Source organism: Phyllostomus discolor, chromosome 9 (genome assembly GCF_004126475.2).
Source record: "Phyllostomus discolor isolate MPI-MPIP mPhyDis1 chromosome 9, mPhyDis1.pri.v3, whole genome shotgun sequence".
NCBI classification, from domain to species: Eukaryota; Metazoa; Chordata; class Mammalia; order Chiroptera; family Phyllostomidae; genus Phyllostomus; species Phyllostomus discolor.
The window spans coordinates 6,013,519-6,085,607 of record NC_040911.2 but is presented as its reverse complement, the minus strand read 5'-3'; positions in this window follow the sequence as shown (position 1 = coordinate 6,085,607).

The window sequence follows — 72,089 nt, the reverse complement described above, 5'->3', positions numbered from 1 at the left end:
ATCTCACACAAAACAGAAATTAGTGAAATATTCATAGTATCAATTAGCCATGAATATTTTAAAAACCTCTCATCACACAGTCAATCAACTAATCAGCCTCAGATAGATTTACTATTTGAAGTGCTGTCTACAAAGAGTCATTTTGGCAGGTGAAGTGAATATTCCCTGCCGAGAGCAGTAGTTCACCTTTTCTTTACCAAACAGTGACGTAAAGAGCACAACTGAGGCAAACTATGTTCTCAGTCAGGAGCAGGGAAGCTGCGGTGTAGCCCATCCCAGGCCGAGGGTCATCAAAGTTACTGACGCTTTCGTCATGCTTTATTTACATGAAAATGCCAAGTGCCATGCACATACACATAATACAACATGTAAGTGACATCACAGAATGAAAGGTGTTGGAATTTGCAGTCCAAATCCCCACATCCTACAGTTGGCATAAATCCCATTATGATAGTCAGATCTTTTATCACCGGTGCCCTTGTCACCACCATGCCCACCTCATTTTCCCTACGCCCCTTTCTGTCTTTGCCCCCTAACACGTGTGTGTTGGACATTACTAATCTTTTCCTATCTTTCGTCCTTTTGAGCTGTTCTTCCTTTGGTGCCTTCCTGTGATCGGCTTTGGCTGTTTTTTCATATCTCTAGTATACTTATTCTTTCACTAAACATTATGCTTGTTTTGCTGTAATGATTCTTTTCTCTGTTTCTAGAACAAGGAAAATAGGATAAGTTGGAGAATTGCTGCTGTGTGGTGGGTGGTTCATATTTTACATTCAGGTATAGTATATATATGTAGGCAATTGGAATGCATTTATCATGTATTCTTATGTTTTTAATGAAAAAACATATTTTATTTCTCTTTAAAGTCATTCAATTCCATGACTTTCCTCATTCTCGGTATCTAGTTAATAAGGATTTATTCTCTTCCCAACAGTGTGGTAGCCCCCTGGAATGCATTAGGTCATATATCCTTCCCCATAATCCCATGAGGTGCTTTTTAATTAGTCTATATTAAGATTATAAACACATTAACTCTTTTAAATGATCAGATTATTATTTAAAAATAGTAATTAACCATTTCAAGGTCATTGCATATAAAAGTAGCAGAATTTGCATTCTTGCTGAGTTGTCTGCCCAAATTCTTAATGGTAAAACATAACATAAGTGTATCCACATTATGTTCTTGTTTTTGGCAGCTGTTATTTATTTCATCTAGGTCTTAGTATTGATAATGTAAATATATTATAGTAAATTTGTTTTTGTAATCAGTTTAAAAAACAAATCACGGTTTCCCATAAAACTTATATTTCAGGACTTCCAAAGTTTTCCAATGAAAGCAGATAAATCTTTAAAAACGACCTCACCAATTTATTAATGCAACTGTACATTTCTCCTTGTTCCGTCATGGAAATAAATGAAGGATAATTTGCGCTGGGTCAGCTAGCAGGAGGCACGCTGAGCAAAACCACAAGGCAGAAAGAGAAAAGATTCCTAGTGAAAAAAGGCGCTTTCTCAGCAAAGCCAATATGTTCCTTTACAAAAGAAAGGTTACAAATAAAGTCTTAATTAACCCGAACATTTGGAAAGGACAAATACTGATTATCTTGATTTCCTTTTCAATTTATAATAATTGTTCCAGTCTTGCGTGACTCTGTTTCTTACGCGAGTAACTCGTGAAACACAATGTCTCCCCCGATCTGAATCACAGCCTGGAGGACAGGGCAGAACCCTTTCACCCTGGCGCACACAGACACGCGCAGAAACGCAACCTGCAATAAAACAACCACAAAATAAACAACGAGACCCAAGTGATACTGACGACTTTTCTAAACGTCATAATTACATTCACTTTATAAAGTTTTTAATAACCACTGAGTCTTGATGACTAAGACGCAAACACCTTCTACGGCCCTTGTGCATTACACAGCTGAGTGCTCCGTAAGCTACCTGTCTACACTGAGGGATGCTGGGCACGATGCTTTCTGACTGCAAGTGATGTGTGAGGAGTTACAGTAAATACCTTTCCCAGCGTTTAGGCGTGTGATTTAATGTCATAATGACAAAAATGTCTTCCTATATCATTCCATAGGACATAAAGTTAGAATTGTTCCAGTAACTACAATTAATTCTAAGTAATACAATTTAATTTGGGGGAAAATAAAGCACATAATCTGGATCTTACAACATAGCTTCATGCTTGCTTTGAAAGTAATCTTAATTAATGACGATGTGTCAGTTTGTCTCTGTGGCTGAAAATATTTGTTGATACATTTTATAGCTACATTTCATCGAAGGGGTCAACTCCCACTTGTGAGATGATAATACAATAACTTCATTTGGTAATAAATGTAGTTAGAGAAGGGTTTTCTAACTGATGTTACACGTTATTACTTTAAGTTTCAGAGAGGTAGCTTGTATTTGAGGAAAGTGAAGGGAGAGATGGGCAACTATTGATCTGACACACTTAGGCACTGCAAAATGATTCGCATTGTATCATTAGCTCACACCACTGTCAGTCCGCATAACGGCCTTTCCTTTTTGGTTATAGGTCGATTATGTCTCAATAAACTATTTACAAAACAGTAAATGGAGAAAAGGTGTGAATCATGAATGTGCTCTTACCCCCATTTATTTACTATTAAACATGGAAGGAATGTTGGAAGATCAGATTTAAAAGATTTGAAGATAAAGCTTTAACAACTCAGATCATCCTGTGTCACTTGAAGCGCTGTGGCTATATTTGGATTATTTCCCTTAAAAGTGGCCTAACTGCCCTACAACAGATGTCATTAGAAAGGGATCTCTAACTGATGTTATATATTATTATTTGAAGTTTCAGGAAGGTATCGTATTGGGAAAAGTCAACAGAGAGATGTCCGGCATGTTGATTTGATACTATACAGGGTCCAGCACACACAAAAAAACTCAGCCCTTTTTATTACAGCATATTTCATTACAAAATAATAAGCATGTAAATCTGTAACATAGCAACATCACACTCAAGCACACCATATGGCATTTAAGGCAACATGTTCAAATTAAAACTATAAATTATCACACCCGTATTATTACCCTACCAGCCACACTCAAGCCGGTCTTCCTTCTGCCGGACCCTGGGTATTGCAAACTAGTTACCTTGTCTTCTCCTGGTTTCCTGACTCCTGCCAGAGCACCAGCTCTTTGCTCCATGCTCTCTTGCAAACGCTGTAGCCTCATCCTAGAAGAAGTCTTCTTCTTTCTTTTCGGTTGGCCATTTTCTACAAATCCTCCCAATCTTGCCTTGATTATCACTTGCTCCAATAAGCTTATTCTGAATAACCCAACATTATCTTGCTCCTTCTCCACTGAATAAACCGACATTACTGGTGTCTTGTCATTTGTTCCAATGTTTCTTTGAAAAATAAGCAACAACAAGCAAAACTGAATATCTACTTATATTCTAATTCTATTACACAATATGTTTGTAATATATTTTATACTTTGCTTCTTACAACTCTTTGAATGTTGCACAATTGTGGAGAGTTCAAAGAGACTATAGAAATATTCTCATTTTACCTGTATGATTACAAAGTATTCTATTATGTCAACATATCATCTTTTATATGTCATGTTCTGATATGAGGTTTTCTCTGTCTCTCTCATAGAAAGAAAACAATCTGGTCATTTGAATTTCTAAAAAACTACAGCAGTAATTCTTGTCTTCACTTTGTCCACATCAGAAGCAGAAAAAAGACTATAAACATAATGTCAGATATTTTCATAAACATAATTAACTGTGATTACAAGTGTATATGGACTAACTTGACAATTGGATGAGGTAAATTTAAAAAAAAAATCAGATTTAGTTGGTATTAAATGGTATTTAAAAATAGTCTAGAACTATCTCTTCATAGGATTAATCTGTTCAGTATATCAAATAAATATTCAGAAGAGAATCCCAACCATTATTTCAGAAACTCTAATTTCTAAATTTTCTGTACTATGGTGCATCTTCCTATACTCCAGTTCCTACTGCTCTTGCTATTTTCCAGCTCATTGACTGAGGGCTGGGAGAGGAGGCTGTGGCTATTATTTCCTCTGGACACTAGATGAAATGATAATAGCCAGGTTATATAGAATAGTGCTGAAAAATAAAATAGAATCACGGGCATATCCAAAAGGATGAGCAGAGAATGATGGTCTTGTTTCAAACCCTAGAGTTACAAAATGTTACAGACTTTTCTAAGTCCTTGTAACATTTCCACAAAGGCGTCTTCATTATTAAAAAATATATGAATACACATTTCCAATTCCATAAAATATTTCCATAACTGTTTTTTTTCTTAAAAAGATCATTGTATTAGCCCAATTAGGAACTCTGTTTATTATAACATTTGTATTGCTCTAATTACCCATTGATAAAAGTACAATATGTCAGTAGATAATGCCTGATTCTTTCATTAGCTGCAGGACAAATGAAACAAACAAACAAACAAACAAACACATGCTCTTACCACTCCGAAGCTAAGACATCAAACAGGAGAAGACATAGAAGATTTATTCAAGATTCTAAATAAATGAATCTTGTATGTCTTCTCCTGATTATTGAACTCATCAGGCTTTCAAATACAACAGTGATGAAAGTTATATGATGAACTTATTTTAATAGAAAGACTTCATTAGTGAGCCTCATATTTGCTGTTGGTGTAAAAATAGGTATTTTTAAAAGTTTTATAAAAACAGTCCCATCTTACTACTGAATTAAGAAATGTACTCAGTTATAGGCAAGCAGCTGTCCACTGGTTCAGAGCTGCTATTTGGTGCTTAGGAATGATGGGTCCAGTAGCAGCACTAAACACTCTTGATTCACCCTAAACATATGGTCTTTCAAACGCCCGTGGATGCTATTATTTCTCTAAGAATATGTGTTCTCCATTTTAAGCATCTGATTATCAGCAAGTATTGGAACACAGAATATTCATATATTTTTCCCTCTGATAGTAACCATCCATCATCAAGGAGAAGCAGAAAATTCATCAAAACACAGATGCATCTTCACGGCATCACATGTATCAGAGCTGCCTTTTTTAGCAACAGATTTATCTTAGGATACTAGCCAATTGGTTCACACTGCAATATCAGATTTTCAAATTAATAAATGCTTAGTTACAGCAGCACCAGAGATTAGATGTCTTGGAAAGGGCACAGAAAGTATAAGAATTGGGGTTTAGTGAGGGCAGAGGTAGAGGAGGAAAAATTAAAAAAAAAAAAAGAAAATCAAAGCATGTCTATGGAGGTGAGGTTCATCTTGCAGTGACCTTCACGACAGGTCTTGGCTAATTATCATCCCTGCTAGAACTCTAGGCGCGCTACCTCCATTCGTCAAATGCCTCCCAAATTATGCATGGGAGAAAATTTAGATTTCCGAGTTCCTATTTACTAGGGCAAAGAGCTTTTCTAAAAAATATATAGAAAGGAGAGATTGGATAGACTCTATGGGCTACAGAAAGAATTCATTGTCACCAAATATCATTCTTTTTTTTCTCCAATGTTTTTTAATTTTAATCATTGTAAATATCATTCTTAATACAGCAATGCCTCCTTAGCCTCAGCGGTTATGTTGTAAGACCCTCAGTGGATGCCCGGAAGCACGGATAGCACCGAACCCTGTGTATACTCTGTTTTATTTTTTCCCTCTGCATACGCCCCTTTTCACTTAAAGGAAGCACTTTAGAGATTGTCTCTGACATCTCCAAATTGCTGGCTCTGGGGCCATAGTTCAGTAAATAAGGCCCCCTTGAACACAAGCACTTCGGGGTCTCAACAATGGAACCGGTAACCCACGTGACTCCGGAGTGCCTTCAGGCGGGAGAGCACCCAGGGTGGCGATGCCGGACCAAGGGGCGGTCCCCCCCACCCCCCGCAGGATGGGGCAGGCTTTGAGAGATTTCATCCTGCTCCTCACAACCGCACACAATTTAAAACATGTGCACTTTCTATTCCTAAAACTTGTCATTTTCTATTTTCTGCCGACAGTTGACCGGAGGGTAACTCAAACCGCAGACAAGACAACCAGACTGAGAGGGGGACTATTGTGTGGCTACACTTCGGTTCTGGGACAGACATCGGTCAGCCTGACTTCTCATAGCCATCCCCAGTTGCTGCTCAAGTCACAACTGGGCTTTAAATATTTTGTGTAATTACCAGCATTTCTGGGGAGAAGCATTTATAGCAGAATGTTCACTCCTTCCATTAAAGTTTACACCACCGTGCGCCTGATGTACTATTGATCGGCCTTTACTGTGGTTGCCAACAACCTTTCTGCTAGAGCAATTTCCTGTAATTGCACTTGTACAAAAAGCGAATGACATTTGGGGGTAAGAGTGAGAATTAAAGAGATAAAACATTTTTGAGGCTCGAAGTATTCCTGCTGATTTCATTATTAGGCTGATAGCATTAATGCAACTCGCTGTTTCTTGGTTTAAAAATGAGCCCTTTCTGTTATAAGCATATCTATAGAGGCAGGCTCTATTTTTGTTAATAATAATTAGTAATAATGAAATTATCTTGAGTGAAAATCAATGTTCATCTACCCTTACTTCCCAGTGTGCATAAAGAACACCGCCCCACCTCACTGAATCAGCAGATTTTTTGTATATACTGTCAAGTGAAGGATGGTGCAGCTGAAAACACGGGTGGGTGGCCCAGGATTTTGTCACGCAAATTAAGTTTCCATGAAGATGAGACCCCACAGTTGCTCATCTTCCTGTGCTATTGTCCTCACGTTACCTATTATATTCAACCAAACATTAAGTTTGATTTTAGAAGCTTCTGTATTGTCAACCTTCTATTGAATACCATGTATTTCTCAAAAGTCAACATTTTGTTTGTTAAAGTTTAGAAAAAAATATCTTATTATCAGACCTATAAAATCAAAATATTTCTGTTAGATTTTAATAGTGTACTATTTGTACAATATTTCTCTATTTTATTATTTCCATATAAAAATTAAGTCCTTTCCCTTGAGTACCATGAAGGTTGTATGTGGTGAGTCGTGTGTGTGTGTGTGTGTGTGTGTTTGGGCATGTGTTTATTGCATATGGTTTGTGTGTGATGGGTGCACATCTGTGCCATTTTGCTCCTTGCGAGGACCAGAATTTGAACATCCTTAATGCATTTCAAACATCTCTAATTACAAAAACTTTTCTTCAGTTAACTTAGAAAAATTCCTCACCATAAATATCCAGAGCCTATTAACAAAGGCAGATTTTGACACCAACTAATCTAATTTAGTCTTCCTGACATTTTATTGTCACTTGTTAAAGCATGCCATTTGCATTCTTGCATTGTCATGGAAATGTGTTTCTAGGACATTCTGAGAGCACTTTTCAATCATGCTTTCTGACACTGCCTTCTCCGTGCACACATCTGCCTCTGGACCTTTAATTCTCTGGTACTTTGCATTTGCCAATATCATGGATTAAAATCTGTCACCCAGCTGGACACACTGACCTTTGTATATGCATCTGTTTGAACTAAAACTTCTGTTAATTAAGAGATTTCTACCAATCAGTCACAGTCATATGTATTCTATCACTGTGTAATGACTACAGATTTCGGAGGACTTAGATAAATATATGCAAATTAAACCTACGGTTTACCTGACTTGCCTCAAATTTGCTTAACCAACTGAGTTCTTTCAGGGAAACTATTCACAGCTGACGCTTATTAAATAAGATAAGGTCTAATGTTTTAGGATTATTCCACAAACTTTAGAATTTTGTCATTTAAAAATAATTTTAAAGTGACTAGCTAAGTTGTAGTGCAATTCTTGTTATAGAGACACAATTCAGAACTCAAATTTTGTTTCTAAGTTTAGATATCCAAAAATTTTGAACACTAAGTTACCCTATTGGGTGCCATAGTCCCTGTTTCAAAAATACTGATACTGTGAGGTCAATTTTAAATCTTATTGTACCCAATGTCTATTTTGGAAATATGAAGAAAATGTGTAATTTCCATGCTACACAAATAGGCAGATGGAGTCCACTTAAAATTAATGCCTAATGAATGCTGTTTTCATGACTTGAGAATGAATAAGAGAGTTATTTTTATAAACGAATAGATAGAATTTCATTGTGTTCTCTGGATATTTCACAGTGGCTCCATAATGAATTCAAAGTTGATCCAACCACAGCATGGTGAGCACCACGTTTTTTCCCTTTTGATACATGACAACTGTTGGCCGGGGTGGACGCCCCCGTTAACATCCAGACCTGGGCATTTAAACATAATGATGAGTGCAAGTGAACTGAACACGTGTAGACATTTCATGTACTCATAAACAAAGTTATGGTAAAATGTCTCATGGAGTGAATCAAATATTTTAGTGGAAGAAATTCAATAAATATCACATACAGAATGGGTAGAAGTAGGTTTACAGTTTGTATGTACAATAATACCACAATTAATAAGTAATATAATAATAAACTCTGTTCCTGTACTCAACTGTAAGCCCACTTTTGTAACAATTTAGTTTTAAAAAACTAAGTAATAATTTAGTTTAGAAAAGCAATGTATTATAATTATTAATGACATATTTAGATAAACTCACGTAATACTTAACACTTGTTGCCGGAAGAAATTGATAGCCAATTGTTATGTAACTACATGTTACCTAAGGCACTGTGTTTAAATAATGAAAGAATATACCAGGATACCTTTAAAAGGGACTAGAGCTTTATAGTATCTTTCTCATATTTTTTCCATTAAAACAATCCCTCCAGCACTGGCTGGTGTGGCTCAGTGGACTGAGCTTGGGCCTGCGAACCAATGGGCTGCTGGTTCGATTCCCAGTCAGGACACATGCCTGTATTGGGGGCCAGGTCCCCAATTGGGGGTGCACAAGAGGCAACCGCACACTGACGTTTCTCTCCCTCTCTGTCTCCTTCCCTTCCCTTCTCTCTAAAAAGTAAATAAATAAAATCTTTTAAGAACAGCCTCTCTTTTCAAATATATTTACAGATATTTAATTTGTTCAGTTATTAATTTTAAGTTTAAAAATATATTGATAGCAGCCAAAATAAAGGAGAGTAATAATGATACAGTTTTGACAGGTTTAATAGACTAATGGCTTTAATCTCAGAAGACATACTAACAATATAAAAACGTCTCTGGTAAACAACATGATGGCGTGTGAACAAGCTATTGATTCACGGGCAGCCTTCACAGGGAGGCCCGCGTGAAGGAAGAGGATTCTGCTGCCCATGCTGACCCCCCATGTCCAGCCCGGTGCAGCCTCACCCATGCCTCACCCCGCCTGCTTGCCTCCCTCTCCTCCTCCTCTTCCTGAGCTGTTCTTCCATCCGCATTCCCGGGGACAATATAATGACTTATTAGCAGTTCTTCTCAATTAATTTACATACTTGCAGTCAATACCTCTCTCTATGGAGAAAGCAAAATATAATCTGTAGCTATGTGTCCACGCATGCATAAAATTTTAATGAAACATATATGTGAAGAGACAGAATGAAATGAAAACACTATGCATTACTAATTTTCATCTAAACATGCTTTGATGTTTCTTATCAATTTAAATAAGCTACTATTAGTCATAAGACACAGATTTAAAGATTTTATTAAACATCTCTATTAGTGAATTTAATATTTATTTCCCACCACAATGTCATATACTTTTATTAATCTTTAAAACTTACATAGTGTATACACATGCATTTTTCATCTTGCCTATTTAACTTTGACTATTTTTCTAGTTTCTAAAAATTTTAATGAAATATTTTTACATGGTAGAATATCTATGCCCATTGTAATACATCCATTATAATTCACCACCACTGGTGATTTATAGTCATTACTAATGTCATTTCTAAGTAAATACCGTGTATCTACATGCTCTGGTGATCATGGGTTATGTGTGGTTGTACATACTCTTTCATTACCATGAATGCTATTAGGGGTTATTTTCTAGAAAATAGTCATAAATATAATTTTTGCTAACATACATTTTTGGAGCATGAATACGTTACTCAGGCAGGTCAATGAGTCGCCCGATATCATATGGTAGTGATGGAGTAGAATAAGTGTTAATGATCAGGTTTTTTATTGGAGTTCAGTGCTTTTTTCACAACGTGACTCACTTTTCTGCAAAAGCACAGTCACTTCCAGGGTCACAAAAATATACAAAAAACTAAACATGTGAACGAGAGAGCGAGAGGGAGGGAGAGAGAGAGAGAATTGCACGGGCATCTGTGTCATTAAACTCATTAAAGCTACCCATGGGAGTCAATGATGCAATACTTGACAAGGTCAAAAATCTATTTCACTTGAAAACATGTAAGAAATCCTCACCTGGAAAATTTAATAAACCCCTCCCCCACTGGCAATGTCTAATTGAGGGAAAACACAAACACTCTTAAGAACTTCTAAACGTCAATGTAAATTTTCACCAACGAAAGGTTTGCCAAGATAGATTTTAGTGACAAACTTTCTTGATGAAGCTTTAGTGATATAAACATAAATCAGGAAAATACTTCTGTAAAAACCACAGTCTTCATCGTGTGAGTGATACAGAGAGGGATGGTGAGGCCAGTATTGATTAATGAGCCCTTTGCTGCCACACCATTCAAACAACCTTCATTTAACAGCCAGATGAGTGGGGAAGCCAGTGAGAATCCAGAGAGCAAAGATGCCCCATTGTAATTCTACTTGATTGCCCAACAGGACAGATCTGATGTGAGGACTAACGGAGAATAAATCCTCCTCTCGCCCTTGCTTCATACCTTTACTATTTCTTTATTTATAGGGGTGACTAGTGTTGCCAATAGGATGAGTGACACACACTGAGGTTCCCAGTGACCAGGACCCTGGCAGAAAACCAGCATCTCAGAAATAGCAAGGAGACGGGTCGACATTAGTGAACATGCAGAATGAGAATGGTGTCATCTTGGGGAACATAAAAAATATATCAAATAATGACCAATAGAAATGAAAACGAGAAGTAGCTTTTTCTGTGTCCACTTGCCACCTGGCAACAGGGGAGACACTGTGTAGGAGCTCTCCTGGAAGGAAGCTGAGACGGAGACAAGCGGAAAGGGCTGTGTGGGGGCGGGGCGACTCAGGGATTAGCTAGCGTTTCATGAGAAAATATTGGATCCAGTGATGCAGGACGTGTAAAACTGTCCAAAAGCCATCTCACGGTCAGCGGGCAGCCTTGGTCCTTGGCTGTAGCCTGTAGTTACATCGTAGCTGTTGGAGTCACCGCTGAGATGGAGTTCAGCAACTTGCAAAACAGATGGGTTTCTCTTCTTGTGTCACTAAATGAGGGGCTTGAGAAAGTTCAGGTAGGAGTTTCTGTGATTCTCACGTGCTAGTAAAATAAAAGGCTAAGTAGCACCCACGAAGAAATGGTACAGAGGAGTGTTGCTATAAAACCCTCCAAAGGTTAGAGCCACTACAAAAGCAGCTTGACGATCGATGGCCGTCCATCTAAAATGACGACGTGAGCACGTGGTGTCCCCGATCACGCAGGGTCTTGCTGTGGCATCTGGTAAGTATTCATTGTCAAGGAAGACTCCAACTTTTTGTCAAGCATTAGGTCCCATTTTGGAAGATACTGAAACAAGCATACAGTTCCATAAGCAAGAACCAGTTAGGCTGAGAGTGTATCACTTGATTGATTGCTATGCCAAATAATGAATGCAATAATTTGATCCATACAACATAAACTTTAAATTAGTCCATGATGGAACTGTATCTCAATGAAGGTCAGCAACTAAAAAATGTGATGCAGACAGTAAATAGATACATTTTCCATCCCAAGTCTCTGGCTGTGCGGTCTTCGCTACCATGGTATGGCAGTAAAAGAAAAGTCACAATGTAAAGATATTCAGCCTAGAAAGGCAAACTTATAAGAGCTAAATTTTAACCGGATGCAGACAGAAATAAATACACAGCAAAGCATTAAGGCAGGATTTAACACGTTTAGGGACACTATTCAGGCAATATTAACAATGGGTAGAGCAAGTTGATTGATTTTGTGAAAAGAGTCCTATCTACTAAATCTTGAGATTCTTGGCACCTTGAACTTCCACGATTTCCGTGACACAGGCGGCCTGTGAGAAACACTCGTTTCTGAAATGCACCTCCAGTGCACAAACCAAGCTGCAAGTTCATTGCTGTGTTTGTATTCTCGAATTCACACCGAGCCATCACAAAAATTTAGTAAAAAATTTAAAATAGAACCTTTTATTACTTAATAACTGATTGCTACATTAACTTGTTTATCATGCCATGGCCTAAGACTACATTGTTTCTGTGCAGAGGAAAGAATGCAATTGTGTTGTTTGCTTATAAACCATCACTTGATGTTTTATTCTTTCAGTTTTTAGTTAGGCAATTTTCTTTGAATTTATGTAATCTCCTTTGTCTTTTAGCTTAGGAATTCATAAAAACACATGTGTTCTTAATTGGAAGCTTGCAGTTTAATTATGTCAATATAGTAAACCACTCCCCAAGGTATATTTTTGTTTACATTTGTTCCAAAATGTGTATGAACTTTCAAAGTTTATATTTGGATGAAACTGAACTGATAATTAAATGATCATAATTAGTAATAATATATGCAATGACATAAACCACTTTGTTCTGTGACTACAAAGAGATTATGAGACCAATTCAAGCTGCATAGGTTTTATGAACTACTCAGTATTTTCGTCAAAGCATTATAGTTTTTTTTTTGTAACAAACACATTGTTAACTGGTAGAAAAAGCATTATGAAGCCAGGATTTTATATGTGTGTTATAAAATATTTAGAATTTACAATCATTCACAATGAAGAGTTGTAATATCTATCCTCTAAGAATTAGCTGACCTCCTAAGTAAATTATTTCCAAAAGTGTCATTTTCAAACATTAAATTATATGACTACATCTAACATTTATTTTTAGGTACATCTGAGAGTCAAGGAATTTTCATTTAATCCTCCATTTGGAGAGTTATTTCAAAAAGCACAGAATGTGGTAATAGAAGACTTTCTTCCTTTCATCATTAAACTAAGTAGTAGAAAAAATGAGTTTTTGAAATGCAAAAATAATTTTGAAAAAGCTGTTATACAAAATGAGAACATTAACTTAACACTTTAAAGCAGGATCTACAAGGTGAAACATAAAACAGCTGAAGCCACATACATATTTTAGAAGCACTTGGAGAAAGTACATTAAAATTTACTGGAAGCCAATAACATGCTCAGCACCGTGCACAGGGATTCCACCCCTATGATCTGGTTTAATTCACATAAACACCCTTCAAAGTGGGTTCAACATTCCACAGGAAATGAGGCTTAGGGGCTTATATAATTTGCCTCGATCTGCAAAAAGGCTAGTGGTAGAACCATGGTACGTCTGTTTCCAGCATTCGTAATCTTTATTAAAAAAAAAAGTTAAAAGGATAGCACTGAAACTGAGCTGCCTCAGTCCAGACCTCCTCTCCGCTCCACATTGACCCCGAATACTCACGTGAACGAGCCGACACTCTCTGCCTCAGCTGCACTTTTCCTTCAGGTGTCACACATGTGAGAGAATGCAATGATACATGAACCTAGCAGGATGACGTACACATAGTAGCTGGTCAACGGATATTAGCTACATTTCCTTTTACCCGCAGTCTAATGACTAAGTATTGGCAAAGCAGAAAAAAGAATCCTAGTTTCTATACCCTCAGTGCAACATTTTCGTTCAACCACCTGCTACTGTTACTGGGGAGAGACCCCAGGTAGGAACCCCCAGCTTTCTCCTTGGTTCTTACCTCACTCAGAAGGGACGAATTCAAGTCAGAGACAGCACACATAGAGGACATGAGGTAGAAGTTCGCTTATAGAACACACACAAGCACGAAGCTGCAAGCAGGCACCCAATTAGTCGGAATGCCCCAAGCACAGAGGAAACACAGTTGGGAGTAAGTGCATTCTATACAATTGAGCTGAGGCTACAAGAGGGCACTCAGCTAACCTGAGTGTGCAGACTACTGGGGTGCAGGGGCTATACCCTTAGTCAGCTTCTAGGTGCCCCCTCCATCTTCCCCTTCTACACCTTAAGAATAAGGTACAGCTACAATGGCTTTCTTTCTCAGCTAGTAAAAGCTCTTTGTCTTAGTTAGTGAAGCTGCTACGGAGGACCCCTCTTCCAGCACGGAGTCTCAAGGTCTCCCCTCCGTGTGCACTGTCTTTGCCTGTGGTGTTCCAGACACCTGACAGTCTCATCGGACCGGGCTCAGGACTGCTGAGTCCACGGATGGGACATGCCTCCCTCCTCTCCCCTGCCTCAGTTTACCACGTACCTCCCCTACAGTACTATGCTACAAAACCAAGACTGTTTTTTCAAAACCATGTTCTAACAATGTGTTAGCTATGTGGCCTCCTGTGGGGCTGTTACCTTACATAAATTGGACAATATGGAGACATTCCTACATCAACACTCAACCATAGAATCATAAATTCTAGCAAGTCAGCCAGCCACAGACCCACGGATGTGGACAACGACAAGAAACTCATGTGTCAGAAGTCAAAACTGCCTTAGTCCTAGCACCCTTAGTAGCAGAAGCAGCAGAACACGTGTGCCTGACGCCCCTGCCCCACGAGGCAACGCGATGAACCTAGACAGATGCTACATACACGGTGAGCGGCACTGCAGGGGAGGCACCTGGCCCCTGAAGGACTTGCACTCTAGAGCAAGTGTGAGAACAATGTTTTCTTTGCCGGGAGGGGGACTGGGGGAAGGCAGCAAGACCCACTCCATTCTCATAACAACTCCGTTGTTATCGTATCTTCAAAGGTTCCCGCAGCATAAAATGCTCCTGACAACTATGCTGGATGGGAGAAATGATGAAGACCCCATCCTCCGAGTGCACCACCCCAAACCCCTGGGAGCGCGAGAGGCACATTGTGAAAAGCTTCCTAGCAGCAGGCAGGTCAAGCACGTACCTATTTGTGAACCATGACATCGCACCTCCACATGTTGCTTGATAGCTAGCTACCTGTGAGTTGTTTCTATGACAAATTTTGGGTCAAATTACCTCGGTTACTCTACATAAAATAAAATACTATCCAACACGTAATATCAACTGTATAGAAACAATTATATCTTTGAAAATAACTTCAGCGTGGTAAAGGTGAAATGGGTGTCTTATTCATAACAGATCTCTTTGGACCACACCTAAGTTTATGTTAAGGAGGTAATTTTTGGAAAGCCTCTTAGATAACCACAGAATCGGGGCTGGTTGCCACGGGAACTGACCGTGCGATTGGAGGTTTGGACATTTAGCTCCACTCTCCCGCCTCTGGGAGGGAAGAAGGGCTGGGAGTGGTATTAATCACCACTTGCCAACTGTTTTAATATAATAGAGATTCCACTAAAAAAAAGAACAAGGTTTGGGAGCTTCTGTGGGAGAGAGGTTTCCCCACTCACAACCCTTGAGAACCTCAGCCTATGTATCTCCTCATCTGGGTTTTGATTCGCATCCTCTGCAATAAACCTGCACTCTAGTAAATAAACAGTTTTCCATAATTGTGTGAGCTGCTCTAGCAAACGATCAAACCACAGGAAGGGGTGGTGGGACCCTCTGCTTTATCCCTGGGCAGTCAGAAGAATGGGTGGCAAATTGGGCTTGTGATTAGCCTCCTAAAGAGGGCAGTCTTGTGGAAGCGAGTCCTTAACCTATGGAGCCCGGTGCTACCTGCAAATAGATTGTGTTAGAATTGAGGTCAAGTGTAGGACACGTGGCTATTGTTGGGGGATTGCTCATTGCAGGCCAACCCCCACACCTCTGGCACCAGGAGTAAAGCTTTCCTCTTTGCCCCATGTGTATAATATCCACACATCCCATTGATTTTGTGTCTCTGGAGAATCCTGCTACACTCACCAAGTGCCAACTACGATATGTCAGGGAAAACACTAAGCCCGCAACACGCATTATTTGCTGAATGTTTCAAACAGCATCATCAGATATGGAACTGGTTAGCCAATACCCACTCTCTTTCTCCCCTCTGTCTTCATGAAGAGAATATACCACTTCTCTCCACTGAATTAGCCTTCAAGTGGCCACATCTCACAGCCAGGAAGGAAATAGGCATCAGTCCTACAACTACAAGTATTGAATTCTGTCAACAATCTGAATGATCAGAATCATGTTCTCCCCTAGACAAACACCCAGCCTGCCAACCCCTTGATTTTAGTCCACAGAGGACCATATAAGACTTCCATTCCACCAAACTGTAAGGTAAAAACTTTGTGTTGTATTAGGCCTCTCAGCTTGCTGAATTTGTTATGGCAGCAACAGAAAACTAATACAAAAGACCCAGGTAGAGCAGGTCTGACCCAAAGATGCAGGTTGCAGGCACTTCCCAGCTAAGTTGGCTAAACTGTTGCTGTTCTGGAGACACCTAAGTAAGAAATAACTGCATGTAAGAAATAACACTGCTCAGTGGATTGAGTGCAGACTGGGAACCAAAGTGTCGCAGGTTCGATTCCCAGCCAGGGCACATTCCTGGGTTGCAGGCCATAACCCCCAGCAACCGCACATTCATGTTTCTCTCTCTCTGTCTCTCTGTCTCTCTGTCTCTGTCTCTGTCTCTCTCTCTCTCTCTCCCTCCTTTCCCTCCCTAAAAATAAATAAATAAAATCTTAAAAAAAAGAAATAACACTGAGTGTTGGTGTCTCGTGTCATGTGGCATTGATACAAAGTCTGATGCTGACTGATGCAAAGATAAAGCAATCTGCTGGGTCACTCTTGCAGTTATAGTGTAGCAGAACTTGAACTTGGAGCTAGGTTGCTCTCCCTGGCACCTATGCTTATGGATGTCAATCACGATGCCCCACTGACTCCTACCTTCCCTCAACACACACCTATTGATCTCCCTTTGGAACACTAAGATTTATTTTTTGTGGAATAGAGAAAAAAATCAAACCCCTAAGGACATGAATTAAGGTGCTCGCACTGAAATGGGGAAAAAGGCATATTATATTTTTAAAAGAAAAATAGATTGGACTTTGCAGTAAATGACAAAGATTAAGTGGATGGGAGGGGTAGAGGAAAGGATGCTTATATACTTTTAAGCTCTCAAGTTCTTGGTATAATTAAATAAGAGAAGTAATTACAATTCTGGGAATATTGACTTTTAAGTGCTAAGGGGAACATCTCAAAGATGTACGAGACCCATTCATATAGTGAGTCACTGAGATAAAAAAAAAGATAAACTTCCTGCAGAAAAAAAATTCTTAGTATTCCGATACCACTTTTGGTTAAATGGGGTTATTTACGGTTTATACAGATGCTTCTGAGCAATAATTAACATTTTTGTTTACACTCGCATATACACACATAAATGGAATTCATACAATATGTCTGATTATATGTGTCATCACTGTCTTAGATTTTCATTTATCTCACTAGCAGTAGGGTCTTCCTGCCTCAAATATCATTTTTTAGTTGATTTCTTCTCTCGCCTATTGAAAGTTGTTGTTGTTGTTGTTTTTGTATATCTAAAATAAAGGTTGGACGACCTCAGTAACCTGTGGTGTGTGCCCATTTCCACAGAACATATGAACAGGGCACTCATCTCCCCCTGTTCTCTAACACAGATAATAATCTGTTCAGAATGTTTCACACCATTGTTCCAGCAAGTTTGTACTCACACATAGAGAGACTGTTATTTTCTGAACTCATTTCCTTCCTAAACCTAATTCCACACCACTTTGTATTCTATCATTTAAGTGTCTACTTCTTATAAACCAACCAAAATTCTTCAGGGTGTATCTCAACTGTGACATACACTCTGAAATAAACTGTCGTCTATGAGAAGTTCTCTGATTCTCCCAATAACAGCAAAGCCACCTTTTCTTGGGAATATGGCCAGAAATTCAGATTCTCGGTTGGTCAGTTAGGACCTTCTGCCCCCTGGTTGATTACCATCCTTTCTCTCCACACGGTTTGCCTTGCAAGTCTCTTTAGTAAAGACCGAAATATAATTTCTTGTTTTTTAAAATTTCTCATACCACAGCAAAGTTCACACATAGCAGCCTCTCCATATTTGCTTAATGTAACTGAAACGGTAATTAGCCATTGTTTTTATTCTGTGAAGTTATGATGTATTTATTACAGAAGCCACCCAGCGCAGTAAGTGTGATTGAATGAGCTCGATGTTGTCGAAAATACATTTTGAAATGGTTTCCAACGCGGCTACTCAATGTTAATGATTAGCACCCCTTTTCACGAACAGATGGTGTGCAACAATCATCGGCGCCAGAAGGAACCGGCTCCGCTAAGATGTTTTGAAAGGATGGCAGATAGTCTCAAATAGTAATAACATTTTTTTTTTTTTGCATTTTAGAAAACCCTGCTTTATGGTACCATTTCCTATTCAGCTCTCCAAGGCGCTGCTTTGGAATGACGGCGCATGCCAGGCGGCGCTGGGTAGGTTACGGGTTTGACGTTCCCCGAGACAAGCGGCGGGAGAAGCTGTATGAGATGGGGTGTCCTCTAGGTTCGGAGCAGCGTTCCGGAACCGAATTTTAGGTTTAATACACTTCTGTATAAGCGAGTTGAGTAAGTAAGTAATTTAAATGCAGATGTTGCCATTTTCTGTGCTAGTGGGGATTGGCGGAAAGTTGCAATCTGTCTGGGGAAGATCTTTGCTGCTTCCAGACAAGTTTATTTCAGGAACAGGACCTCACGGGGAAGGAACAATGTGACAGCTGCGCTTCTTCTGGGCTGGAAAAACAAGAACACAGGGACATGTAATGCAAATATAAATGTTGGTCTCTTCAGAAGTTATATATAAAGCTGATATTTAGGAACCTATGCATCTCGTGATAGCATGATGATTTGTCACATAATTTTTAGAAAAAAATGGCTTAATGTTTTAGCATAAGCAACCCAAACTAAATAGTTATGCTATATGTTTTATAGTGTAGCTATAAATAGAAAAGCCCCTGATCAACAGCACATACTATTTATTTGTTTTAATATATATAGAAAGAGATGCCCTTAGCAAAATTTTGGTAATATAAAAACTGACCTAAAACTGGAAAGAAGCAAAATGAATCCTCTTTGGTCTTTTATAATTTCCCCCCTTTTTTTTTCATTTAAGAAACAAACAGAAAATGGAAGTTTGGAAAAGTGAGAAATTCAAACCTTTCAAAAGCTTTTGTCTGCTCGTCAAAATGTCAAATAGAAGAGACTGAGTAGATAACTACGGTACTAATTGTTACTTTTAAGTTCTCTTTCAGAAGAATAAGAAAGGGATTAGAAAGTTTGGAAGGAAGCTTCATGTCAAAGAAGTTGATGTGATTGAAAGTCGCAGGGTCTTCGCAGATACATAGACGTGCAAGCTGCAGAAAGGCTAGATATCACATTTTAACGTAATTACTAATTACTTAATATTCACAGTAATTTGTTATTTTGCTATAGAAAAAATTTAACAGGAAGATATGTTTGCAGTGCCATAGGAGACTTTTAATGAATAGCTGTGAAAAGATTGTGGAAAACGACGACAATAGACAAAAGAAAGAAGATAGTTGTCATGAGTTGAATTGAAAATAATCAGATTAATGCTAAGTGAACTATTGACAGGGATGCCTATTATAGGTGAATAGAACTAAAACCAGGAAATAAAGTAAATTTTCTCCTGCATGAAGGGCAGGAGTGGGAAAATGTTTTTAAAAACAATATCAAATGTGTGAAAGTTAACCCACAATCATTAAGAAGGCAGCCACAATGAAGATATAACCATTATGACACATCGTATATGTGAATATACAATGTCAAAATGTATACAGTAAAAATGTTTGAAAAAGAAATGTTGGCAGAAATACTGTCACTCTGTGTTTTTTTTTTTAATCCTCATCCAAGATGTTTATTGGTTTTAGAGAGAGAGAGAGAGAGAGAGGGAGAAGAGAGAGAAAGAGAGAGAGAGAGAAACATCGGTCAGTTGCCTCCCACATGTGCCCCATCTGGGGACCAAACCCACAACTTCGGTATGTCCCCTGACCCGGAATGAACCCATAACTTTCAGGCACAAGGGATGATGCTCCAACCACCTGAGCCTGAGTTAGACTAAAAAGAATAATTTAGAGCAAGAAGGGAAAACCAGAGGACACAAGTTAGCTGATTCCAACACTTGCCATAAAGCTATGTAGTAGTAATGAAGCTGGCATGGAATGCGTGGGTCGGTGGAAGAGAATGGATCGTGCAGCAGAAAACCCCCAGTCACAAAGGGGACACTTCTGACACAGTTGTCAGGATAATTCAATTATAAGAGAAGTTTTTAACAACAACTATACTAGAACAACAGATCTTTTATAGGGAAAATGGACAATAGTATCTCTTACATCACAATGTATGCAAGTAAAACTAATCTATGCTAAATCTGTAAAAGTGTAAAATCTTAAGAAATGGGGTAGCCCTGACAGGCATGGCTCAGCTGGTTGAACATCATCCTGTAGAGCGAAAGGTCATCGGTTCGATTCCCGGTCTGGGCACATGCCTGGGCGTGGCCTGGACCCCATTTGGGGCACATGTGAGAGGCAACTGATTTATGTTTCTCTCCCTCTCTTCCTCCCTCCCTTCCCCGCTCTCTAAAAAAAAATATGAATAAATCCTTTTAAAAAATAAGTGGGGTAAACACTCTTAGAAAACAAAATTTTCAAACATTAAAAGAAGAAACTTGATAAATTAAAGTTCACAGGCATGAAATACCTCTCTCTACTCTGCTAGCAAATGTTAAGAAAATGAATGAATATGCAAGACGCTGACTGGGAGAACTAGTACATATGAATTCTGAAAATGTAAATACCTTTACAATTTAGTAATAAGATAAAATGATTAAAATTTTCCATGATTTCAACAGAAATTTCACACAGGAAAACATATGAATGACTATTAAACACATGCAAAATTGTTGCAAATTGCTGTTTGCACATTAAAATCCACAATGAGGCAGTACAATCCAGTCACTAAACCGTCCACACCCAAACAGACCGGTGATACTGGGAGTTTCAATGAAACGGGCCAACGGAAGTTGCCATGTCTCCCAACGTTTCCCAGAAATAAAACAAAAGTAGACAACACACTACAGTAGTCTGAAAACCTCCATAGAGCACAAAATTGTTAAAGAACAAAAACCATCAAGGTTCGTATTTGCAAAAGTCATGACTTTTGCACTGCATGTCTTTTTGTTTTAATATTTGAGAATTATGCAAGTTTGTTTTTTCATGGGAGACTTCTATATACTTATTTTCTTTTAAAACATCTATACAAAGTCCGAACTGCATGCATTATGTACCTCTTACCTATTTTTAATGTATTTTTATATTTATCTATGCATCCTATTAAAACTTATGGAGGTTAAAATCACTACTTTATTATTACTTTTTTACAGTGGCATATGTGTGGAGTAGCACATGGCAAGCACTCACAAATAGTTTGTGGAGTTAAATTATTTATAATAGAGCTAAAGAGGCAATAGCAGATACGATTTATCCTCATGTGTTTCAAAATAAGTGAGGAGAAGACAAAGTCATAATTATATAATACATTATCATTTGAATTTGAATACGTTCTTGGGTTATTTTTAGTCTTCGGGCATACAGATGCAAATTAAATGTACGCAATATATTTTTTTATTATTTTTGGTCACAAACTTTGCAGCAAATTAAGAATGCCAACTCTATCTCAATGGCTTAGTATTTATTATTTTCATTCCAAATGGGTTCAACTCACTGTCGTTATTCCATCCTTAGTCCTTACCAACTTTTTCCCCCTAAAATGAAATCATCATTCACCACTGATCCTTCCTGGGGGTGGGGGAAAAAAAGGCAATTTATATCTTGGGGAAAAGAATATCTATAGGAGGGATATTTTAGTCTTTAACTGATGGACTTATTTCAAGCCATTGATTTCAGGACGTTAAAGAAAGCGGCAGAAAAGTCTCCCTGGTAATTTTTATTGAAGAGACTCCCATTAAGTTGGAAGGCATGGCGATAAATAACTGCAACCTTTGGGTAGCGCAGCTTCAGGTGGTATTAAGGCCAGAAACTTCTCATGGGATTGAAGACAATTTTGGTGCTAATTACCCCTTTTTTTAATATATGAAATGTTAACTGTCTAAGAATTAATGGAACACATCCTTTCGACTAATTGAATAGTTCAGAATCATGTCATCCTTAAATGTCTCAGTGGTTCAGTGATGAGCAGTGCATCGCGCCGCCCGTTCTGGCGCCCTGCCCCCTTCTTTCTCTCTGGGAAGCTGAGCCCGCACGCACGACTGTGTTTCTCTCAGTCTTGCGTGGGGCAGGGGGCACTCAACCGAGGGCGGATGGCACGTAACAGTGTCTGCGAAGTTGGCGACTTGACTGATGCAGCGTTATAAAGCAGCTTGATCTTTCCACTCCCCTGCACAGCCATCAATCCTGGGACAAGTGGACGTTGAGATGAAACATCCAGACAAGCGTGGAGAATGGTACCTTGTCCCTGTCACAGCTGCCCTGAGTAGACAGTCCTGAGAAAGCCTAGAGGCTGGGGTGACCCCCTTGAGCACAGGCGCCCTGCGTCAGGCATGGACGGAGGCACGGTGTCGCTGAGAATCGGAAAGATCGGGTAATTTTCTTGCCTTTCTTTTGCGATCCTGGAGGCTGCTGTTTGCCACCATGATGAATGCTATCATTTGTCGAAAAATTAGTTTAAGCTGCAAGACCAAGTTTGTGGTCCCTTGAGCAATCTAAACTTCCCTGAACAAAGCACATCGGACAATTGCAGAGAAGAATGAAACAATGCCTCTTTGTTATCCGATTTAGGGTGCGCAAGCAGTCTCTAACATTTTCAGATTATTTGAAATGTGTGTAAACATTTAATCCGATTTAAAGAGAAAAGAGGCCATGCGTTTGCATTATGAAGCACAGATATAGGTCGCATAAAAGGAAAATAAGCTATTTGAGAATTATGTAAATGAGCGTTTTAAATCTTAGACATCGCCTTGGCATTGCAGATGTAGCTTGCAAAATTTGGGGGCGTTTTTTAGGGCCATGAAAATCCAGAGGCTGGTTTGAAGATTTGCAGGAACAGATAGTAAATTTGGGCATTTTACTTATTGCTGGTCTGGTTTACATACTTAAATTACCCTAATGGTGTTCAAAGAGGCCGATGTGGAAATCAAAATGGTAACATCAATTTAATATGAAATGAGACCAGCAATTAAAGAAGTGCATGGTCACTAGACAGAAAAGTCTAGATGCAAGTCTTCATTAAGCAGTCGTTTTGGGGAATGCATGATGCAGGTAGGGAGAATTAGTTGGATGCTTTTAATGACAAATGTCATCTCTTTTAAAAATATGTAATTGTATTGAATGCAGTGGGTTGTACTGTTTAATTATATAGGTTTCTAGTGTACTACTCCATAACGCATCCTCTGTGCACTGTGCTGTGTGTTCACCAGCCACAATCTTGTCTCCTTGTGTCACCATTTGTTCCCCTGACCCTCACCCCTCCCCCACCCCCTCCCCTCTAGTAATCACCATACTGATGACCTGCCTATGAGTTTTTTTTGTTTTTCCTTTTTTTTCCCAAAGATTTGATTGATTTATTTTTAGAGAGGGAAAGGAAGGAGATAGAGAAAGAGAGAAACATCAATGTGCAGTTGCTGGGGGCCGTGGCCTGCAACCCAGGCATGTACCCTGACTGGGAATTGAACCTGCGACACTTTGGTTCGCAGCCCGCACTCAATCCACTGAGCTATACCAGCCAGCGGTTTGTTTTTCCTTAATGCCTTCACCCAGCCCTCTAGCCCCCCACCACAGTTGTCAGTCTGCTCTCTATATCTATGAGTCTGTTTCTATTTTGTTGACTTTGTTTATTAGATTCCACATATTAGTGAAAACATGTGGTATCTGTCTTTCTCTGACTGGCTTATTTCACTTAGCATAATACCCTCAAGGTCCATCCGCGCTGTCAGGAAAAGTGAGATTTCCTTCATGTTACAGCCAGGCAGTGTTCCGTGGCGTGAGTGCACCACAGCTTTCTCATTGCTTGTCTATTGGTGGGCACTGGGGCTCCTTCCCAATCTCGGTCACTGTCAATAGTTCCCCACTTACAGGGGTGGGCTCAGTCACTGTGCCAAACATGTGTGACAGCCTCTGTTCCCAACGACGATGCATACAAACTAGTTTTGTCTGTCTCATATTTCCTTTAGGTACCCACAGCATACTCCTTTCTGTATCTTGATTTTTATGAAATGCAATATCGTTATAAAGTTATAGTTCAGTTTTAAATATTGATAAAATACCATCCAATTTCTAAGGTTTGCTCTCTCTGCTTTTGATCTTGGAACTAACTCCCTTCCTACACACATCCCACTAATAACCTGTCTAATCCCCTGCACACACTATGCAACTGACTACTGACAGTTCTCAAAAAATAGTACTTGGACCAACTGCTCAAAATTATATGAAAATTTTTTTTTAAAGATTCCTCACCTTCAGCTGTCTTGTCCCTTGGGGGAACAACTAGAAAACAGTTTTCATGAGCTCCTAAATCAGGGCAGTATCCTATTGCTTTAGAGCCAGTGGACTAGAGTCTATTTGTATGTGGTTAAACAATGTTGTATCCAAACATAGTGTATAATACATATAACGTAATACATACATAATACATCTAAAAGGCTGCTCCTAAATGTGTACCATAGAGAATTTTAAAAATGCGATGTTTTATCAAGTTTAAATTGTCATGCACAGAATCACTATATCAAACAGCTCTGTCATTAAGTCCCTTTCAATATTGGATGCATCGACATGATGACATTAGCATAATGAAAGGCTCAGGGAAATCTTGGCAGATTGCTACAGATGTTCGTGAGCAGAAAGCCCTTTAAGAGTGTTTTCAAGGATAGAGTCGCAGTCTTCCTGGCACTGCGCGACAACCGCTGCGGCCCCTCCATTGTCCTAGCAGCCACACATGTCGCCTGGGGCTTCATTTTTCTGTATTTTTATTTTATTCTTGGTATGAGTTTTGTTTTTACATCTCCAGTAAGGAATTCATAGGAAATCCATTAGAAGGGAAAAAATGTAGAACTTATTATTAGGGATCTTCAAACTATGTTACATGTGCTTGAAATTCAACAGATATCCATTTATTGAGAAAAAATGTTTTGACTTTTAGTAGAAAGCTACATCTAACCTTCAGTGGTTCCCTCAGTGTTTCTCCTCCCGGGATCCGTTTGCCCTGAGCTCCATGCAGGGCTGCTGCTGCTGCTGCTGCCACCACCCGAAGAAATGTTAGATTTTCCTTGTTCTTGTAACTAGCGCTCCCCTTCCAAGAGCCCGGGTTGAGCGCTCCTTCCTCCACAGGCGTCTTGGGCACCTTTTTAATGCATTCTCTACATGGACAGGCACCCTACTCTCCCATGACACTACCATTTCTTGTGTCCTATAACAATAATTTTACAAATAACTGTCCGTTGAGCACCAGCTCGGTTAGGAGAGGGCTCCTTCCACTCTCCGTCACCACGCAGAAGCGCATGCATGTACCTGGTACTGTGCCGAGCTGCTTTGAAACCCTCTTAGGATTAAATGTTTATCTCTAGTCCTTGTGCATAATTTAACTTCAGGGAACTTTTAATGGAATTCAGTATTTTGATGAGAGTGGCTGTTTCGAGGGAAACAAACAGGCGAATGATGGCTGGGAATGGTTATTGCAGAAGTGAGCAGTGGTTTATGAGAGACAAGTTGTTTGTTACCTCTAGCAAAATCAGGAAAGGGATATAAGTGTTTTACTAACATTTTTAATATTTTCTGTTAAATTAGGGAACACATTTATCAGAAATACTATTCTGAATTGAGGAATGTAATAAATTAATGGGAAACATTTAGACTGGGCTTTCTTCGATATTCTTTCTAGAAAATCAAGGATGCTGAATAAACCTTAAATTCCTTATGAAATAATTCTTTCCTACAGGGGCAATAAATATTTGACCATTCATGTTATAGCCTTATTTTTAAATTACATTTCTTAGATCCTCTTTGACCTTCTTATCTCCATGTCTCTTTTTAGACTGTTCTTAAAAATATTTCTGTCCTGCAGTTTAGGAGCCAGTTTATGCAATCTTTACTGCCTTTATTCTTGCTTTGATAAAAGTGAATTTTAAAACACTCATGATTTGGGTCCTTCACACACTATTCATATTCTTGTTCAGAGACTTTAAGAAGTAAAGTATCAGTTGCAGGTATTATTTGAATATTATTTAGAATATGATTTCTGAACATATATTTTAAAGTCATATCTAGTTCCTGGATGTCAGAAATGTATATTCAGATGCTATTGCATACACATGCCTGTTGTTTTTCCCTAAATACTTTCTATATATCACGTCTGAAACATAACTCCTTATCAACTTGTGCACTGTTTGATCTTGCTTGATAATGATACTTATGTTCCAAAATGCCTATATTAAAACTATGATCAGGTCTTTCTTCTTTTAACTCTTATTTTTCAAATGTCATCTGTTGTGCTATTTTTTACTTTCCTTAGTTTAAAACTTAAAATCTCTCAATTGAACTCTGTCAACATGCTCCAGATTTTTCTTCCTCTTTATAGCACTTCCTCTCGAGTGTGTCCTCTGAAACTTCTATCCTTCTCGCTCCAATAGATGAACCCTTCCAATAACTTCCTGACCGTGACTGGAACTGTTTGAAGAACACTTCATCTGGCCCCTCATTCCCCGGGACCCTCTCCGTCACTGTCCAACTTCTGCTGTACACTCCAGCAACGCTTATCTTTAGGTTATTCTTTTCCTTTAGGTTAAAATTTGGTTTTTTACATTCTTTTTGGTTTCTGTTTGAGGCCATGCATTGCCTTTACCATATTTCAAGCCTCTGATATCTCCATCTGACCTACTCCTACTTATTTTTCCAGCTCTAGACTCTACGTCGCCTGCAAGAGGAAGCTTTTCCTTCCCCTGCCCAACTGTCACAGGAAGAATAAACCTCCCCTCATGCATCTGGGTCCCTAAGTCTTCCCTTGTGTTCACCATGATGTTTGGTAATCATCACAATTCGCAGAACCGGCTCTGTTGTTGAATTAGGTTTAGAATTACTTGCTCAGGTTACGTAAATGTTATGACTCAAGATTCTCTTCTTCCAAATGGACATGGTAAGAATAGTCACTGAAAATGTATATAGTTATTTTGAGGATGAAATGAGCTAATGTATGCAAGATACCACACAGCCTGGCTTATATTAAGGCATCAATAAGGGCTTTGGCACGAACACCTGATGAATGAATCCTGAGCGAGGCTGCTCAGCACTCTTCATTATCGAGCCAAATTCCTGCCTAGACCTCTCTGGTGATTCAGAAACCTGCTGAGTTCCTGTCCCCAGAGGATCAGCCTGGCTTTCTCGTTGCGCACAGTCTGAATCCCAGACAAGGATTTCCAAACGAGTGCCACATGCTTTACTGCCGACACGCCAAGCAAACACAATTCTTCTTCCCGACATTCATTAGCTATTTTTAACCGGAAATGATCACCATGGGGACGGTGGCCTGATTTCTTTATTCAATTGGTTGGCATTTCTATGTTTCAGGTACTATTGATATATTGCATACACATCATCTAATTCAGTCCTCACAACCTTCATGTGGTACATGTTTATAGACAGAATATTAAAATAAATTGAGGCTCAGAGAGATACCATAATTTTTATAGAATTACTCAGGGGTAGAGTGGCAATTTGAACCCCATTTGAATGCTGAAGCACATTAAACCAGGTTTCACTCTATTCTTTGTTCTTCTTTTCCTATTTTCTGACTCAGGAATGTTTTCAAAGTATTCTGAGGCATATAGACTGGACGTTTTGAAAAAAATCACCAGATGATGGAAATAGTGCCTGAAATTGTCCTCTAGATCCACTGAGCAATATTGGGGGAAGGTAGTTAATTCTAATTAGAAAAAAAGATTTTGTTAATCATGCTGGAATTTGTGTGAATGAGGCATTCAATTTTTTTCTCTCTTGTATGAACAATTGTCAATATATTATTCAAATAAGGCTCAAAATTAGCAACCCTGAAGTGTTACCCCTTGCTATAGCTGGGGCTTATATAAATGACAGAGAACTGGTCAACCAGTCTCTTCAAGTCAAATGTGGTCCTTAGTGGAGTCTCTGTCACTCACTATGACTTCTCTTCTACATAAACTTTTCATTTGCCATGAACTATAAACAAACATACAATGCCTGTGAAGAATTCAATTACCTATTTAAAAGCTACCTTTGTTGATAATGCTCAACCAGCATGTGATATGAAAGGCTTAGAATTATCTATCTATTTATCTATCTCTCTATCACCTGCCTATCTATCCATTTTAGATATTTCTCTCTATATTTTTGGAAAAACAATATACATAAGTCTTTCAAAATGCTTTTAAAATTTATTCTACTTTAGAAATCTGCAAATAATGACAAAATTATCACCTGTCTGCCAGTTACACTTTAGATGGACAGAGAGACACAAGGATCATGACTGTATTCCTGAAGTAATGTAGCTGTGGGTTAAGTAATAAGTTCCTGATGACAAGCAAAGTTTACAAGAAATGGGATAGATGCCCATTTCCAGGGCTCTCCCTTCCTCCCCTCATTCATTATATGGGTGCGCAGGGAAGCTCATTCCATGTGTAAAGGATGTATTGGCCTGGGGTACACAGACTCAGTCACATAAAAAATAATGGAATGGGATTCTCTTCACCATTATTTTCAATGGGATCTTACCTGACAGACAGTTATATCACTTTTGATCGTTTCTGCTACATATTTAAAAATAATTCACTGTACATAGAGCAGAAATATGTGATGTGTGTGGCAAGACACATGCTTTTTCATCACTATTTAACACGTTTAGATCTACAGCTTTTATTATTTATTTCTTCCTTGCTGTTTTAAATGGGCAGGTAAGCAACTCTGTTCACCTCAGATAAAGTTTTTTTTTAAATTGCTATTTGAAGATATTTCTTACTGTATTATCGAGCTGCGACATTTTATTCCCCTCATCCTCTGCAGTGATTCCTTGCGATGGGCTACGTTCTCCTTGTAGCTGGCCTTTAAGGCAAGCTGCCAGGCAGCGATAGTCTTGCCTGTGCCCTGAGATCTCCTTGAGGATGCAGGGAGTCCACGGCACAGAGCTGCACCCTGACTGCCATCTAGTGATTGAATGATGCATATTTATTTCCCGTGTACGTAAAGTGGCTATTACTGTATTTCATTCTTTCACCATAGTGACACTGACTGATAATGAATGTGAACTTAGGTGTCACGTGCCTTCACACAAGAAAAAAGCAGAGCATCTCGGAGGATGATAGTCCATCGACACCAGGGGGGTGAACTTATGTCAATCACTATTCACATTAGCATATGGTTTAAGTATTTTTAAAAACATACAAAAACTAGACACAGTGCTGTGGTTTTACAAACATTACATTTAATATATATTTATGATATAAATATAAATAAATACATAATATAAACATCGTGTATATTATAGTATATTTCTATTTGTAACATTTATATATTATATACTTAGTGAATGTGCATTACTTAATAACATCAGAATAACATAAAATTTTGTCAGTCTTGAGGGTCAGATTTTGATAAATGCTACTATTATAAATTTTAATTTAATTATTCGATTTGTGCCCAGTGCAAATCACCTGAAAATGAGTATTTGTTGCTACCTTTACCCAATTATTTTCTATTTCAGAGGATTACTTTTATTTAACTCATAGGAGTTGACTGGGATATATTTTGAGGGATGAAAAACCATGGAGACTAGTTGGTGCTGTGATGAAAAATACAAAAACCCATTGTCATCAAACCATGTCATCCTGTGGTAGGAAAAATAATGGACACCCCAAAGGTGTCCACATTTTAACCTCCTGAACCTATGAATACATTAGGTTACAGGGGAAAAGCAAACTAGGGTAGTAGATGGAGATAAGTTCAAGAAAGCCGACCTTCCAATGGGAGCGTTGCCCTGGATGATGTGGGTGAACCTATTGTACTCGCAAGGTTCCTTGTACATGGAAGAAGGGGCTGAAGAGGAAGAGATGGCACAGTGAAAAGAACTGAGTTTGAAGGTAGAGGGAGGTGGCCACCAGCCAAGGAAAGCGGACATCCTGTAGACACTGGAGAAGGCAAGGAAATGGGTTTCTCTCTGAACACGTGGAAAGAAATCCAGCCCACCCAGCACCTGGACTTTAACCCAATGAGATCTGTGCTGAGCTTCTGACCTCTAGGACTGTAAGACAATGCACTTATATTGTTTAAGCCACTGCTTGCAGTAATTTATTTTTAAATGTGGCTGAGTCAAATATATACACATTTGGTGGGAAATTGTTACGGTAGTAACTATGATGTTTTTAAAGTACCTTTTCAAAATTTGTTATATGTAACATTTCAGTGAATTGAACCATTGAAATTATACACCAAACCATGAAAGCAGGAGCTGTTTATGGAAATTTTAGGACTATCTTGACACTACCCATAGATATTTTTAAAGTAAAGAGGGAATAATTGCTTATAATGACAACATATGATTCATTTTAATAGTTTATATTGTGTTAATTCATTTGTAATAATGGTCTTATTATGATCCACCTCTTCAAAAGTACCTAGAATCACAAATATTTCAGTTGTTAATTTTATTTTATATGTAAAAATACTGTTTATGTTATCTTTCATATGTATGATATTCTAAGTACTTTTTAAAAATGTCTATCATGCAGTTATCTCAATAAAGAATATAACTCATTTAAAATATAACTATGTTATAATAGTTTCTGCTAGCCTATTTCTTAGGTACATTTTCTGAGCACATGTAAGATACTATCACATTCTTTCAATAATCAACAAATATGTCTGCTGGCATGCATAGCTCCCCAAATATTCACTCTATAGTTAGTGTTCAGGTTGTGTAAAAAATAAGTCATCTGATTCCTCTGACTGTTAAGCATGAAAACACTGATAAGATGATATTTACAGCTATAAATCACATGAATAATTTTCTTGAGAAGAATAGAGAAAATCTAATGCATTAGAATGTAACTCGTACAATTTAAAAAATAACTCTTGAATTCTATTCGTAAAATTGAAAACACTGACCTCTATAATAGAAAGTTAATCACTATACATTAATCTTTTTTTCTGTTGACTACTGAAAGTAATCTTGAAAATATAAAATCCTCACTAGTTTGAAATTCCAAACCTGACAAATATTTTAACAGTTTTAGCATTCTTGACCTTAGAAGTACAACAGCAGTTTCAATAAAATTAGTGACATGTCTGTGACTGGGCGGTGCAATCAGTGACCACTGGCCTTCTTTTTCTCTCAAAAGCTATAGGGATTCATTTTGTTCTTGATGACTAGGAACTTATGACATAATATGAAGACATTGGAAACAGCTCTGGAAATTTTTTTTAGAGAAGGTCCCGTCCACTCAGGGTGTACACGATCATTCATTAGTTTGTGATGAGGTTTACAAACTCCTTCTCTCTTATAACAGCTTACAGGGTTGCTTCCCAGCTCTGCACCACGTGATCAAGAGTCCCCGTGGCACCCGTTCTCCCTCGGATGAGCGCGTACCTGCTTCCCTGATTGTGTCCACTGGAGAGTCCTCATTCTTTCATGGGAGGATCACCATACAGTTGACTTGACGTCTTCAAAGAGCACCCTATAGTGCTGAGCAAACATAAACCTGGAGTAAATAAGCAAGAAAAAATGGTTAATAAAAGGTAACAGAAAATGATTAGAGAAAGAAACAATACCACCTCTAGTTGATTTAGAAATCTTCAGCTGGTTGGTAGGTGATGCAGGAAAAGAAAAATGCCAGGTTTGTATCTTACGTCCCACTATCACGGTTATTCATCTTTTGTCTCCTGGTCCATATCATGGGAATGATTCAAACATAATGAAGTAAAGTTTATAAAAAGGAAATACATACTTTTGCAAATTATCATCCTTTTTAAAGATAATGAAAACAGCCTGGCTGGTGTGGCTCAGTGGATTGAGTGCCGACCTGCAAATCAAATGGTCCCTGGTTCGGTTCCCAGTCAGAGCACATGCCAGTGTTGTAAACCAGGTCCCCAGTAGGGGGCGCACAAAAGGCAACCACAGATTGTTTTTCTCCCTCTGTTTCTCCCTCCTTTCCACTCTCTCTCAAACTAAATAAATACAATCTTAAATAAAAGATAATGAAAATAGTCTTGTGTATTTCATCTATATTTTTAATCATTGCTTCTCATAGCAAAGTTTTCATTTTAATTAATGAATATCATAGCAAACTGAGAAATTAAAGTCATTTATCCATAGTACAACTTATAAACAGGTTTCATCTCTTGACTCCTATATTTAGCATAAACTGGATTTCCTCAGAAATTAATAGGAATCTTAGTTTAAACTGGCATTGCATTACAATTAGTTTTTATGAATACATGAGGTCTGTCCAGAAAAAGTCCAACCATTGTTAAAATAATGAGAATGGTTTGTGTGACACTGATATAACCTGGCAGGCAAGGATAGTGGACTGCAATGCACATCTGTGAACACTGATGACTTCACTGTACTAGTCAGTGGGGGCGGTAGATGCTGCTCAGTGACTATATGAACGGTGTGGCCATTGTATTCAAAATGACTGAGCAAAGAGAACAACAAATCTGCATCAAATTTTGTTTTAAGCTGGAACAATCCTCCATGAAAACTATTCGGATGATCCAGAAGGCCGCAGCTATGGGCGACCAGTGATTAGCAGCTTCATCACGACAACATGCCTGCTCATGCATCACATCTCCTGCAGAGTTTTTTGGCAAAATATCAAATCACCCAGGTGACTCACCTCCCTACAGCCCAGATTTGGTTCCTTGCGACTTCTGGCTTTTCCCAAAATTAAAATCACCTTTGAGAGGGAAGAGATTTCAGACAGTCAGTGAGATTCAGGAAAACACAACAGGGCAACTGATAGCAATTGGGAGAACCGTGTGAAGTCACAAGGCACCTACTTTGAAGGGGACTGCGGCATCATTGTGCTATGCACAGTGTTTCTTGTGTCTTGTATCTTGTTCAATAAATGTCTCCTTGTCATAGCACGTGAATGAATATTTTCTGGACAGACCTCACATGTTTACTGGTGTGTCTGTTTCCAAAATAATAACAAAGATGCATGCACATTATGCATCTTCCATAAGTGTGTTTTTTTTACACATGTAGTGTGACTTTGGCATTATTGTAAGAGACCTGATTTCTGTTCTGATTTCTTAAGAAGTTTGTCAGAGGCTTCTTTCTTCCATCAGAAGCCCCTGTCATCACAGATGAAGCGCACAGCTTCACTGTCTCACTGATTTTAAATGACGTGCTGTCACTGAGGAAGCCGATGAGTGCCTCATCTCTATAATCTACTATGCATGACATTCAACAACTCTGCATACTTTGTAAGAAAATAAAGGCGGTCACCACAGAAGTTTTAAGATGCATGACATTCAACAATTCTGCATACTTTGTAAGAAAATAAAGGCGGTCACCACAGAAGTTTTAAGATGGAAATATGCGTGCACATTTATTTTTATTTTGTGGGAGGGAAAGAAAATAAATGTTGCTAAGAGCTCCAACAGGGATCTGATCTAGCCTAAGTCCTGCCTTGCGTGTGTGCTGTTTTCATTGCTCTTTTTTTTTTTCTCCCAAACTTACCCAGGTTCCAGATTGGAGTCCCATTGTTATCTGGATGCATCCAATTTACAGTCTAAAGGGGAGGTTTTCAAGTTTTAACATGGTGTGAATTCTCACCCTTGAAAGGAGACATAGCTGCAAGCAATCGCAGGGCCCTACAATAAAACAGCAGCCTTTGGGACATTATGACATTTTCCCCTTTCATATGCATACTAGACGGTGCACATACACTGTCCAGGTGCACTGCCCCAGTCTGGGGTCCCCTCCTACCTGCTGTCAGGGAGACTGCCAGCGCCTCACTGGCTGTCCCCTTCTCTCAAGAATTGAATGGATTTAATTATTATTTATATTTCCCTGTTACATATAGGGGAGAAGTAGAAATATGGAAGATAGTTTTTGATGGTTCTTTTAAGAAATCGGTCCATTTCACCTTAATATCAAAGTATTGGCATAGAGTTTTTTTCAAGTACTATTTTGTTCATCTTTTAATGTTCACAGGATTCATAACAATGGTTGCTCTTTCTAATTTTAGTAATTTTTAAATTTTTTCTTGGTCTGGTTAGAGTTGAATCAATTTTATTGATACTTTCAATGATTCAGCGTGGATTGTAGTAATTTTTCTGTATTGTTGCTTTTTTTTTAAAGCACGGAAACAATCATTCTCTTTCAAGCTCTGTTGAATCTTAATTGGCGACTAAAGGTGTAGTACTTGAACTGTCCGATGCGTACGAGCTGATGATCTGATGTGCATCATGAACTGATTCCCACCATCAGGTTAATTAACACGTCCCTCACCTTGCACACCCTCGGCGCTTGTGTGTGAGGGTGCCTGAGCTCCGGTCTCCTAGCACATTCTCACTGTAGTGACCGTGCGGTGCCTTAGATTCTCAGAACTCACTCCTCTTACAACTGAAAGTGGGTTCCCTTTGACCACCCTCTTCCCATTTCCGCCACTGCTCAGCCCCCTGGCAATCACCTGTTTCTGTATGTGTGACCTCTCTTTTTTTAGATTCCACATATAAGTGACACTATACATCTATTATAAGTTATTGTTGTTATAAGTGACAGTATTGTATGTGTTTTGTGTCTTTCTCTGTCGGCATCATTTCAGGTAGCTGCTCTAGTGTTCATTGTTTCCAGTGTGCTGCTTGCTTTGTATCTAACACTTCTCCTAGCTTCATAAGACAGAACCTTAGGTTATGACATTCACCTCATTCTTTTTTCCTTACAATGCACTTAATGCTGTTTTCTCTCTAAACACTGCTTCATCAGCATCCCTCGCATTTTGAGAAGCTGTATTTTAATTTCAATTGAGTTCAGTTTGGTGAAGTCACATTGGAGACCGTGTGTTTTTTTAAAGGTATTATTTAATATCCAAATATATTCGTTTTTCTCCGATCATTTTGTAATTGATTTCTAGAATAATTTTCCTGCGGTATGAGAACATACTTCTTATGATTTAGAAAAAATGTTAAGATGTGTTTTGTGACTCAGAACACATTCTCTCCCCATGGGTGTTTCATGTGTGCCTGTGCATGTGTTCTGTGCTGCTGTTGGATGCTGTGTTATCTAAATGCCAGTCACTGTGTGTGTGTGTGTGTGTGTGTGTGTGTGTGTGTGTTTGCCATTTGTTCTGCTTCCTGATCTCAGGGCTTTCTAAATGCATATGTAAGTAAGTTTTACAGTACTCTTGGCCATTATATAATTTAAATATTTATTCTGCTCTTCTCTCTTTCTCTCTCTCCACTTCTCTTCTCTTTAATATTCTTTATATGTATGTTATAAGTTTTGAAACGTCCCAGGATTTGAACACTCTTCTCTTTTCTTCCTTCTGCATCTCAGTTGAGACCATTGCCATGTCTCCAGGCTCACTGGTTCTGCACGTGCCCAGGTGCTGCCTACTGCTGAGCGCACTGAACGCAGCCTTCATTCCAGTTGCTGGGTCTTTGATTCCCGGTAGTTCCTTTTGATTTTCCCCTGAGTTCTCATTTTCCTGCATACATTACCATATGTTCTTGTATGTTGTTTCCTTCTTTTCTTTAGAGTACTTAATGTATTATAACAAAATAAAGTGTTATTTTGTGTTCCCTGACTGACGACTCAGAGGTCTGTGCCATATCTGAGCTGGGGTCTGAGGTTCCCTTCGTGTCCTCGTACTAGTCCTTCCCTTGGCTTCTGTTATGTCCTGGAATTTCTGGTGCTTGTGGGACATGTTGCATCAGCTAATGGAAACTGAGGACTTTCATGGCAGGATTCAGGAGTTGGTTTGTGTTTAACGTTTGTCATAGATTCCAGTGGCCTCTGGGGTCCTGTTTGATGGCCTTTCTTGTCTTGGGCTTTCCTCTGTATTGCTTCTAGATGGGCATGAGTGTCTGCTTGCCCCTTTCACTGTAATCCACTGTTATTAAACTGGAGCCTTGCGATGTGGTGGGAAGGAGGGGGGTTAGAGTGTTCTATAATATTCTGATTAATCCTCAGTCTTTTATTGGTTTTATGCCTTGGCGCTAGGGGCTGAAGCTTTTCTGTCCTTTCTTCACTCATGTAGGAGTGTGTCGTAGTGTTGTGATCTTTCAGCTGACCGCAGTGTACTGAGTATGTTTGTGACGGATTTGCAACATCTCACTTCAAACAGACCTGGCCTTTCCAGCAGGCTGGGTTGGTGAACTGACTTCAATTTGGAATGTGGGTAAGAGGCATAATTTTTCACTGTAGTGACTCATTAACCTCCTGTCTGCTAACTTTCATTTTTGTTTTCTTATATAAATTAAGCTACACCGTTATTAGCTATTTATCTATCTTGGCACCAGCGACTTCAAGATCTATTAGCCAGAACCATAAATCGCAGTGGGTCAAGAGATCCCGCTTCCCACTCAGGCCCTGTTTTTCATTTTGAAATGATGTTCACCTCGGACCTCAAGTCACGTGCTGCCGCTTCTCCCTGTCACTCTGGGACAGAGGCCGACGGCAGTCTTCCCATTCTTATTTGAGAGCCCGCCTCCGTGGCAGAGCAAAGTCTCTCCTGATCTTCTCCGGAATCCCAATGCGTCCCCAGACAGTGTGTAGGGTGTTGCCTTAATCAAAATAAACTCCTCTGGCCCTGGCTGGCGTAGCTCAGTGGATTGAGCACGGGCTGTGAACCAAAGCATCGCATGTTCGATTCCCAGTCGGGCACATGCCTGGGTTGTAGGCCATGGCCCCCAGCAACCACACATTGATGTTTCTCTCTCGCTCTCTTTCTCCCTCCCTTCCCTCCCTGAAAATAAATAAATAAATCTTTAAAAAATAAAAAATAAAAAATAAACTCCTCTGGACTGTCCAATAAATATATCAGGTGGAAGATTCTCAGGCTAGATGTGGTAAACTGAGGCTGGCCGGCCCACTTCCAGGAGCTGCAAGCTCCTTTATTCAACACTGACAGACAGAAGTTCTGGTTTCTGCGTTTGGTTTAAGAAGGACCTTCCCTCAGCCCATGTTCTAAGCCGCCATCCAGTAAGTACCAGCGCCTACTGCAGGTGTCCTTGCCAAACATGAGTGGCCTATTCTTTAATCAGTAGTGTATTCCTTGTGCAGTCCTTATATTTTGTTTTCTAAACCTCCTCCCCCACATATGTTTCCCCAGATCCTGCCTGTTGACACTAGATAGCTCTGGGGATTTCTCTGGTGACTAGGTCATTTGTCCCCAGAGCAGGATCTATTTTTCTCGGTTCTGGCTACACTGAGGTGCAAGTGCTGGCTTGCAGGAGGAAGGCGAGGGAAGTGATGGAGTTTGAGGACAACAAAGATCGCGTACAGGGTGCCTACTCCAAGTAAGATTATTATGTGGTCCATATAGAAAAGGAGTGACTATTCTCCACTGACAGGAGTAAAGGGAATATTTGGGGGAAATATTGGAATTTGGTGTTTTCAGGCAACAAGGTGTCCTGTAGGCTGTAGACTTAGGGGAACATTGTACAAGGGGGGACCCATAAAAACTGGAATTATCTCACAGAGGGTGGGCCCCTTGCAATACCGGCTTCCCCCACTAGCTGAGTGTTCCAAGACCCCACCTGTGTCAGTGCGCCGGCTGACATTGTTGTGACAAGCTGTGTTTTGCTTCAATGGATTTTTTTGAAGACTCTTTCAATGCGTTCATCCAGTTCGTGATGGGTGATTTATGAGCGCACCCACCCACCCCATGCTGAGTGGTTAGCCGTGTTTGACCAAGCACTGCATGGCGCCTGTGCCCCACCCTCCCCATTCACATTATTTTTCATAATGTGTATGTATTCTCACGTGTTTAAACTTCAGTCACCTTCAAAGGACTCGCCGTTTGATGCAATACACCTACTGAGATGTTTTTTCCACTGCTCCAAACAGTTTATTTACTCATCGGTTTTGATGCCATTTAGCGCTTCTGCTGTTTTCTGTTTCACCTCTTCCATATCAAAAGATGTTTCCCTTTGAGGACTTTTATCATTCGGGGGAACAACAAAAAAAGCTGCTTAGAGATGAGATTGGGTGCATAGGGAGGGTGGGGCACCGAGGTCATGCTGTTTTTGGTCCAAAACAGCTGACCATTGAGCACGGTGTGGGCAGGTGTGCTCATACATCACCCATCACGAAAGGGGTAAACACGTTGAAAGAGTCTTCAAAAAGAATTCACTGAAGCAGAATGCAGCCTCTCACAATAACACCAGCTGGTGCACTGATCCAGATGGGTTCCTGGAACACTCACCTAGAGGGGGAAGCCTTGACTACAAGGAGCTCACCCTCCAGAAGATAATTTGTTTTATTTATATCTGCCCTTGTATCAGCTTCTAAGTAGATAGTGTGTAGGAGCAAGGGGATACCACACCCTTAGTTGTCTACAAAATAAATTTTATATAAATATATGTGTTTAAGAATTAATATAAGTATTATAAAATAAAAATATCACTTAGGAAACAATACTCTAAAGAAAATATTCCAGTGTTTAAGAAGATGTATACATCAGATGATACATTCTCAGTAATAAGAAAATGATTTACAGCCCTGGCTGGCGTAGCTCAGTGGATTGAGCGTGGGCTGGGAACCAAAGTGTCCCAGGTTCGATTCCCAGCCAGGGTACATTCTTGGGTTGCAGGCCATAACCCCCAGCAACCGCACATTGATGACTCTCTCTCTCTCTCCCTCTCCCTCTCTAAAAATAAATAAATAAAATCTTTAAAAAAAATTTAAAAAATAAATTAAAAAAAGAAAATGATTTACAATAATTTAGATCATTTCTTCATTCTTAACAATGAATTTGAACATTTCAGCATGTTTCCCTAAAAATAGAAGCAGTTTTTTACATAAATCATTATAACATGAAAAAGGCATGGTTTCTAAGAAACACGAATGGCACTAGTGAGATGAAAAAAACAGAATGAAATTTAAAGGCAATATTGAAGAAGTTCAGATAAAGCTATTAAATTGTAACAGTAAAATTGAAAATCATATTGGAATGCATAGAGAATAAAATTGAATTAAGAAGAATAAAATGAATACAGAGTTGTAAATCCCTCACAGAAGAAAGAGAAAGGGATAAGAGAACAAAAAGTGAAGAAAGAAATTGAAAGATTTAGAGCAGGGGTGTCGAACTCATTTTCACTGGGGGCCATATTAGCCTTGGGGTTGCCTTCAAAGGGCCGATAGAATTTTAAGACTGTACAAATGTAACTGCTCTTTAACAGTTAAGGAGTTGAAACTACATTTGGCCCTTTGAAGGCAACTGCAAGGCTGATGTGGCCCCTGGTAAAAATGAGTTTGACACCTCTGCTCTAGAGAAAAGTGATAGACATGGAGCTGAATTCTAACTTTTCCAAGGTGGACACAAGATGTTGTAGCTGACACAATCACAGAGCATCTTTTGGAATGGAAGTAAAAGGACCACGTGGCCTGAAAGAACCACTCTTCTCTTTAAAAATGTGACTTAAAAATAGTTATATTTAAAATGTTTTGTTTGGTTAATTCAACCACCACAGAGAGAAGACATTCAGTTATTACATCTGTGATCAATGCTGTTCATTGCTGTCCAAATAACTTTGTGGGAAATTTAAGCAAAGATGCATTTAACAACAGCAACGACTAAACCAAAACTGCTGCTGAGTTGAGCGAAGCTCAAGCAGTTACCAGGCAGACTATCTTGAGGATGCCGCGGACTTTTACAGGTATTGGGAGGCCAAAGGATAAAGGGCATGGTTAGGAGACCCACAGATTTCTTCTCCCTTCATTTCTTTCTGATTTTTTGTATTTGTTTTGATTTTCTAACTGTATCAAATGTCTTAACATTTTGGGGAATTATGACAAAACTGTTTGGACTAATTCAATTCAGATTGTCGAAGCATACACTGTACTGTGATATGTAATAAAGTTACATTTATGTATAACTCAGTATTCCAATCTAACAAGTACTAGTTTTGTAAATTAATAACAGAATGATGTAAAATCCAAGAAGTTTATTTAATCATTATATAATCACATCAACATTTTCCAGCACCATTTTAATGAATAAATAACGATGAATTTTTGTCACTTACTTTTCCTACTGGAAACACCTGGTAACACCAAAGTTCTATAAACAAAAAATCTGACACAATCATTATCATATCATCAAAAGGTCTGCATATCCAAAGTATTAATTTTCATGACCAAGGCCTTTAATTTGCATTATTATTGGACTGAAATACCTAAGACAGAAGTGAGCTAATTTGACTGAATTTAATTCAATTCAACTTTAAATATTAAAAATAGTAAAACTTCAATCACAGTATTGCCAGTAATAGCCAACCATATTTTAGGTCAGATTACCTTTTCCCTTTTATTCTGTGATAACAGTATTTTAGTATATCTTTCAAAATTATCTTGCTTTGTCATATTTTAAATGGTTGGAAGAGCATTTATTATGATGCATCAAAGTTAATGTTATGACAATGACTTCTTTAAATGTATTGTTCTCCAAAGACAGTTTAAATGGCTTTAATGATTTGCAGTGAATTACAATTAAGCCTGGTAACTGCATTATATTTTGTTCCATAGAAATATAGTTGTGCCTGAAAACTTGAATGATATAGCAAAATAGCACATTATGGTCCGAAGGCACTAAAAATGCTTGCAATTTAAGCCTCATTAATATTCTTAATCTTTAATAGAAGAAAGAGTAAACAAGGTATTATTCTGTATGCTATCAGGACATGTCAAATTTAACACGGGACACAAATGCGTAGAAGGGTGGCCTTGATTGCTGTCTTTATCTTTTCTTCATTTCTGCTGCCTCTTCCTCCATATCTTCCTAATCCTCATACATCCCAAGATTACGCCTCTGATTTTCAACGGTTAATTCCTAAATGTCCTTGCTTGGTGATATTTCACATACCCGGAATTTCACTAGCATTTCTTCCATCAGGATTTTGTATATTAACATATATGGTTATCTTAAGCTCTAAGTCACATAGTCACTACCCCAATAGAAGCTCTTTCCTGTGCTTTTACACATACCCTAAAAACCTCCTTGTTTTTTCTTTGAATATTACACTTTTAGCTCCTCGCACAAAAACAAAAACACAGCAGCAGATTACTCTTGCTAAAAATATAGTCATGGACATTCCCCATGTAAAACTCTCCCATAAATTTTCAGATCTTATATTCAAATAGAATGATCTCAGCAATGCTTTTGTCAACCTTCACAATCTACCCTCAAAGAAATCTCTGAATATTGTCTCTCGTATTTCTTTCTCAACCTAGAATTCTGGTCAAAACGTAAGTATTAATCTATGACTCAGACACATGTTACTTCTCTTCGTCTCATTTAGGGTGTTAATACTGAATAACCTGACCTTTTAATTATTATCACTTCTCATCTTTATTTAAAGGCACTGCCAATGTGAAAAGAAAGCTCATGAATGTGTCCCCAACCATTTTGTCAGATAACTTGCACTTTCTTCTGAGCTCCAACTTGATTCGGTACAGATATAATGTAATTTCTCACATTTTGCTTTGAATCTTCTTGTTTCCCCTAACACAAAAATAAACAACTACATGAGAGTTTTATTTGGGCATTCCACAGAGATTGCATGCATTTTTCAATTAGCAAAAAAAGAAAAACAACACTAAGTTGACATCGGTAATTTTTATACTGCATTCATAATGAAAAGAATTTCTGTGTTTGGGGTTGGTGGTGCTATGCATTTGAGTGTGTGTATGAACTGAACAAATAGCCCGCAGCAGAAACACGGAATGCACAGACCCCCATTCCTCAAGCCAGAGCGGCACATCAGTACTCTGTGGGCTACGTGCTGCCTTCCTGTTACTCCTATTGCTGTTATGCAGATTAAATGTGTATCTGTCTAGATGTCTCCCATTCTTTAAATTAAAAATTTCTCTATTTTTTAGGGGAGGGGTAGGGAATTTCAGGGGAATTTCAGGGGAAAAGGGGAAGGGTTTACAGGAACAAGTATAAAGCACACATGGACAAAAACTAGGGGTGGGTGGAAATGGGAGGGAGGTAGGGAGGGCTGGGTGGGTGGGGGGGAATGGGAGTAAAAGATAGAAAATTGTACTTGAACAATAATTAAAATAAAATTATTTTAAAAGGAAAAAAATTTCTCTATTTTTAACAAATTTTACTTTTTATCTCTGACTTCACAAATGGATGGTCAAGTCATTCAGGGCTCTATATTTTGAATTGTATTTTACATTAACAATATAGAAAATTATTCTAAAGCAGTAAAATAAATAACTGTTGTTTATGCATTATTTATTCATAGATTATGCGATTATAACTGAAAGTGAGTTGTTCGCATTATGGTAAGTCATTTCTAAAATTTCTGATGTACATATTATTCAATCTATACATTTTCATATTTCCCCCCATTTTGGGGTGTGTAATTTAACAAAAAATCCATTTTAAAGTACACCATCTGATGAGTTCTGGCATACACAGTTACCTGTGAAAGCTGGTTTTAAAATATTTCACATTTGTGTGAGTCTGAGCGCTAAGTGGTTATTACTGCAACAACGCAGAGAAGCGGGGCCAAACGCCGGGGACATCAGCGCTGCCCGCTGCTGTGCGAGAGAGGGAGCTCAGGGTGTGCCAAGGAGGCCCCCTGCTGTTCTTGAACCTCTGTTCTGTCTGCTCACAGCCAAACTTCCCTTTAGCCTGTTTCCTCTGTCAGAATCCTCTGGCCACAACATCCAATTGTCGAAATGCTCCCTATTTGTCAATGTCTACATCAAATCCCAACCAGTCCTTGGAGGCCTTCATAACGTCCTCATCAAGGAGTTCTATCATCCGGCCCTGGCTGGCGTAGCTCAGTGGATTGAGTGCGGGCTGTGAACCAAAGTGTCGCAGGTTTGATTCCCAGCCAGGGCACATGCCTGGGTTGCCGGCCACAGCCCCCAGCAACCGCACATTGATGTTTCTCTCTCTCTCTCTCCCCCTCTCCCTCCCTTCCCTCTCTAAAAATAAATAAATAATCTTAAAAAAAGAAAATCTGTCTTCTGTTTGAAAAAAAAGGAGTTCTATCATCCTTTAAATTCCCATAGAGTGCTAACTCAAGTTTGTTCTTGTTATTTTAGAAAATCTACCAAATGCTACCAAGGCTACAGTGAACTCATGGTATCATGTCTATAGAACACAGTAATTAATTAAAATGAGTATCATTGAGTTATATTTATGCATAATATTATTTATGTCAACAAATGCATGGATCAATGTATCAGTCAGCTTGGGCTGCTATAACAAAATACCACAGGTTGGTTGGCTTAAAAAGCTAGCAAGGATATTCTCGCTGTTCTGAAGGTTCCAAGTCCAGGGTGAAGTTGCCGGCCAACTTGGTTTCTTGTGATTGCTTTCTTCCTGGTTTGCAGATGGCTACCTTCTTGCTGTGACCTCATAAAGTCTATTCTCTGTGCACTCTGAGACAGAGTGCTGCTGTCTCTTCCTCTTCTTAAAATAAATCCAGTTCTATAGGATGAGGGCTTCATACCAATGGCCTCATTTGACTTTCATCATTTCCATAGAGGCCTTATCTCCAAATATAGTCCCATGGGAGAATAGGGGTTGAACATTTGAGTTTTTAGTAGGGATACCCTTCAGTGCATAATAATCTCTAGTCTATTTACCTCAACATGTACTTTATTTTTGGTTCATGAACATATATTTTTAACAACCTAATCCAACCCTTTCTGAACATCAAATCCTCAAACCATGACAATCTACCCTTTGTCCATTGCACAATCTATCACTTAATATAACAAATGTCAGTCAATGCACTTTACTGTAGATCCTGCTGGACCACGTGCCACATTATCTTTAACATCTTAACTGAGACCACTAGTGATTACAATAGGTGCTACAGACTTTGGAGAAGCAGGAGGTAAGGTGATACTGGTATTCAGGAGATAATTTCTGGACATAAAAGAAATTAATGTCTTAATTTCCATAGCTCAACTTGATAGTATAAGAATCCCCAAACTGACACTATGATAGCCCGAAAGCAGCTGATATAATCTTTTATTTTTTTATTACATAGACTTGCTACTTATTTAATTTTATTATATGTCCTGAAATTATTTGCATATTCACACACAAAAACACTCAGGGCTTTTTTTAACAAAAATTCTGGGAAATCAGAAAATAGATATACCATCTCTGCCCCCCGTAATTACCTGGAAACTGTATGTATAGATACAGACATATCATAAAGATTCAGTGGTTATTTGCCAAATAAAAATAAATCAATCAGTAACTGACTGACTGGTTTCTGTAGTTGGTTAAAAAACAGATACAGGCTGATCTAATAATTGTCAGATTATTATGAATCTATTCAAACTAGTTTACAGGATTAAAATGAGATTCCTTTTGCATTATTTATGAGAATTGCTTTTATAAAGCAAGTCCCAGGTCAAAAAACAACTATTTCTTTGATTCTAGACATAGTCAAAAAGCTGATCAAATAGATGAATAAAGCATTCATGCAGGTAAGCAATCATCACATTATTATTAAATTATATCTATTATAAAATAATATATACAACTCTAAAGAGCACATTAGTTTTTAAAAACCAGTGGCAAATAAAAGTTAAAAGTTGTGAGTTGAATGACAGTGAATATATGTTCTACAAACATATAGCCCAAGTGGGTGTATTTAAATAGTCACGAGTGTTGGGAAGAAAGTGGAAATCAAATGGCAATGCCCAGCAGGAGAGCAGAAAGTATTATTTGAGAACAATGGTCTGTCAAAGTCACGTTCCTCAGAACATTTTTATGAGTTCCACTTACGTTAATGCATCTAGGACACAACAGTCGGTTCTTCTATTAAACATAATGCCCCCTCATCCATGAAGTTTATAATAGGAACTGAAAGCATGCTGTATGACAATACTCCAGAACTGGAAGGCAGAGTGGAGTAGTTGTTAGAATTAAATAAGTTTTATTTAAAAAATGTTCTCAGTAATATCGATACGCTAGCAAAAATGCCAGTAAATACATGATTAAGTTTGATATAATAGCAATAGCTTAATATATGCATGTGGTATTTTGAAAGGGATTGTATTTTTTGGTTTTATAAGAAATATAGAAGTGTGCATTTCTGAGTCTTTTTCCAGTGGTGACAAGGACAAAATACTTGGTTCCTCCTGTGATACCAACGACCATCATCAAATTCCACCTGCATCAACGACCAATTTTTCAGAAGGTCACTCTTTGGACAACCGTCCATGTCTCCCTTCAGCTGCCCTTTACAGACATAGTCCTGTACTCATTTTAAAACAGTATGTATATTGGTGTGCAATCAGTTCTTTTCCCTTTGATCTCCCAGACTTTGAATCCCACCTCCTTCTAGATAGAACCAAAAATTAAATCCTCACATGCCCACTATATTTTATAAACCGATAATCCAATTTAGTCTTATTATTCATTAAAACTTAATATGGGATTAATATTGATAAAACTGTACACAATCTCTGGTAATGAGGATCTTTATTAAAATGTGTAGAGATTAAAATCCTTTTGGGGGCGTTTTCAGCTTTCATTGCTTCTTCATGTTATAGTCAATAAAGCGCCGGTATTTGTGGTAAATATTTTATGACACCATAGAAAGGAACGAACTCGATTTTGTTAGATTTTGGGGACATTGAGTGTCGCATTTTACTGAAAGCTTTATCCACATTTATTGAAATGACCATGTCGCTTTTTCTTTATCCAATAATGTGGAATATTAAGTTAGTAAGTATTTTAATGTTTAATTCCTCTGGATTTCCTCAGGTGAAATATCTGTCCAATATATTAATTTCATAAAAAGTAAGGGTTGACTGTGAGGGTTTTATTTAAAGAATTTTCTGTGGGTTTATAAGAGAAATGAGTATACACACATCCACACATGGTATGCATACACCTTTATTAAATGCATGTGACATGTATGTCTGTATAATCTGATATGTATATGTGCATGATAGTAAGACCTCTGCTTTTTCCACAGGAGCGGGAGCTCTGTTTGAATAGGCATGTTTTCTAACAACGTAATTATTGATCATCAGTACTGTTTTAAGCCCTTTTACCTGAAGCTCTCACTAGTCAATACCCTGATTCTCTCTATTCAGTGAAATGAAACATAATGTCTCTATAATCAATAAATGAATTTCTCTGGAATAAAAGAATCAGCTAAATTGCTAAGCTTAATGGCTATAAAAGAACACTGGTTTTTATGCTCTTAAAATGAGAGAACAGAAAGTCTTAGGCAAAAAGCAAAAATAATATAGTCAAAAATAATATTCAGAAAATGAATTTTAAAGAATAGCTATGACTACATTTAAGAATATCTAAATATGTTTTATTTCCTAACTCTTAATATATTTTAAAGTAAAAACAGACTGCTGTTGTAGTAGCATTGTATAAATATATAAAAAGTAAGTTCATATTATTTTTTCCTACCTAAAGTAAAATTAAAAGAAAAATTCTGGGGTGTAGTGATGTGCTGGGTAGCATGTGTTTGCTTGGCTTGGATACACTTTGCCAAACGACTCTCCCAACTGGTCCCACCAAGTTAAAATCTCATCAGCATAGGCCTGAGTCAAACCTTGGCATTTTCTAATGTTAAAAATAACCACTGCGATGGTTGTGAAAATTAACACCACCACGCTGTGGTTTTCATGATAATTTCCCTGTTGCTCGTGAAGTTGAGCACATTCCCGTGGGCTCACAGAAAAGACAGTGAGTCTCCACCTCCCAAACACAGCTGGGGGTTTCCTGAAACTGGGAAATATTTCTCATTTATTTTTTATGACCAGTGCCTACTAAAGTGCCGGCTCAGAATCCATATTGAATAAAAATCATATGACTCAATGCTCACTGAGGAGGAAAAATAATCTGGGTCAGAGCAAGCCATAAATATGGACAGTATATATGTGGGCTGTCCACGCACCTGCTAAGTGTGCTTCTGAAATCGTGGAGAGTGTCTGTCTTGTACCAAGAATGCCTATTCAGCCTCATCTTGTTCAAATGATTGCCTTACACTGTTATAGGGAACCCTGCATTTTTAACTACCGTGTCTTTCTGTATCATATCTTGGCAACAAAATTGATTTTCGGAGAATTTGCTGTTGATGACACCAATAGCTTCCCTTTTTTGCTATTATAGGTGAATATGCTAATGTGGGAATTTTCTATCCTCGAGACAAAACATGATTATTCATCTCTGAGTCTGCTTCTTCATTCTGTTTAACAAAAATTTTCCATCAAGTTTCGTGAACAATGTCACTTGGTATGTTTAACATAACTAACTAAAGTCACCTCAGTAGTACGAATATCAAAGCTACCTCTTCGATCTCAAATAAAACTTGAGACCTCTGCTAATCCTCAGTGTCTATTCTATCCCTATACGTGGTTACCTATAATATTTATGAATACTTTTCATCTATACCTCTAAATATATATAATATTTATGAATATTTTTCTGTCAGCTACTCATACATTAATCATCTATCTCATCCCTGTGTAATACGTTCAATATATGTTATTATTTTTTAAAGCTCAGATGTAGCTTTAAAGCAGTAGTTATGGAACATGTAGTTATTGTTCATATTGCCTAACAAGCTGCTGTGTCTTAATATTTATATTTAGTTTACATCAAAACCAAATAGGAATGGAATGACATGATCGCGTATTGATGATAATGTCCCCCTTAATAAAGGGATAGCAATAAATTTGAACCGATAATCACAAGCTGGGGAAGCATATAAAAAAAAAAGCAATGCTACATTTACATATATATCCCTTACTGCTTTAGAAGTCCAAGCAATCTAAATTTTTTAGAAGATTTCCCTTCATATCAGCAGCAAGAAAACAAATATGTGAACTGACATATACATCACTTTTTTCTCTTCTGAGGTTTGACCCTGGTTTTCCTGAGCACGGCAGCTTAACTTTGTCCTTGAACTTAGAGCTGTCTCTATGCAAATGCATTTGTGCTGGCTCTGATTTATGAGTCATTGATGGGAGCGATGCACTGTAACATACAACATCAAGGTAATATCTTTTTGCCCATTTAATCCAGGCAGGAATTTTGATACATAACTTGTGACCTTCTGCAAGAGCGGAAAAGGCAATAGCATCAAACAGGAGCCCTGTAGACTCATTCTCTAGTTTCTGTCTCATCCTGAACAACCAGTATGTTTCCCCAGGAAGAATTTACACGTAATTGATTTCACCTGGATTTTCATTGTTATAACAGTTACTTTATTTCTTCCTTACTTCTAATAATAACTGAAATGTCCATCAAATGTTGATGTTTCTCTCTCCTTGCTAGTGGTCTAACGTTCATTTTAGAATCACTATACATTCCCTGCAACTCCCATTCTTTTTTTTTTCCTTTTTAATGGTATTGATCATCTTTAGTAATTAAAAATATGATCTTGATTCAAAGAGCTTTTTATGGATCCAGAGTTGCTAAGTGCATTAGGATTAGCACTTTAAACTTCAGCAGATACCAAAAAACTACACTGTGTTTATATAAATGATGAATATATATATATATTTTTTCAAATATGCATTTAATGTTGCACAGTTAATTTTTATTACTATTTTTCTACTTTCAAAGAAATGGGACTTTCCTATTAACGTTGGCACTATGATTTTTATTTGCTTTTTAGGTGGCAATTTTCAGAGACTGGCTTTAGCAATATGAAAAATCTCATATTTCCCTGGGCTCGGCTAAGATTTGTTTTGGTTCTAGAAGCAATGTGATGTGTTGGGGACAGGACTTAAGAAGCATAAATACACCTTTGACTGTCAACTCCCTGAAGTAATCAAAGTCTGTTTGCCTTTTTCTTTTTCCCAGGAACAGGATAGCTTCCTAAGTTTGGAGGGAGACTTGCTTTGGCAGACACCAGTGTGAAGCTTGACTATTCAAGTTTCTCACATTTGTTTCTTTCCATTCAAGTGCCCTCCCCCTCCACCCTTTGTTTTAGCAAATGGCCACGGGTGGCTAGCGCGTGCCTTTAGCAGGCTTCACTCAAGGAGCCAAACCATCCGGTGCTGGGCCCCGTCAGGGCACTATAGTGAGCCCTGCTGGTGAGCATGCACACAAACACATGTGAGGTTATTTTTTCAGTAGAGCTTTGAGCGCAGAAAGGCCAAGTCTGCGTGCGTGTGTGATTTTTTTCCTTTCCATGGTCACTTGGTTTTCTAATGCGCTTTTTTCTAGTAACCAAGTAACATGCGATACCACTGCAAGGCAAACGCAGGTTACTCCGATGACACCATTTGATGCAGATCCCCGGGGCCCCATTTCCTTCAGCAAGTCCTCCCTGTGCTCATGACCTTCATGAGCATCCAGACACCCGTCTTCAGGCTCTGCTGCTTTAGGCGCCTGGCTTTATTACAGAAACCTCCATAGAACGCTTACTTTATAATATGCTTGCCCAGTTTTTAAATCAGGATTATGTGAGCCACAAATGAAAAGAAAAGAGTTAAGGAAGGTTGCCTCTTTTGCCACTTACTGGAGAAGTTTGCAGAAGATCGGTCCTGTTTTCTCATTAGATGCTTCTCAGGTTTCAGCAGTGGGTGTGTCTGTGGGATGATGTGTATTAATAGATGCACATTCTTCGCGGATTATGCAATATGTTTGAATCTGCCGTGGCATTTTTAATTGTACGGTTTTCCCACAAAAATATAGCCATTAACAATGGCATTCTGCATAGGGTTATACTTTCCAATAAGCAATATACAGTTTTCTTTCTGTCCTAGATCTGAAGTCCATCAATCATTTCACTTCAGAGCTCCACTATTTGTGATTTCCAGGTTCTGCTTCACCTTTCAACTGAGTGGATTCCGTCTTGAAGGGCTTTTTCAAAAAGACTTCCTTAAGTTTCTATGTTATATAGATTATTGAAAATTCTTTCTTTCACTTTGACATGTGCTAATATACGGTGTATTATTCTGTTGTCTTCTGTCACTTAATGTTACTAAGATTTCTGAAATTAATAGGAAATATTTTGTTTTTCCTATGAAGCTGACCTATTTCCTGTGCTTGGTTACAGCAAGTTCATATGTATTACTAGTCGGGACATTTCAATTTTGATTATTTTGACTTACTTTTGCTTGAACACGTAAGTTGTTTGTTTCTGCAGGCTCAGGAGTATATTTAAAATGTATTTCTCTTCTGCTGTATTTTTTCTATTTTATTTTATTTATTGCCTCTTTAGGAAAGTAAATTATTCTCCAGCAGACTTTGTTTCACCCTTCCACCCCATCACTTATGTCTGCGGCAGACAATAACATCGCTCCGCCCATCTTCTTGAAGATTTTACTATTTTACCTTTTCTGCACACCTCCGGTGCTCCGGCAGGCTGTAGAAAGCCAGCATCTGTCCCTACTCTTGGGAGGACTCCCTTGGGTCCCTGGAGGCACTTATCAGCAGGCACAGAGAACACGTACCAAAGAGTTTACACCTCTGCTCCCTGAACACCAGTTAAGCCATGACCACACTGCCCTCCTCTGGAATCGCAATCCTTTTTCCTTGGAAAACCAGAAGGTGTAATTTCCATCTACAGCTCTTCCATGGGAGCAAGGCCCTGCCTGCCCTCCGTGGAACATGTTCCTGACACCCACTTACTTGGGCTTGGCTTCTACCCTCTCCCTTTCCTGGTTCCCTCTAAGAATGCACCCGTGTGAGTGAGTCATTTGCACACAGAACCCGCTCTTAAAATAGGCTTCTGGGAAACCCAAAGGAAGCTAACGTTTTCTTTCTTCTGTAGACTTGTCCTTTTATGGGTTGTTCTCGCTGTTCCGGGCCACTGTCTGCAGCCAGCCCGCCACACCCACAGTCAGGCACGTACTCAGCTCCCTCGATTGCATGTCCTGTTGTTTCTAGGGCAGTTTTCTGGTCTGTGACGTTTGTCATCAGCCGTTCGTTCCTTCAGCACTGCCCCCTCTGCTGTAATGCCCTTCCGTTACTTACCACCTCTTCTTTGTCAGACTCTCGTTTACAGGTTTCTTTGTTCATGTAGCCGTCGAGAGTGTGTTTTCTCAGAAAACAGGTCATGTTTCTAAGGGTAGTCTTGGTGTCTTTCTTCCCCATCTTTGTATCATACCAATCCCTGACACTTTTTTTTCCTTCTTGGTTTAAGGTTCTGGGTGTATTTCCCTACGTCCGAGTTTGTTTTTTTCTGGTTGTTCTTTACCTTTGATTTGGAGTGCCCCCCTTAGGGCTGGTGTCCATTTACTAAAAAAAAAGCACACATTTGGGTGGATTCTCTTATTTGAATCACATTCTATTGACCCCATCTGTGAGGAAGAAATCCCTGCCCTAGAGTTTTAATGAGGCCTGGACACAAATCACCAAACACTAGCCAGAGGACACCGACAGTAGTGTGTTAGTCACCTGTGCTGTCAGTCTGGGAGGAAAACGACACCCCCAGACAGGGCCCCATGGGGGCCGCACTTAAGAACAGGCTGTTGAAGAAGCAGGGGCCGTGGGAAGCAGGTTTGGCTATCTCGAGTGATGGAGTGACCCCCGGTTCCCACGGGAAGATGTGATCCGCTTGTCTGAGTAATCCCCGAGCTACCAGGTAACTGAAAGCCAGTACTGGGAAGAAGAACAATGAGGCTTGTTTGGTTTGAGAACTTCATCCACCAGAGCAGAGTCGGGGAAGGGACCGGCGGGTGGGGGGCGCCCTACCAGTTTCAGCCGATGTCCAAGCGGCACATGATCAGGCCTTCATTGGGGGCCTTGCACTTCTGAAACCCTTTCTTGTGGACCTGCCCAGGGAATGATCAATATGGTGCCTCTCTAAGGGCCATAGGCGGCCATGATGCAGGGTGAGTGCATCCCAGCCTCCTCCCCTGCACCTGAGCATCCCCGGAGCGCGAGTCCCGAGAGACCCTGTGCCATCCTCGGGGAGCAATGAAAGTCTGGGTCGGGAACACGTGAAGGATCGGAAGCGTGGCGGCCACACACTTTGGGAGGGGAACACTTTTCTCCCAATTTCTCTTTGCATTTCAATGGACGTTCTATAAAATAGTCTTGCTTTCGAATTCTGAGTTTGAGCTCTTATTTTTCAGAGCTCCACCAACTGCACATAGTACCCAGGCCCACGCTACCTACATTTTCTAACGCTTCAGTAATCTTCCCACGGCTTACACATCATTTATACACTAAGACCTCAAAGCTAAAGATCTTTCATTTTTACTCCAGGCCAGTCGCCTCTCATGAACTATAGATGCCTTCATATAACTCAAGTACCCGTAACTCCACACAATACCTCATAGACATTGCTACTCGACATGTCCAAAAATAAAGAGACTCTGGCACACAACCCCTTCTGGGGTACTTAGTTGACCTTGGTGAATGGCCACTGCATTTTTCTGGCTCATCCTTGGGGAAAGGAAAACTTAGAATTAGTACTACCAAACCATTAGAATATCCTCAAATCCACCAAATCATCAGAAAATCCTCAAATCCTATTGGCTCTACTTTTAAATTACACCTAGAACGTAATCATTTCTTAGTGCCTCCTCCATTGTTAAACTAACCAAGGTACATAATTTTGTATTTCTCTTATTTTAATCATCTTCTAAAGGTTCATTCTGGCCCTGACTGGTGTGGCTCAGTGGTTGGGGGTCATCCTGCAAACTGAAAGGTCATTGGTTTGATTCCCCGTCAGGGCACACGCCTCCGTTGTGAGCCAGGTCCATCAGGCACTGTTGTTTCTCTCCCTCTTTTCCTCCCTCCCTTCCCCTCTCTCTAAAAAAAAATAAATAAAAACTTTTAAAAATAAAGGTTCACTCTGCTGTATACAGTGTAGCCACACAGTAGTTGGAGAGGATATTTTAAGGTACACATCCAGTCATATTCTTTTGCTCCAAAATTTCACCTCACTCACAGTGGGGCAAAGCTCTTACTGTGTTCTACAAGGACCTGAAATATCTAGATAATCATGTATCCTACCCATTTTCCCTGCCTAAAGCCATTGGAACCACAATGACTTTCTTGATGTTCTTTAGCTAGTCCTAAAAGGATCCATTTCAATAGCTTTGAAAATTGCTTTCCTCCTGCCAAGGAATCCCATCTCCTGGAGAACCTTTTTTAGTTACTCCCACACTTCGTACTGGGCTCTGATTAAATGGGACCTCATTGGGGTCGTTTCCAACTTAATTGCCTTTATCACCATGTGGTGCGATAGACATTTCTTTATTTGTGTGTGTTATTTTTAATCGCTATTACTACAATAAGGGAGTCAAATAATCCGATTGTTTTGATCACTACTTTTTTTTCAACCAATAATAGCATCTTATAGTGACTCAATTCATTTGCTAAACAAATGAAAAAATAAATGTATAATTACAACTAACTGGCCTAATTGCACTTAACTGATGCTTCTAGTGTTTGTAGATGAATTAAATTTTTAAAAATGCCCTTGAGGACAAAGCACATTTCATTTTATGCCTTTGCTTAAGCAAATGCTTTTTAAATATAGAACACACTCAGAAAATTCATCTAAAGAATGCTTTTAATCACCATAAATTCTAGGTTAGCAGAGGTCCAACTGTGGAGGTGTTCGCAATTTCATTCCACTCCTGCTCATTCTTGTTTGCTTTAGTCAACTTGCTACTTTAAAGAATTATTCAAAGTCAAGTGTTCTCAGATGGATCTCTGTGTCTTCCTGGGGGGGCACATGGCATACATGTATTCTCACTGACAGGCTCATTCTTCTGGAATAATCAGAAAATACGTGTGCTGAGGCTAAAAGACGGACAGTGTTTGGGCATAATGATGAAGCACGTTAGTGCCATTCTGGAGAAAGGATCACTATGAACCAGCCGATGGAGCCTGGAATATTTAGAGAAATATAATCATTCTGATTGTCTGGAATCCTGGACAGGTAAGAGCAGGTTGGGGGTGTTGAGACAGGAACCCCCCAAGGGACCAATAACGAGGTAACTTTGTAGATGACACTCACTTTCCTTACATACCGTGTTCTGTGCCCAACTAACGTTCTACTTCTTAAACACCAGGCATTCAATTGCCCACTGAACACGTATGTATCTTGGGTGACAGAGAAATTCTGAGAGGCTTTTAGACACTAAACAGCTATATCTCAAGGAGACCACAATTCTTAGTGCTTAAATACTTCCACAATGACACAAAATTAGGCTACTCTGGAGAGATCCCAGCAGGACCATTGATTCATTTTTCATACATATTATAGAATATCTTTCCAAGGGAAGGTAGTAATGATTAAAATATCCATCAGCCTACCTAGGCCTTCTAGTCCTAGAACATTAATTTGAAACCATGAGTCAGGGTCATGATGAGACAATGCATTTGCCATTGTTTCTCTTTAGTTGCACAAAGAGAAGAATCAGAAAGGTAATTCTTGTTGTTGTGCTTCTACAAGGACTGGTGTGTGTGTGTATGTGTGTGTGTGTGTGTGTGTAATATCCTATGTTGTGGTTGGTCAATACCTTCTTAAATGACAATGTGCAAACATTTTTGTTTGCTATCATTCCATCACAAGAATGCCAGGCGCATCTGAACTTTGACCAAAAGGCTCACGCAGCCTTCAACCACCATGAACTTGTTTGAACCGTGAAAAATCTATAAAAATTCTTTTTGCTTGAACTCGACTTCTGGTCACTCACAGCCCTTGGGCTCAAATCTTGAATTTGACCCTCTGAACTTTCTCACTCAAACAGTAAGAGCTGAAGAGACAAATCAAAGAGAAGAAAATGAGCTGAAATTTTCCAATTTATGGCCTTTCGTGTGATGGCTTTCCTGGTCCTGCTGGGCTTTCTGATACTTGATCAGCTCCTTAAGAAGGGCTGCTATCAATGTGGTTATTAATATTCCACCAAACTAGAAATAGCTCTGAGAATTAATCAAAAAGAGAAAATAACACAGAGGAAAATAATGTACTATGTTATCCCTAAGAATTTTAATTATTTAATACATGCCCTGACCTATATCAGAGACCTTGTTTTAAAATCAGTCCAGAGACAGGGAAACTAGAGGGAATGTGAATGAATCGGTATGACTGTTCACCTTGCATAACAAAGTTAGTCACATATAGGACTTAAACCAAACCTTTGCCTGATGAGCTTGCACTGAGCTACTGGAACTAATCTAAAGTATCAATGGACTGTTATCACACGTACAGTCCTCTTCTTCCTTCCTGGCGTTCCTGGAATGTCAGTGCTTTTACTTGCAACGTTAGGAAGATGGATAGAATGATATGTGTGTACTATCTTGAGATCCTAGGAGGAAATTTAAACAGAGTAGTAGCATGAGTTGTTATGTAGCTACTCATTTTGGCCTCATTTTTAGACTGAGATGGATGCAGAAAACTAGAAGACAGCAAGTACAATTAAACATGAGCTGCTTTGTGCACAGTTCTCAGGTTATTCTGTAGCCTCCCAGATCCTTTCTACCTCAGGTTCTCCAAAGTACAAGGTGCCCTGGACTTCCAGTGATCATTCTCCTGCCTCTTCAGAGGAAACAAAGTATCCTAAATATTAAGAAATCAACACACACCTAACCTCATTCATTGAGAGTTTTGGATTCTGGATCAGTTTTCCTTTTCACTCACTGCCTTCTAGAATGTGTCTCCTTTTCTCGTTAATTCTCATCATGTTCACCTAGTCCGAGATGGCATTATTTCCGACCTGGCTCTAACCTGTGAGATGTGATATAGTGCACACATGCACACACATGCACATTTGCACACAGTTCCTGCTTCAGACACTTTCATTATAAACAGGAAACATCTCTCCCCTTCCTCCATACCAGCTTCTTCTTGTCCAGACATTTTGGCTGAACATTCCTCCAGGTATCAATTCAATCACCTCGTCCTCAGGACCTGTTTTCTTACTTCTGGGTTTTGGAAATTTATTCAATTGCATTATCTCATGGATCACCTATGTCTCCTTCACAGAATAGACAGAGTTATTAAAATATTTGGGTGATAATTTAATTAACATCTACCTTACCGTATGACTCTAAGGTTCATAAGAAAAGAACTTACTACTTTGAAATAATTTCGTCTGCATAAATTAGTCCTGTATTTTTACATAAATGTAAGTTTTATTTCTCTAAGATAAGTACCTGGGAGTGCAACCGATGAGCCATGGGGTAAATGCATATTTAAATTTCAAAGAAACTGGCAAATTATTTCCCAAATTTGCTGTATCATTTTACATTGCCATCATAATATGCACCGTGGTTTTCATTTTCATTTTCCTGAGTCAGAGCGTTAGTCTTGCTAGACATTTGTCGATTTTTTGGTCTTTTCAAAGAACCAGCTTTGTGTTTCATTTATTTTCTGTTTTTGTATTTGTTTCTTTTTTTCCTGAGTTTCATTGATTTCTGCTCTTCTCTCTGTTATTTCTCTTCTTCGGCTTGCTTTGGGTTTGTTTTGCTCTTCTTGTTTCCTGTGCTGTGATTTTATACTGTTATTTGGTGACTTTTTATTAATGTATGTATTCAGTGCTATTAATTTCTCTTTCAGCACTGCGCTAGCTGCACTTAATACATGTCACTATGATGCATCCTCATTTTAAATGTCCTTTGAGACTTCCTAATTGACAGTGTATTATTAGCAGTGCATTGTTTAGTTTCCAGGAGATTTTTCTGTTACCAATTTCTAGTTTGTGTTTTTTTCTCATTGCGATTCAGAAGCACTCTCTGCACGATCTTAATTATTTTATGTTTATTGACATTTGTTCTAAGACACAAGACATGAACTTTCTTAACAAATATTTCTCTGGAAATTTGAAAAGAATATATATTCTGCTGTTAGGTGAAGTATTATAATTAAAAATAAGAGCCTCTTGGTTGATAGTGTTGCTGAGCTTTTCTACTTCTTGATGATTTCTACCTGTATTCCATCAGTTGTCTGAACAGTTCTGCCAGTTGTTGAGAAAAGTGCTAAGGAAATCACAAATTATAATAGCAGAACTATAATTCCTTCTTTCATATCTAAAAGTGTGTTCCTGCATATAATAGTTCTATTGCTGGATGCATAGGTATTAGGATTTTTGGCTTTTCACCAGATTTTTATCATTATTAATGTCCCACTTTGCGGTAATTTTCTTTACTCTGAATTTTATTTGATATTATTGTAGCTACTCATGCTCTTTTTGATTAATATATGCATCCCAAATCTTTCAATTCTTTTGCTAAATCTAACACTATTGTAATATTTGATATGTGTTTCTTGTAGACAGAAATTACATGGGGCAGGTCCTTCTTTACTCTGCCAATCTCTCTCCTAAAAATATGTTTACATTGATATTCAACACTATTAATGATATGTTAAGGCCTAAGTACATAGCTAGCATTTGATTTCTGGTTCTTGTGTACGTTCTCTTTTTTGTTTGCTGTTGTTGTTGTTACTCCTTTCTGCCTTCCCGTGGGCTATGAGCCATTTTTAGAATGCCACGTGAAGTGGGGTGGAGAGGTTGCCTGTGGCCTGGCGTCGGATGTGGGCGTCAGGACCCTCAGACACTCTTCAGGGCCCCGGTGTGGGTGTGGGTGTGAGTGCGGGATCCTTGAGAGCACCGGACGGGGAGGGCGTTTCCTTCTCTCCTGTGGTCCTGCCTGGGATCCCGCACCAGGCAGGTGAGGTCTGCCCCATGCTGGCCGGGCTGCGGCGGGAGCCTAGGGCGCCCACCGGCCTTTGCGGGCTGGGACGCAGGTGCATCGCACACTGTCACAGTTTGGCTGGAGAAAGGCAGTTATTGTCTAAAGGTTTTCTGCCTTATGAGACTTCCCTTTCCTGGTCCTTCGCCTGGATGGAGCAGGCTTTTGTTGATTTTCCATTTTAATTGTTTTTGTTTGTGCCTAATGGCATTTTGGGGCTGCTGGCATCTTCAGCTCTAAGTTCAAGACACGCAAAGCATGCGGAGCGCCCACAGAATCGCCCTGCTGTTTTTCGGTTGCCAATTTTCCAATCCAGGAGGACTTCTTCTTTTCAATTTATAGAGCCTTTTACGTCTCTATAGAGAGTGCATGTATAAATATGATATATGATATGATATGATATATGATATGATATATTTTTAGCTGTACTTAGCAGGATGAATAGGAAGAAGTGTGTCTAATGTCTACTTTCTTACATGGAACCAGAAACAGGAATTTACAACAATTTTGCTCTTTCACAATGTTAATCCTTCTGATTGGTGTTTATCGAAACTTTTGTGTCTGTGCATTCCAGTTAACATCCAACTGGAATAATTTTGAAGTGGTATTTAAAATAGGTTTCTTTCCTTTTTCTGTCTCACCCTGGAATTCCAAATATACATAATGTACACAAACCCAGAGGCACTATTTCTTGCAGTTACCTTTCATGGACAGAACAGCGTTTCTTCTCTTTTGTCTGGTTTTGTATTATTTTTTATTCCTGACATGCAAAGTGTCACAGGTTCAATTCCCAGCCAGGGCACATGCCTGGGTTGCAGGCCATGACCCCCAGCAACCACACATTGATGTTTCTCTCTCTCTCTATCTTCCTCCCTTCCCTCTCTAAAAAATAAATGAAAGAAATCTTTAAAAAAAAGAAAAAAGATATCCTTATAAAAACGAGCATATTCTATATAAAAAGTTTGTTGGCATGTAAATAGTATGGAAAATGGGTAGGAAAAAGGATAAGTGCTTTTTATCCAATAATAAGGTAGAATATATAGGTCTATTTCTGTGAGATTAAACAGTAGACAAACAATAAGACACAACAAGGATCTCAGAAAAACCTTTGCTTTACTTTGAAAGTATATGTTTGGTAGTAGAAATGATTGGATAAAAATCATTGTTTAATTAATTGTGTTCAATAGATTTATTGGTTATTTAGAAAAACTATATAAAGATTATCTTTTGCTTCAGAACTAAGTATTTTAATGTAAGTAATTTCAACCATGAATGTGAAAAACTAGTAAACAACTGAGATGATAGTTGTAAGGTCTTAAAGGATAATTGGCAATTTTCAGAGTAAAAAATCAAAATTTTCTATTTGAAAAACGTATCAAAATAAAATTTATATTTAAAGAAGATACTGAGATTAAATGCCTATAGCAGGCATTGCAGGGGAAAAGGAATATCTTTATTATATAAGCAATTCCTAAAAATCTTAACAAACATCTCTACATGTAACATATCTATACACATAATAAATCAATAAGTAGTGGGTAATTTTTTTCTTTAAAGTAAGTATAAAAAGAGCTGGTTCAACTAAAACTGTTAAACTCCCTCAAAATTTAAAATTGTTTTAAACTTTCTTTTTATTGGTTACCCAAAATATTCAGTTGTACAATCTCTTTGGAAACAAGTTCAGCAATTTTTATATTGCTTGACCTAGTTATACAACTTTTCTAAAGATCTATTGCAGCATAGTTATTGAGACAATTACCTCTGGACAGCCTCCCATGATTTAGCTATGTGTAGTTATTTTTCTGGTTTTGGCATCTATAAAGTAGAGAGACTATTTTACCTACATTATGGAGCTATTTAGAATATCACAATGGTATATTACCAAAAATATAGTATTTATCAAATTTCATTTTGAAACACTACATAATATGATTCTGCAGACACAGTATGAAACTCTGTATTCATTAAGTTCCAAATTCATGGTATGTGTGTACCAATGCATTCTCTCTAACCCACAGACACCACACGCAGACAGACATACATCCTTGTACTCATGGTACATCCTATGTTACGTGCTTAGAGGTCATTTTTATTTTCTCTTTTGTGTCTACTCTATTTCCAAGACTTCAAAATATTTCCATTTTCTAAAATATTCTACTTGAGCATGTGTTACTTATTGAGTCAGGAGCATTCCATAAGAGCTATCAATTAACTTTCCAAAAATGTCTTTGTTCTCATCTGTGTTTGCTGTTTAGCAATTGCGTAGTATGCCAAAACTAAAATTGCCTAGTGTTTTTTTTTAATTTCTTATCATGGGGAGTCCATATTTATTTCTGCCATCTGGAAATGTGGTTTACCTACACCATGGAGAGCCGCAGATCACCAGACAATGAACTACCATATGTGACAGAGTTCAATTGTGCTCCAAAATATTGTAGAGTAAAAACTTGATTGTATACAGGATTATACCATCTGCATTGTCACCAAAGAGGTATTTCCTTAGGTTTTTAAACCGTGAGACTGTTCATTCTTTCCTTTTTTCTTTTCCCATGAATACTAACACTGTTATTCCTATATTCTCTAGTTAATTGAACTAACAGGCACTAAAATCAGTCTAAGATAATTACTCCTCCCAGTTCTTACACAAAGGAACAATATCATTACATGCCATAGAAATTGTATTCCTTAAAGCAATGCAAATCACTTCAGCTTTGACTTTCTGTGAATTGCACTATTATCGGAGAAAATAGAAACATTTAGAGATTTGCATATTATCAGATATCAGACTTGGAAAGTTTATTGGGAAAAGTGATCATGTTCTTTCTCTGTCAAAATGTTCAAGTTACATTGAATTGAAAAAGCCTTAACGTCTACTTTCTCATTCTTTATTTTAGGATGGATAATAAGTTAAGATAACAGCAAAATATAACCAAAGACACTGACATTGAGAGCAGGCTGACAGTGACCAGAAGGGAGAGGGGAGGGAATTTCAGGAGAAAAGGGGAAGGGTTTACAGGAACAAGTATAAAGGACACATGGACAATAACAAAGGGGAGGGGCAGAAATGGGAGGGAGGTGGGGAGGGCTAGGGGGGTGGGCTGGGTTGGGGTAAAAGGCAGAAACTACTTGAAGAACAAGTATAATAATAGTAAAAATGAAAACCACCAAAAAAAAGGCTCTCTTTTCTGACAGTATAGATTGAATGATCCCTGCCCTTCCAAGGCAAAGCTAATCTTCTTCTCACCACTCCTAGCTCTCCTGAGGCATGTCAGCTGCTCCTCATCTCCACCAGGCAATTGGGGGTGTGATCAGAGAGCACCTCAAGCAGATAAAAATGAACACTTCTTCGACGCCGCGTCACAGGTGCAAGCAAGGGGCACCTGCCCCAGTGCTGACACTGAAAACATTTCCATAGAAAAGCTAAGCTGGGAAAACGGGACTTCAGTTAGGTGTAGCGACTTCCAGAAGGCATAGTTATTTCTTCTGTTCTACTTAAGTTCATTGTTAGTTGCTCTCTATTTTTTTTATTTTTAATATATTTTATTGATTATGCTATTACAGTTGTCCCATTTCCCCTCTTCATTCCCCTCCACCCTGCACACCCTCTCCCACCCACATTTCCCCCCTTTAGTTCATGTCCATGGGTCATAAGTTCTTTAGCTTCTACATTTCCCATACTATTCTTGCCCTCCCCCTGTCTATTTTCTACCTACCATCCATGCTACTTATTCTCTGTACCTTTTCCCCCCTCTCTCCTCCCCCACTGATAACCCTCCATGTGATCTCCATTTCTGTGGTTCTGTTCCTGTTCTAGTTGTTTGCTTAGTTTCTTTGGTTTTGTTTTTTAAAGAGAGGAAACAGGCAGAGTATAACATCCACACACTTTGTCTGTACATTGCACACATTTTACATTGATTATTAGAAGTTTCGGCGTGGTGGGAAGTAAAAACAATCTCAAACACATACCAAATTCTAGCACAGAGATGTCAATACCTACAGCCATTTTTATTTTTGGTCAGTCTTCAGTTACATGTGGGTTATTTTTTGGTTTGTTTATCTCGCTCTGTTTTCTTCTCTGGATTAGGTCACATTTATCGGATTATGTAGTGTGGTGGATTCACAGGTTTTTCACAGAGTAATCAAATTCTGTTGAGTATGTTTTAATTCTTCAGGTAGAACAGAAAAATCATCAAACCATGTGCACCAATTTTGGTTTTCTGGGTCTTCTCAGATCCACGTCTTTTCTAGAGTATATTTAACCTGACTTTTCATCACTTTTTAACAACGATGCTTTCTATATATTTTCTAACTCACTTTTCACTCATTTTAAGCTGCAAAGAGCAACTAGGGCCTTTTTGCTGATAAGGAGTCTAATAATTAACATCCAAGAGAGAATCCTATTCCAGATAAGGCATTGTCAATCAGCTGTGTCACATTTTTTTTTAGTAATATGGCTATTTACTTATGTTATCTGTTACTTTTGTGTGATATTTTAAGTTTTCCTCTTTGTATAAACAATATATCAGTTCTGGTATACTGAAGACCCTTATAATTTTGAATTATAGATTCAGGGCCATATTCTTTCCTTGGCATTCACATGAGAGGCTTAATGAATTACCCTGTAACTCTGAAATCCACATAATAAATTACTTGACTAATTTCCAATGAGGTTGGCCTTTCAGACATAGCAAGTGACAGATTTCTTTGGGACAACTATGTTGCTCTGGGCACGAGGTCCAGAAATAGAGAGAGGCATACATGGCCAATTGATTTTTGACCAAGATGTCAAGAAAACTCAGTGGGAGAATTATAGTTTTCTTCAGTAAAAGGCTCTGGAGTATTTGGACCATTTTGGGGGGAGAAAATCTTCACAAATACATTGCAACATAAACTATGGCCCTAACTATACAACTAAAATCTGTAAAATATCTAGTAGAAAATACACAATAAATCCCTTGTGACTTTGGGTTATGCAATAATTACTTAGGGCATAAAAATTATGGTATAGAAACATTTTGATAAACTAAACTGCATAAAGATTAAAAATTCTGTTCTTTGAAAAAAATCTTAATAAAATGAAAATGCCAGTCACAGCCAAGAAGATATGTAGAAAACACAAAGCTGATAAGAATTTTTCAAACTCAACAATAAGACAACACTCAATAAAAATTGGGCAACCTTACTAACGATGGTACATGGGAGAAATATGATCATGAGAAAAAAAAATGTTAAATGCAGTTAGCCAAGAGGGGAATCAATTTAAAGCAACACTGAAATAGCATTTCATAACCTAGTAAAATGTCCAAAAGCTTTACAACACAAAACCTAAACACTAAAGTACTAGCAAAAGGCGTGGAGTGAATGAAACTCATACTTTACTCATCAGATAGCAAAATTTAACTTCAATTAAAATTGACAATGTTTTATAAAGTAAAACATACACTTACCAAAAAGTAGCTATTCCATTCCTAAGTATTTATTCAAGACTAAGTCAAAAGTGTGTTCATCACAAAAACCTTTATCTGAAACGTTTATAGTAACTTTGCTCATTAGAGCCAAAACACAGAAACAACCCAAAATGCACATCAGCTGATGACTAGGTAACTCAACTGCTGTACATTCATTCTACACACATTGATATGTTTGATTGTATGTCCGTGTAAGTATGCATGCGCACACATGCCTTCCCTTCATATATGGACTGTAGTCACTCTATAAGCTCACATTCTCAATTAAGGGCTATTTGGCATTTTTCTATTTAAAAATGATTTACGCATCAATCATAACCTGAGAATGACTAGATCCCATGTGAGGCATCAGAGAAATAATAACTAACCATTAATAACTTTTATTCTATGTCTTACATTATTCTAAATACTTAAAGCTATATATTTTAAAAAATAGTTCTATCTGTAGCTAATGTTACATATACATAGGTGATCCTGTTGCAATAAATAGTCAAGTCTGCACATTGTGCACCTTAAACCTATACAATGTTTTATATTGACAATATGCCAATGGGAGTAAACTGTGAAAGAAGATGATATTATAATGCTGAAAATAGCCTGTCATGCGCACCTCTGGGACACTCCGAGAATTTTCTCATTTGGTTTGTCATGGCGATCACGGACCCTCGGTCCTGCAGCCTCTCCAGGCCCAGACCCCTCACTTATTTCCTTTTCTCCATGAAAGTAGAAACGTTAAGCTGAAGAGACATTATCCTAAAGACTGCGATGGATGAAGGATGAAGCATTATGATATAAATACTGCTCCCCAGTGAATAATTACTCTTAAATGTGACCCCACCCAGCTCGGTCAGATGCCCTTTCTTCTAAAGGGGATGGAGTATAAAATACTCCTGCCATTGCCTCTGCGTACATTTCACCCAAAGACAGTCGGCCAAGAGCGTGGCGTCCGCCTGCTCATGGGACGGAGAGCACGTGGGAGGCGAGGCGCAGCCCCGTGCAACCGGGAGAACCACCTCTGCAACTCACGTGTTCCGTGACAAACCTTTTCCGGAGCAAGAAAAGGCAAATCTTAGGTATATAGTTAACAAAGATTTGCCATTTAACGTGGATGTGAATCAGCTCAAGGGAAAATGATGGCCAAGAGCCATCCCGGTGCACATAAACCCAGGGCAAAACCAGTTCAGGATGTCTAAGAGCAAATTAGCACTAATTCTCCAGACACAGCCGATGAAGTCATACCAGGCAAAAACAAAGGCTATTACCTTTGCCACATATGGCTCAGTATTTTTTGCCAGTTGCTCAGTATTGAACGGATGTGACTATTACGTGTCTGCCAAGATTCAGTTACAGAATCTATTTCATCCGGTTTAAGCAGAAAGGGTCACGTCCTGGACTATTTGTTGGCGGACGGTTTTTGGAAAGGCCAGGAAATCAAACTTTGTGATACACAGCCAGGATTTGCTTGTATCCATCCGAACTTAGCAGTCTTTTTTAACAGAAAAAGTCTTATCCCCTGCATACCCCTAGACACTCCAACAGCCAGGGGCCTGATGCCAGACAGCCAGCATCGCTGCCAAAAATGCTGGAACGAGCCATACCTTCCGCAAGGAACACGGCCAAGAAAGCTGAGGGCAGTCTGCCTCCACTCCAACTTTTAAATCTTTGGAAGCAGATGCTGCTGTTTGGACTTTTCTTGTGGCAAAACATTTCATTCTTTGATTTTGCCTAGAGAATCCACGATTTAAATATAGATAAATATCAAAATGAGGTTTTGAGCAAGCACATTTAACAGATGGTAATTATAATACCATTTCTCATTTGTTGCCTTTGATTAGGCCTAACCTAGTGTTGGAAATAAATACATATTGTTCTCATTTTAGATAGCAAGCCTTTCTTTCTTGATTAATTTAAATGTAATCTTCATGAAATCCAAAGTTCTTGGCATGTGCAATGTAGACAAATAGACTTGGTATACGTGACCTTGATTTTGCCTTCAAATTCAACCATATTGGCTGGGAAAAGGGAATTGATACCTGTCAGCAAAGGTGCAGTTAACTAAGCCATTTCTACCTGGATGAGCTACATTTCATGGTAACAGAAATACATCTTATGGAATTTCAAAAGGAGGACATCGGTTAGAAAGCGGAAACCAACAAGTCCTAAAAAGTACATTCCACCATGTTCTAACACAGATATTAGGGGGAAACATGTTTTACATTTGCATATCATATATAAATATTTATCTATAAATATAATGCATTTATGTATTTTATATAAATATATATAAGGCAGGATATATTTATATTTCACATAAATGTTATGTTTATATTTTATATAAAATATAAATATATGTTTATGTCTTTATATTTTCTATAAATGTTATGTTTATATAAAACACAAATATGCTTTATATTTTTATAAAACACAACCATGTTTTGCATATTGATGGAAGAAGTACACATTAAATTTTGGAGCCAGTAGTACTGATCTGAAGATCGGTGGTGCTCAGGGGTCTGTCTCAGGACATAACAGATTTCCAACCCACCCGAAAGACAAAGTAAATATACTTTGTTGTTCTTGACCGTTTCAGCTTCCCTGTTACTTTTGTTTTTGGAGACCAACACAATTAGATTCTGACTGCTGTGTGAGGTCCCTTGGTGTTTCTTAGTGAGGAGCCACGTCGTTAGAATCTCAGACACCCGGTACGTGACAGGCAAGGAAGCAAAGGAAATCAGTGGCAGGCTCCTTACTGCCGGATGTTGCTTTTTTCTCACCTCCTCTGCCAACACGTGCGTTTCCGTTGTTTCTTCTCACTTTTCTGTTGTTTTTTTCTCACGTCGCAGCTCCCAAGCCCTGTGGAAGGCAATGCTTTCTCTGCTGGGAGCTTGGGGAAGAGTAGCTGAAAGTGCGCCCTATTGCACATCCTGTCTTGTTCTGGCGGGGAGCACCACGGTGAGCCCGTCCCAGGCCATTGCTTTAAATATCACCTGTGTGCTGATGACTCCCGGGAGAGAAGAGTTAGCAACGGTTCTCCGGGGTGTGCAAGGGGCCATGCTGACCTCAGCAAAACCTACTTGTTCAACCCAGTGGGATTTACAGCAGCATGATAGCTGAGGAAGTTCTTAGCTATTTTTTAAAGCAGGACATACCATTTGTTCCTACTGCTTATTAAAAATTAACCTATAGCCCTGGCTGGTTGTAAGTCAGTGTATTGAGCCCAGGTCTGCAAACCAGAGTTGCTGGTCTGATTCCCAGTCAGGACACATGCCTGGGTTGTGGGCCAGGTCCCCAGTTGGGGACATGTGAGAGGCAACCACACATTGATGTTTATTTCTCACTCTCCTTCCCCTCCCCTCTCTCTAAAAAAAAAATAATAAATAAAATTTTTTAAAAGATTAGCCTATAATGCATAGATTTATAGGGCAAATCTAACCGGAGTGTGGAAGTCAGCTGCACAGACCACTTGTGTGACTAATGCAGTGTAGAAAGCGAGAAACCTCAGACTAGAACAGCTTCCTCCAAGCTACACTGTCTCACACCCATAGGCAGTATCTGTCTCCTTCTCCAAAAATCAAAGCTCATCCTAGGATGGCAAACATGTCTGCTTTTTTGTTTTATTTTGTTTCATTTTGCTTTGTCTTTGATTCGGTTTGTCTTGGAAGCTCCTTCTGTTTCATTTATGGTGATCTGAGGCAGGAAATTGTGAGGTTACTTTTGCCCCTACTTTTTATGTATATCTTTCACTAATCATGTGGGGAGTCTCATGCTGCATTCGATTCTTTTTCCATATGTATCTGCTTTGACAATCTGCCCATCTGTGATACCACAACTACCAAATAACACTGCCCCAGACCTTGTCCTGAAATTCTAGCCTTCAAACCCAATGTATCACCTCTGTGTGGGTGCATTAGAAGCCCCTGAAATTCAAACTCCTAAGACCTAATGTTGCCACACATTTCAGTATCTTCCTCCCTAAACTTTTCTACTTGAAGAGCTGTCTGCAACACTCAGTCCAGCTGTCCAGAGCAGAACTCTGCAGATATTGTTGACACCTACCTGTCCAGATCCAAACCGTTTGCAGGGGCCGACTACACTGCAGAAATACACCCGGGAGCTACCGCATCTTCTCCGATCTCCACGACAGTCCCGGTCCCAGCCATCGTTATCTTTGAACACATTATAGCGATTGCCACTTAAGAGGTCTCCTATTTTAAATGACAGGAAAAAAATCTTTTTAAGAAAATCAGAGTATACCATATTTTTAGTCATTAGTTCAACCAAACTCAAAAGAAACTGAAGGGTGCACTGCTTTCTCTATTATTTACAAAATTAAACAATATTTTAAAATGTGAAATAATATTTTCAAGTTCAGTATTACAAAGGTCTACTGTTACAAAATTCAAGACTCAGGCATATGTGTGGGGTATTAAGTTAGGTTCAAAGTATTCTCACTTCTAAAATGGTATTTTAAACAGATAAGTTTTCCATTTTTCTTTTATTTTTGAGGTGTTTTGATGATGTTTAATAAGTGGAAAGAATTTAAATAGTTATTAGAGTTTCACTGTGCTGCCTGAGCTTATTATAGCATAAAGAATAGATGTACCTTTAAATCTGAATGACAAATGTCATCACTAGAGTACCTGATATAACTTAACAGACATTTTAAAATACCCATTAAAATTTTAAGAAGTCCTCTGATAAATAATGAGATTCAAACTGGCTGATAATATATTTAGCCACTACCTTAAAATGACATTTAACAATAAACTAGTGAATTGTTAAGAGTTTGATCATGCTAACAATTTTCAAACAAACAGAAACAAAAGTGAAAGTGAAACCTATTTCTTCTAGGTTTTTGAATCAGTTTTAATGAAATTTATAAGAAATTAAAGAAGGCATTATTATGCCTTCTTATATTCAAAGACTTATATGAATAAACCCTTAGGCTGTGATTCTTCTTAATCTCAAGAGAACAAGGAAATAATTATACTATAGATCATGTCATTCATCATTCCTTATTTCAAGTAATACATTTGTTGCAACGATCACATGGTTTTCCAATATAAAATTTGCAATAGACACATGCTATAACCCTACATTTATAAAGTGTTTAAGAAAATATCATTTATATTCAGAATGCAAATTTTGAATTTTTAATACATTTTATTGATTACGCTATTACAGTTGTCCTAACTTTTTCACCTTTGCCCCAGTCCACTAGGTATGCCTCATTCTTTCTAGTAATCCCCCCCTTGGTTCCTACATCCAAGTTGTTTGGCTACTCCATTTCCTATACTGTTCTTAACAGCCCCCTGTCTATTCTGTACCTATCAATTTGTACTTCTTAGTCCCCGTACCTTTACCCCACTCTCCCCTCACCCCCTCCCGGCTGATAAAACTCCAAGGGATCTCCATACCATGATTCTGTTTGTGTTCTGCTTGTTGGCTTATTTTGTTTTTCTAGATTCAAATGTTGCTGGTTGTGAATTTGTTGCCATTTTAATGTCCATAGTTTTTATCTTCTTTTTCTTGAATAAGTCCCTTTTAACATGTCCTATAATAATGGTTTGGTGATGATGAAGTCTTTTAGCTCTACCTTGTCTGGGAAGCACTTTATCTGCCCTTCCATTCTAAATGACAGCTTTTCTGGATAGAGTCATCTAGGTTGTAGGTCCTTATTTTTCATCACTTTGAATACTTTTTGCCAGTCTGTCCTTGCCTGCAAAGCTTCTTTTGAGAAACTATCTGACAGTCTTATGGAAACTCCTTGTAGGTGACTGTCTGCTTTTCTCTTGCTACTTTTAGGATTTTTTATCTTTAAACTTTGACATTTTAATTAGACCTGTCTTAGTGTAGTCCTCTTGGGGTCTAATTTTGGGGGGCATTCTCTGTGCTTCCTAGACTTGTATGTCTATTTCCTTCACCAAGTTAGGGAAGTTTTCTTTCATTATTTGTTTGAAATATGTTTTCAATTTCTTGCTTTTTCTCTTTGCCCTTCAGCATCCCTATGATTTGCATGTTAGCACATTTGAAGTGTCCCAGAGGGTCCTCCATTTATCCTCATTTTTCTGGATTCTTTTTTCTTCTTGCTGTTCTGTTTGAATGTTTTTTTTTCTTCCTTATGTTTCAAATCATTGATTGATTCTTGGCTTTATCCACTCCACTGCTGGTTCCCTGTAATTTTTTTTCATTTCACTTAGCATAACCTTCATTTCTGCCTGGGTCTTTTTTATACTATTGAAGTACCAATGAGTTCCTTGAGCATCCTAATAACCAGTGTTTGAACTGATAGATTGCTCATCTCCATTTTGTTTGGTTCTTTTTCTGGAGCTTCGCTCTATTCTTTCATTTGGGACATATTTCTTTGTCTCCTCATTTTGGCAACCTCCCCCTGTTTGTTTCTATGCATTAGGTAGAGCTGCTTTGACTCCCTGTTTCAGTAGTGTGGACTATTGTAGAAAATTGCACAGGTAAGTAGGATGGGGCAGAGTCTTAGGTAATCTCCAGGGCAAGGCAGCCTGTGTGAACCAGGTGATGGAGTCTCTGATATGGTGTCACCATTCTGTGGCTCTGTGTGCGGGACAGCTCGGAAAAGGGACTATGGCTGCTACCTGGCCTCTGGGGTTTTGTCCAGGAGGAAGGTGTCCCCTTGCACTTGCCCTGGAGCCAGATGCTTCAACATCTCTCCGTGTGCCGTCGGTGCCTTTCCAGAGGCTGCTCCAGGGCTGAAGCCCAGAGGGAGGGAGTCTGCATAAGTCCTAAGCTGGTTGCAGGCCCTTTAAGATGAGACTCCTGAGAATTCCTCGGTTTCTTCTGCTGTCCCAACCCCACTGGATTTTATAGTCAGAAGTTATGGGGACTTATCTTCCTGGCACTGGAACCCTAGACTTGGGGGGTCTTGTGTGGGGCTGGGACCCATCGCTCCTGAGATGTCCCTCCCAATGTTTATCCCTCACACATGGTGTGGGACTGCCTGGTCCATGTCTCTGTGTGCCCACGCTTCTCCGCGCATCTCTGCATCTCTGCTCCTCCTACCCATCTTTAACTCCTTGGTTGTTGAACTTCCATATAGCTCGATTTTCTGACAGTTCTGGATGGTAGTTGTTATGCAGTTTAGTGGTAATTTTTGCTGTGGTTGTGTGAGGAGGCAAGACATATTTACCTACACCTCCATCTTGACTGGAAGTATAAATCCTATATCCAATACACAAATGTTACCGTCTTATACTTGTAAGGCATTTAAGAGAATACCATTTATATTCAAAATGCAAATTTTGATTTAAAAAAGTAATTCTGCTACCAGATACTTTTGACAACTAGCACCAAGATTGTTGATAGCTCTTGTATGTTATAAGCATATGATAATCTGGGGGTATTGATTGAAATATTAACATTTTCAGAATTGCACAGGGAATATAAATTGAGTAAATATTAGAGTAAAAATACAAATATTCTCTGTATGAACAGCAGGTGGTAAAGGCCACATATTAGCCAACAATTAAAAAAATGTTATATTTAGGTACTATGATAATATACAGATACAAATATAAAAGGCATTGTCTTTGAATTAAAGACGTTATAACTTGTTAACATAACATTATCAGTGTGTTTAAATGAGGTTAAGAGCTATATGACTGTGATTTATACAGGCTAATAAGAAATCAAAACATACATCTAATTGTAATATTCTTCTCAGAGAGGAGAACCATGTAACAGGTTTGAGTTAATTAGATATAAACACTGAAGACACAGAGCTGGGATTTAACCTGGCTTCGGCTTTAATCCGTATCCCTTTCTGATCTTCAGAGTCATTATCTGAACAGTTCAGATGACCGAAATACTTTAAGTATTAAGTACATTTAGCTCATTTGTCCCTGGTTACTTTCTGTTAGCAGAATGTAAATTTGAAAGAATTAGAAGTCAGACAAAAAGTGGTATTTCTTATGTTATGAGATGCTCAAAAAAAAGCATGGATTACACACTGTTTTTCAAATTGAGACACAATGAAGGTTGCTGGCAGAAACTAATCAGGAAAAAACACCTATTTCTAAGATAAACTGTGACATCATAGGGCTTTTGGTTTAACACTTGAATGACAGGTAGAGTGTTTTTTTTTTCTCCCTGCCCATGTTCATTGTCTTCATTTGTCCACAGGAAATTCAGTTTGATAGATTTATGAATTTATGGTACAAGTTTACCTGGTTTTGGAATAACTGGGAAGGGCCTGCTTCACACTCTTTAAAAAATCACATTTTTCAGGAGGCCCTGACGGTTATAGGAGGAGAACGTATTTGAAGCCTTGAATATAATGAACTCGAAACTTTTGAGAGAAAGCACTTACATCCCTCTTCTGTGCGCTATGCTTCAAGTATTTATAGCCAACCCCAGTTATTGATGTTGCAAATCGGTTCTTAAAGTATCTCTTCACTCTCTCAAATTGATGAAGCACGCAAGCCCCAAGTTCTTGCGAATTATTTGGAGGAAGACTCGGCTCTCATCCATTTTGTCTGCGGGATGAATTAAGGCAATGTTTCCTTTGTGTCGTGATTGAAAATCCCATTTGTGGGCTTCTGCCATTATGTCTTCGTGAAAAGACCTCATAGGAGAGATTTAGGAATTCCTTCGACATACTTTTCAAGGATAACTTCTAGAAAAGTACTTTGGGAAGATTATAATGTATACGCTCTCTCTGCTTACTCCAAAAGAAGTGAGTAGATTATATGGATCATTATCTCTTTAATTGCATCTGCAG